General features: G+C 39.1%; 2 protein-coding genes across 2 annotated transcripts; both read right to left on the reverse strand.

The window, feature by feature from the left end:
* Positions 1–6,148: 6,148 nt before the first annotated feature.
* PIGA (phosphatidylinositol glycan anchor biosynthesis class A) lies at positions 6,149–12,756 on the reverse strand (the record flags this gene model as incomplete). Its single annotated transcript, XM_079539707.1, has 5 exons — positions 6,149–6,469; positions 7,807–8,013; positions 9,604–9,736; positions 11,406–11,538; positions 12,087–12,756. 5 exons carry the CDS (start codon positions 12,754–12,756, stop codon positions 6,149–6,151), a joined length of 1,464 nt encoding a protein of 487 aa, XP_079395833.1.
* A 10,801-nt stretch (positions 12,757–23,557) lies between these two features.
* Positions 23,558–55,078, reverse strand: VEGFD (vascular endothelial growth factor D; the record flags this gene model as incomplete). Its single annotated transcript, XM_079535625.1, has 7 exons — positions 23,558–23,684; positions 25,026–25,221; positions 27,620–27,717; positions 28,739–28,887; positions 31,018–31,208; positions 37,310–37,520; positions 54,989–55,078. 7 exons carry the CDS (start codon positions 55,076–55,078, stop codon positions 23,558–23,560), a joined length of 1,062 nt encoding a protein of 353 aa, XP_079391751.1.
* Positions 55,079–72,089: the final 17,011 nt, after the last annotated feature.

Genomic DNA, 72,089 nt, shown 5'->3' on the forward strand with positions numbered 1-72,089 from the left:
AAGAAAAGCATTACCGTGAAAGAAAGAAATAAAGCCATGTATTTTTCAAAGCCAGGACTGAGAAATCAAAGTTATTCTATGAGTGAAAAAATATATTAAGTGTGAAATCAAAAACACACGATAACAGACTAGTATTTTCCATCATTTGGATAAAGAATGGTGTTCATTATTATCCCTTGCAACCAGCATTTTAGTCTTTCAAAAGAATAGGAACATTTTTACATTATCTGTCATTGATTCCAAGGTATATTATTTGAAACTTAAGATGCGCCCTTTAATTTCCTTTTTTTATTTCTGAAAACAAATGGCTTCTACAGACAACAGACAAAGTATCTTTCTCTGCGTGTAATTAACTGAATTTCTGTGGGATAGCCCATTTCCTTTTCATTTAAATATTTATTTATCACTAGTTCCCTATAGGTACAGTTAGAGGGAGATTTTTTTTTTTTTTTTTCTTTTGTATCCTCTCTTTTCTCAGGTTCTTGCACCCTTAAACTCAAACACCTGTGAAGGGAAAGAGTGAGACATCCCAAAGAGTTAGTGGATATGCAGAATGAAATTTTAAAGCAAATTATTTCCCTGGACACTTAAGATTCAATTTGTTTTATAGCAAAATTGCTTAGTTAGTACTACAGCACTCTGCCCTTCCAGTGCACCAGAACTTAGTGTATGCATGGACTTGTTGGAAAAAACACAGCAAAGTGTTGATTTTTTGTTTGTTTTTCATTTTTTCCAAGTGAAACTATTTTTCGAAGATGCCATGCTGAACTAAGATATTACATTTTTACCTGCATCTTAACACTTCACATAAATATTAAGCAAAACTTTCCTTTCACAGTAACATAAGGTGCTGGTAGAAACAATAACATGTATGAATCCAAGCAAGAAAAAATCACCAATTTTTTAAATCCTCTTTGCCACATGACAAGAAGCTGAATATGATGATTACATGGGACAAGTTCAGCTGGGCAACCAAAGAGAAACACAGTTAAGTTTACTCAGAAGCAAATAAATAAATAAATAAATAAATAAATAAATAAATAAATTTTAAAAAAGGAAATTTAAAAAAAGAAAAAAAAGTAGAGAGCCTTTTTTAGAGAGCCTAAAACTGCCTTTTAATATGATGCAAGCAAGAAGGAATAGCACTTTTTGAAAGGGTGACCACAAAACTGACATTTGGTTGCAAAGATGTGTTATCTGCCTTCACAGTCAACTGGGTAGATAAGAGGTAAACTTGTACGAGTCTGCAACCTGCAGAAAAATACAAGAAACTGGAGATCAGATAATTTCTGCTGAAATTCTCCTAACCTTGAAGGAGTGTGAAATCCTAGTAACAATGAAGAGCTCTCCAGGAGGTCTAAAACAACATGAACACAATAAAAATGACTATCCCAGAAAGACAAGCTTCATTTGTATAGCAGCAAATTCACCTTCCTGGCTTCAGAACAGCACAACTTAAAGAGCTGAGTTAAATGGTGGAGTCATTTGAGAAAAACTCATGAGTTTTTATGCATAATCACTTGCATATAAGAACAGTATTGGATTGAACTCAAAAAGTCATCAGTAAGAAGGCAGCTGAACAGTGCAGTGGGAAGGACTGATACAGATGAAGGTGGTGGTCAGATAAGAAATAGCAAGATCTGGCACGATCACTCAGAAACATTTGGCATTTCTAAAACTAAAGGAAGGTGAGCAACAAAAGATAGGAATTGCAGCACATGTTACACAAAGGAAGAGCAACCACAGTACAGAAACAGGAAATGTACCTCCCTTGCTGCTTTGTGTCACTGTGTTGTGTTTTGAATAGGATGGATTGTGCAATTTACTGATAGCTTGCAGGACTGAACTGAACACCTCAACACTTGGTAGAAAAAACATGCCTCATTGAGAACTTCAGCACAATGCCTAACCCACAACAGTCTTCTGTTAGAGTGATTACCAAACTGATAAATCAAAATATCCAGAAGATATGTTAGTCCTTCAGTATAAATGTCATGATGTGGTGAGTGAATAGTTTAACTGGATCCCTTGAAGAACTGGAAGTTAATTTTTATATATATTTAATGTAAAAGCCTGCAAGGAAAGAGCACAAAAGAAAAAACAGACTGGCTTAGAGAAAAAAAAAAGAAAAATTAATTATGGGTCACCTTAACTTCAGTTATAAGAAAAATGTCAGATATGGCCTGAAGAATTTGGCCACGAAATAAAAATCAGAGAGGAACTTCCTCTCAAAAAAATTAAAAGAGGAATTAAGTCTATTTTTACGCTTGACAGTCTTTGAATTACAGCAGTGTATTTCTAAAGTATTTAATTGAGATTTTGAGTAACATTTTCAATTAAATAAGATAATTGGAAAAAAAAAAAAGACACAAACACATTATCTCTAAGGGAACCAGAACAAGAATACATGGTAGAGAACCTAGCTATTTTTCTATCGGTTTGATCTAATAAATGATACTACTTTCCATGCAACCATTGCCTCATTTGCATCCTTAGATAGCACAGTAATAACACTCCAGCTTTTAGAAAGGGTTGTATGTAGTGACTCACTGTTTGCTCTCATCAAGCAGATGAAGGATTCATCTCACCTACCCATAGCCCGTTGCACCACATATATTCTGGTTATCTAAACCTCTACTTTCTGGGCAGGATGACAAGGAATTCCAGGTAATTAATATCTTATCTGCCTCCAACACCTATGATAGCACAGGATGACTCACCTTCTAGATGCATTCCACCAGTCCCTCCTGATTAAACAAGCTTAAAAAAAACAATGTGTACTAGACAATCAGTTTATACATGGTACTGTTCAATAAATACCACACAAACATCATCACCAGACTTAAGCTGGTGCTGAAACAAGTCAGAGTGTGAAAATAATCCTGTTAGGTTCACAAGAAAAATGTGTAATTTCAGTACAAAGACAGATTCAGGTGTAAAACAGCACCTTGCTCTCAGCTTTATTCTTCAACGAAAAGTATATCCCTTTCATCCAAGTGACTGCATCAGTGTGAGAATAATTAGAAAAACTATAGAAGTCAATGTACTTCTGGGTGTCATGAAAAATACAGAGCAAATATGACAAGAGCAGTTTAATGATAGCAAGTCAAGCAATATATTAAAAATATGTAAAATTGATCTTTAAGAAAACATTTGTGAAATACTTTCAGGATGGGTTGTTCTTATGTTTGTTTACAGTGAGTTTTCATGTAACTGAAATTTTACAATAAATGAGCCTAAGTACATATGAATAAAAGGACTAGCAAAACAATATAAATATCAAAAGGAGAAAAAATAAGTTAATTTGTTAAAGATGAAGAAAAGCTAGATCACAAAAAAGTAAGTTCATTACAGTGCAGCCAGCTTCTTACAGATCTATCCATATCCTCTAAAACACAGTCTAAAAGGCAAATCTTACATTCACACTTCACTTTATACTTGCTCTGGTTTAACACAATTTTCGACTACCAGCATGCAGTCTATACTTCACAGTGTCTGCAAATAGTGTACTGGAAACACAACTTCTCCTTGTATCTGTGTGATAGAATTTTAATATGGATCAATGCAAAATTTTCACCGCTAAAATAAAGTAGTTCAAAACACTTCTGGGTGCACTTGGGTAGTCCCTTCTATGAAGGGGGGCAATTAAGCTTCTATACAGAAGGGTTTGGTGCATTCCCTCCTCCTCCACACAGGAGGCTTTGCTTGATGCAAGATGTTACTCAGTATCACTCCCTGGTTGGTAACATTTTCTTAGTATTTCACAATACTCAAATGTCACCCACAACCATAACCGAAACATTTCGGTTTTATTAAATTGTATTTTAGGAATATGTGTTTGGAAATGAATATAATAACACCTCTGCTCAACTTCTCATTGTGCTCCCTTCAAACAAAGTTTTCCATTTCACTCACTGCTGCTTTACAAAACTGTAAATGGTTGAGTGATGGTGACATCACCCCTTGCTCTATTGCACAAGATAGGTAAGTGAATCAAAGAGTTACATGCATTGGGAAACAGTATATGTGTAGTAAAACCAGTTATGGCTTAAATATTTTCGCTTATGCAAAGTGTTTTTAGTCATCACTAAGTCATCACTGTAAGCCCAACCACAAATGATGACAAGCAGCAGTATGCAGTATATTCCTATACTTTCTAATTGTATGTTTCCACATACTAATGAAAAATACCCATTCTTTATTGAAAATGAAATAAACATTTAGATGAACTGTTTTAAGTACACAATGTTCCACAAAAGAAAAATAGAATTTTTTTTAATAGATTATCATAATCCTACTGAAAATTACGTCTGTTTTTGTAGCTGTCGTGGGAAACCAAAAGAAATAAACTGGAATCAATAAATTATTTAAAAAATTGCATAACATCTTCCTGGAATGATAATCAGTATTTTTTTTTAAAGAGCTGCTATAAACTAGAATGTTGTTATTTAAAAAAGTAAGTAACTTTTGTAAGTAAAACATTACCTTATCTCCACCCATTTACCATAACATGTGGCACCATTTTAGCTGAACTCCACTGTTAACACAGAGAAAGACTCAAGTTGTAAGACAATGCATATTTTACATTATGTATCAAAAGCTAAAAAATTCTATTAAAAGAAAATACTTTGTAAGTAGCATGTATTTCACATAATATTTCCAAGTTTCGTGAATATACGGTCAATTAAATTATCAAATGTTTCTCTAGCAATAGTGTACCCTAACTGACAAGATGACACTGACAAAAGCTGTGTTTCAAATACTACCCTTCAAGGGTTTGAAAACAGTATTTTCTTATTGCACAGTTTTAACACTAAAACAGTGTCCAACTACATAATACTGAGGGTCAAAAAAAATCATCATTTTTTCAGTTGAAAAAGAAATCAGGCTGGTGCATTAGGCAGGGGGTAGTCTGATGGTTGTCTGACATCAGTGAGAGGTTTGCCTCCTCTCACATCTGCATGTTCTGCTGTTCCTATTACAAATAACTTACAGCTAACAGGTGCAAGGAACTTTTTTTTTCCCTTCAAGAAAAGCTTATCTATTGGTTACTCCCATTGAAGGTGTGCCTTCTCTAAAGTTAACTTGCAGAACCTGTCTGACAGTGCTTCTGGTGTGGTCTCAATGAAATCACACACGCTAACACTGTCCCTCCCAGAGATGGACTGTAATGCCATTTACATAAAAAGCAGAAGAATGGCAAGTGGAAAAAAATAATAACAAATAAGAGTAGGATGGTGCTTGTTAAGGCTTGTTAAGCTCTCACAGATTTCTCTCTCTCTTTCACACATATAAACACACACACACACACACACACACACACATACATACAGACATTAATTTATGCTTTGGCATAGTCTGCTGGAGGTGTTTTCAGGCCTGAGCTGGTTCTGAAGGCTATACTATATTATGCTAATGGCTAAACAATATCATCCCCTCACCTTTCTATTTTTTAAAAAGCCACCTATGTATTTTAAGGAAAAAATAATTAAAAAAAAGAGTCCTAAGTTTTGCCTCTCTTTCTTATGTGTATGTTAGGAGGACAAATTCAGCCATTCTGAAAATATCAAAAACTCATTATGGAGTTTTAATAACAGGATAATCTGATTTTCTAATTTCATAAAGGACTTCAAAATTATAAGGCTGTGCAGGCAAAACACTATCACTGGGACACAACTGATAGAACTAAGTCTCTGAAATTTCTATGATAATAATGAATTCAAAGTAATACAGAATTTGAGAATAATAAAGAATTTAGGAGTATTTTCAAGTGCCATTTTCATCTTAGGAAAGAAAAGGTATGTTTTGTTTAGATAGGTCTCAAAAAATCGCAGTAATTATAAGGAATTTATATAGATTACAGTAAACTAATAATTTTTCTGTTTTGCTTCTCAAAATACCACAAAAGCTTATACTCAGTCTGTAATATTCAATTTACAGAGAAAAAAAATATTTTTTGTCTCAAAGGCTCTTGACACATAAAAAATCCATGTTCTCCCTCAGCTTTAAGTGCAAAAGTGATGTTCATATACTTTCAAGAACTCAAAACTAAATTAGAACATAATCCTAAATTGAGGTAGTACATTTGAATCAAGTTTCTTTCAAAGAACTCCAGAAAGAAACTGAAGAACTTAAGTAGTAATATCTATCAGCAAGCCTTAAAACCTCTAGGGACTGGTGCATTTTTAATTTCCATCTGAACACTTTTGGAGCTTGGAGGTTCTTCTTCAACTCTTCCTCTTTTTCCCCCAAAATACTGTTTAGTCCATGCACCATTAGGACCTGTGGCATCCATTGCAACATCAATAATGGAATCTGGAGTTATCCACCTCAGAAACAACAAGAAAAGGAAGTTCAGAACAGCAAAAAGAGCAAAAATATACCCAGTCACTGGGCCACAGTGAGACATGAGTCTGTCAAGTCTCTCATCCATTGGTAAAACCACTTCATCTGCAACCCTCTCATACACCTAAGAGGAGAAAAGACAGAGAGTCCCTGTAAGTAAACCAGAACATAAAACTGATTTTTAACTAAAGAAACACTGCTACGATAAACTTTAATGAATGTGAAAATACATGCTATTACTGACAAACATATATATAAAGTCATACATTATATGGTTAGTCCTGTGTTTCACATAATCACAGAATAGCTTAAGTTGGAAGGGACCTTTGAAAGCCACCTAGTCCACTTCCCTTGCAATGAACAGGGACACCTACAGCTACATCAGGGTTAGCTACGTCATATATATAAAAATATATATTTTTTACATCCAATATAGTTTCATAAACCAGAAAAATGTTTTCAGGGACCTGCATACACAACTCGAGTCTCAAATCATACAAAAGAGCTTTGTTGTTGAGAACATTGCAGGTTTCATCCTACAAATACATTAGCAATGAGCTAACAAACAACTGTCCTTTGTGCAACTTAAGCTCTGTGTGTCCTTCTCCCAGTTAACAGAGTTTAGTTTCATGTCTTAAGGAAGGGCTACAAAAGCAGCTGAAATCTAGGCTGACTTCTATAAAAACTTTGCAATTGAAATGTTGTTTGCAGTTAAAAAATCGTAAGATAAGTTGTACTGACAGTATTTGATAGTCACTGTATGTGACACTTCTTCAAGGAAGTTTATAAAAGAGAGATTTATCTAAGTAACAGTACAAAGTAATTAAGACATATGTGTTCCAGCTACTCTTGTCCAAAACACAGGGGCTAAAGTCAAGAGTGACAGATCTTTACAGGAGTGAATAAATTATCGCAGTTAATATTCTTCACTAATGACTGAGTTTTCCCCCCTGAAGCACAACTCTAATTCTGAAATATGATTTCAAAAGCATGGTAATTTATTTTCATTACATCCATAGCTCATATATATTCAGATATGTCTGCTGACATTAAGATACCTCTTGTCTCCTCATTTTAAACCAGTCATTAGCATATCACAGACTAAACTGTGTCATGAACTCCTTTCCTTTTCATAAATCTTATGCAGCATGTTTGCCAGTTATGCCAGAAAAGTTGCTTACTGTGAAAACTCTGGAAAAAATTATACGAATAGAAATGTAACTAAAGATCTAGGCTATTCTTCAGAATATTTATCAGAGTTATGTCATGGGGGAAAAAAAAGCAAGTAGAAAGAAAAAAAAGCCTATTTTGGAAAAGAGAAGTATTTCCTGAACTTTTACAAACCACCTGAGTTTGATGGAAAAAAAACATTCAAAAATTAAACAGAGATGCACATACAATGTTTCAAAAAAGTCACTTTCCAGATATGTACTTCAAGAGAATTAAAGTGGTTGTACATACTTTTTCAGTTCTCTCTGCTACATTCCTCCATGTATAAAATGTCTTCACTTTGTTATGAACACTTTCTGGAGATGGCAGTTTTCCTGATCTGAGCTGGGCAATTGCCTTTTCTAGTCCATCACACAAAGACTTCACGGAAGGTTCACATAAAATAATGAGATCTTCTGGAAGCACCTCAGGAATCCCACCAACTCTTGTACTCACAACCTTTGAAAGAAACAAAAGAATTACTACATGTACTGCATAACAATAAAATACAGTGATGATAATGCTGTTTCACTGTTTAGATGTAACATTATCAAAGAGAAAAAGAGAAAAAAAAAAACAATACAATGACTGGTTGCCATGAAGGCAAAGACTGATGCCCTATTTTGGGAGTTTTACCTGCATGAGAACTAAAGGTATAAGCCCTAGAGAAGACCTAGGGCAACAAATTACTTTTAATGATGTTCAGAATTATTTGATTACATAGTAAGACAAAAGATGGTCCAGTGAGTGATTAAGGAGACATTTTCCCTAAAGGTGTTTCTCACAGTAGAAAACCATGTGCAACTAGATTTTGGACCTTTTCTCCATAGACCCTCACAACAACTGTTGCCTCTACTTGTGGATAATAGTTTTACCACATCTACCTTCAGTTTATAGTTTCTAGGCTGAACCTTCATAAGAATTTCTTTAGAACTTCAGTAATCTGAATTACTTTTAAAGCGAAATCAAGAAGTGCTACAACTTGTGTTCTCTAATCATTTCTAGCAGGCAACTGTAAGAAAACCACAGAGCTTCCAACCCCTACAGTGGAAAACAGATGACTGGGGAATGAACAGTGTTTACACTAAGGCAAAGACTCTTCAGCTTCTCATGCAGCAACACTAGCAAGAAGGGGGGTGTACATAAGAAGGTAGGAGAGGACAAAAATCAAGACAGCTGACCCAAAATGGCTAATATATTCGATATTCCATACCACATGACATCATCCTGAACAATAAAACATAGAGGAGTTGGTGGAGGGGGCAACCATTGCTACAAGACAAGCAACGTGTATCACTTGTGGTTTTTTTTTTTTCTCCTTTTTCTTGCCCGTTCAACAATCTTTCTCTTCACTCAGAAGTTCTATCTTTTTCCCCCACCCATTTTTTCCCCCATCCCACTGGGGCTTAGCTACCTGCTGGGTTAAATCATTAGATACTTCATCGGTCTGTCTTTCAGAAAGTTTCTTCAGGTTTTAATGTGAGGACCTCAGTTCCTTACAACTATTGATCAACTTTTTCTTTTAGCTGTCAATCTATAAATTGAGCTGTCTATTAGCCAGAAAAGACTTGGGGGTTGGACTCGATGATCTCTGGAGATCCCTTCCAACCCCTACAATTCTGTGATTCTGTGACTTGTAATGTGATAGCTCCAGCGTCTCCTCTCTCCTCCTAATTTGAATCCCTGCATTCAGCTGAAATAAGACACTGTATGTCAGACCTTGATGCAGAGGGAAAATAGTCATCAAACAATGGTTTAGTTTGGTAGTTTAATATGTCCAACTGACCAGCCACCTATGGTCCTAAGACATTTTTCAGGAGCTCCTCATTAAGCAGAGTCAAAGTAAGTCTTCATGAACATCAACTACCCTTCAATCTGTAATATCAGTACATACATAGTAACACTGTGAAGAGATAGTCTGGTTAATTCAAACTGAAAGTTAGCAGGTGTGCCTGTATTCTTAACTCTACTACAAGTTTCATGAATTTTGATTGAAATGGATACATGCATTCTAGACAGCTGAGGTTTTTGTTTGCCTGTTTGTTTTACCTGTAAACCACAGCTTGCTGCTTCCACAATTGCCATACAGAAGGCTTCAGTGAGGGAAGTGTTGAGAAAAATGTGACCCTGGACTAGAACATCTCGAACATCCTGGTGTTCCAAGGCTCCTAGGAGACGCACCCTGTATGTAAGAAAAAATACAAGATAAACACTAGATTTGTGCTGTAATAGTTCTGTAAAATGTTAAACATTGTTGTGGTTTAACCTGGCCAGTGGCTGAGAACCCCATAGTCATTTGCTCATTCTCCCAAATCCCAGTGGGATGGGGGAGAGAATGGAAAAAAAATACAAAAGTAGAACTTGGAGGTTGAGATCAAACTATTTACTAAGGTAGAGAAAAGAAAAAGGATAATAGTTATGACTACATATATATATTAGTACATATGAATGTATATTGCAAGTAGTGCACAAGCAATTGCTCATCACCCCTCAACCAATGCCCAGCTAGTCCCCGAGCAGTGGAAGAGAGAGAGATGAACTCCCACCCCCTTCAAGACTCCATCCGCATGATGTCATATCGTACGGAAATCCCTTTGGCCAGTTTAAGTCAGCTGTCCTAATTCTCTTCCTTCCGTGCTCCTTGGGCCCTTCGCTGAGAATGGCCTTGGCTCTGTACAACACTGCTCAGAAGCACTTATAAAAATCAGTACTTTATCAATATTGTGTTTCTCCTATGAACAAAAAATAGCATTATACCAGATACTATGAAGAACACGATTCCATCCCAGCTGAAAATAAGACACATATATACTGAAAAATGAGTTCCAGTCATACACATATAAAGAGAGGGAAGCAACGCAGACACCTTGTTCCATTTTCTCTAAATCTTGATCAACAATTAAGAAATACAAGACTCTCTTGCTTTTTTTCCAGACAAAGTTGGTGGAGAAGGAGTTGCCCCATTTTGTTTTAAGAGCAACCACCTTCAAAATACTACTGGCTGATCCTTCTAGCTTTTTACAAGAACCCAGCTTCACAAAATTCATAATAAAGATTAGTGCGCCTTTCTGTGCTTAGATGCATTATCTGAATTTTCAGCATGAGGTGTGACCACTGTCAAAGGCCAAAATTAAAAAATAAAATAAAATTAGAATATCAAAGATCAGAGCCTATCACTTTGGAGAGGTACTGGAAAACCAGAAGAAAGAAAAAGAGAACTAAAAAACAAACAAATAAGTATATTTCATACCAGACAGGAACAGATGGAAGAATTACTGATTGAAGTATAGTACAGATACTGGAAAATTAAGAACCTGGTACTTGCTATATAAAAAACTACCTTTGAACAAACAACAACAAAGAAATATTTACAGACATCATAGAAACATTTGGTAACATTTACTCCAACTAACATGTCTCTAGCACCACAGGAAGACATACTAAATAAGTCCCGGCCTGAAGAGTTTCATACTGAAATTAAAAAAGTGAAAGAAAATAAAGTAGAGCAATGGCAAGGAGGAAGCTTCCAGAATTACTAGCAATTATTCCCACTGACAATATAAGCAACACATTCTCACATAGCAACATAAAGTAGCCATCTAACAGTTCATGCCACATAGTGATACTGCAAGTACATTAATAGTGTGATAAATTCAGATTATCTCTGACTCAAGACAAGGTTCACACCAGGTCAACTTGCAAAACCATAGTCCAACTCTTGAAGTTCTCAGTTAGTGCTTGATCTTTCTACCTTGCCTTCTCCAGCCTCAAGTTTTTGAGGGAAGAAGGCAAGGAGCTGCTGTCTTTCCTACCTCTTAAGTACAGTGATTAGAAACATGCTCAGAACAAACCTGTCATGTAGCTGGTATCTTTCCCGCACTTCTTCGAGTACAATTCGTTTTGGTCCTTCTCCTCCAACTAGGAAATGTAACTCTGGATACTTCTGACAGAGCTCAGGAATTATACCACTAAGCAAATCTATACCTAAGAACATAAAATAGAAGGCAAGATGTTACTGTATTGGATATTAGAAGTTACACCATTATGCAAATCAACACCTAAGAGCACAAAATGTAGGACAAGCCATTACTGTAAAAGCACTTACCATGATGTAGCCTACTGCTACATTCCCCCTTGGCTTATCACCATTTGCCCATGTAAAAAGACGCTCTCCCTCCTGTTATATACTCCTCTCACGCACTGGAAGGCCGCAGTGAGGTCACTCCAGAGCCTTCTCTTCTCCAGGTTGAACACGCCCAACTCCGTCAGCCTGTCTTCATAGGAGAGGTGCTCCAGCCCTGTAAGCATCCTCATGGTCTCCCCTGTACCCAATCCAAAAGCTGCACATCTTTCCTGTGCTGGAAGTGCATCCAGGCCTGGATGCACTAAGGTAGTAAAGCAACATAAGCCAAGCTTTGCACTTTACAAATTTCAGTTTACAAATCTTCTCTATCAGAGAAGAAATATAACTCTAAATCCAACATGAGCAAATGAGAATGATGACCAAAATCAACATTTTTTGCTACCGTTACCTTTTCTGTAAACAAGCCTGCTGACCACCACGATCGTTACAGTGCTGTCATCTCTCCTAGACGGGTCTGGGGTGAAGTCAGTGGGATCCACAGCATTGGGGATGACGGACACGATGCGGGGGTCCAACGCCGCTCGCAGCACCGTGTTCTCCTTACTGGTGTAAGAGACGCAGATGATGTGGTTCGTATCGCACAGGGACACGGTCAGGAGTTTGTTGGTGAGCACAGAGCTGACATCCGCAAAGCCAAAGAGCGAGTGGTCCGTGAACACCGTGCGCAGCCCCATGGTCTTGGCGTGGAAGAGTGCGTCATGCGCCATGGCCGAGAAGGAGCTGTGGGCATGGACGATGGTGATTCGCTCCCGCACGAAGATGTACCTGAGCAGAGGCAGGCTGTGGAAGAGCGTGGTGGCGGTGGACTGGTTGTACATCACCCTGAGGGGCAGGTAGTACACCTTCAGCCCGTTGGTCAGGTAGCGGATGCCTTTACGGCTGCCGTAGGCGTGGGTGACCACCAGCACCTTGTGGCCGCGCTCGATGAGGCACTGTGACAGCTGGTAGATGTGGCTCTCCACGCCGCCCATGTTGGGGTAGAAGAAGTCCGACACCATGCAGACGCTCTGCGCTCTCCCTGCCGCCATCCTCCCGCCGGGGCAACGACCAGGAGCCATCACTCCCTGCCGGCCGCACGTCGGACCCCCACGGGCCCCTCGCCATCGCTGGGCCCGGCCATCTCCCGCGCGCAGGCCGCGCCGACCGCGCTACCGGCGGGGGGGGCGGCCGTCGCGGGCCCTTTAAGAGCGCGCTCACCTCGAGCAGCCGCCACCCGCCTCGCAGGGGGGCGCGCGCACGTACCTGCCGCCCGCCGCCGCTCGCTGGGCGCTGCCCGCCGTCTTCCCATTTCCGGGTACGGCCGCGTCACCACGGTAACCGCGCGGCTGTCTCGCCCGGTCCCCGCAGCCGAGCCTCGGCCAATCGCCGCCCGCAGCCGCGTCACGCGGGAAAAGAAGCGACCAATGGGAGCCGGCTGCGAGCGTCGGGAGGGTGGCGGTGGCGGTGGTGGTGGGAAGGGCCGCGGTGGGGGCGGTGCTGGTTTCGTTTCTTCCCTTTGGGCACCTTGCGTGTGAGGAGTCACCGCCCCATACTATTCGTAGTCCGATCTGGAGACCTTTCCACAGTCGTTACCCAGACAGGGCACCGAGGTGTCCTGGGGCAGTTAGGTTGTTCTGTGAGATGAGGAGGGAAGGACTTGGAGCTGCAGGCCTCAGATCAGCCATGCTCGTGTTAGATGGGCAGTGGGAAGCTGCATCCCCTCACCTCAAACAGCGCCGTGTGCTGCGGTTAGAGGTCTGCCTTAATTACTGTTAGAAAAGCTTGCATGCTACAAGGCAAGCCGATGGAAAAGAAATTAACTGTAGGCTATTGTAAGATGAAGAGCTACCTTAAGGTTCCAAAGGTCTTACACCATTCCCAAGAGGAGAAGCTCTTGTGACTCACTTTTGGTCTGTGTCATTCGCAGTAGGAACTCCCGAACTGTTCTCAAGTCTTGCTGCACATCCCACTGGTAAGTGAAAATAAAAACATAGTTGGAAATGGTCCAGAAAGTGTCCAGTTTGGGAAACAGCTGAGTAGCATGACATGCTCTGACACTCTGAGCTGGCATCACTGGGCTGAGCCTTACTTATCTTCTCAATGAGCTTTGGAATCAGCAGTTACCAGTTCATTGCTGGCTTGTCCATTGCTGGCTGCCAAGACTGGATGTTATCTCAACAAGCTAGAGCTGTTCATGACTTTGTTTTATTGTTCCCAATATTTTCCTTGGCAGCTGATTCTCATTGCAAAGATTTCTGTTATGAATTTTGTCAGATTCAATGCTATCATCACTCCTATGCAAATATCTATGGCATGAGCTGACCTAGGCCACGGAGCTGTCTGGATTCCAGGTTGGGTTAAAGCTTGGACAGACATAGTTTGGGGGTACTGATCACAAGAAAGAAAAAGGAAGAAATCAGGTCCTTTATTTTGAAACTGGAAGAGTTGAAAGGCGTTGGTGTGTTGAATAAGAAAACCATTGCTCATTCTTTGAGTCTTTTCCAGTGTTGAGAAAGGTGAGGCTGGTATTGGTACATCTGACCTCGTCATTAAGTGCTCCGCCTGGGTGGAACGCCTGGTGGGAACCTGAATTTCATGATATAATTGTACTGTGAAAAGAGCCAGGGGAGCAGGAGGCCATGGGGATCCTAGTTCTCAGCAGAAACTGGAGCCTGGATGTAAGAAGTTTGCCGTAAATAAAGTCCAAAGAAAAGAAAAAAAAAAAAAGTTGTGCAAAACAAGGAGAAAAGCATTTAGAAGTTCTCAGGTACAGCACCCTGATAAATTCTGGTAGTATCTTGCTTTGGGGTCAGGTCAGGTCTGCCCTGAAGAATCAAGCTGTACTGTTCACTGCCATTCTACTTAGAAAAACAACTTTTTTTTTTTTTTTTTAAACTATCTCAAAAACAACTTTTTTTTTTCTTTCTGGACTAGCTATTTCTAATATCAGACTCCTTGTACTCTGTAGAAAGAAATCATACTTCTTGATAATGCAGCTTAGAAAATCCAAAGATGAATCGTAGCTGATGTACAATGCAGCAACCCCTCTCATCAGCAGAAGAGTCTGTTGTGACCCATAAGCTAATGCTGACCACTGTGCAAATCAAGAATGCTGACACTGACCTGCAAAACATTCCACAGGAGACACCCACTTCTTCTCAGAAACCGCATTTTATGCCATAGCAGCTATGATTTTTTTGGCCCTCTGTTTATCTGAAGTTTAGAGAGAATTCAGTGCTTTCTCAGCAATTGGCTGTAAGCTCTGGAACGGCTTTCGGAAGGAGGTCAGGAAAAGTATTATGGTGAAGCTTCCCTGCCTCTGAACTTGCATGTTAAGTTTGATGTTCTGACATCTGTATTCTGCATTAAACATCCAGCTATGTTTATTGTCATATCTTCAGTTCTGTCACCTTGTACCAGCAAGGTCCTCCCACTGTCATGTTCAAACAGTCCTGAAAAAAACTGTCTACAGCAAGCCTGGGAAAAAAAAAAAAAAAAAACAAAAACAGAATGGGAAAAAATCAAAACACCATTGATAAAAATATTGCTACATTTTGTGTCCACAACTGTTTCTTAAGGACAGGGCACCACTTTTCAGTGGCAGGGTTGCTGTTTATTATTCATCACTGATCCTGGGCACATCCAGAGTCCAACCTACCCTGTTCTGAGGTGGAGGGACCAGCAACTAAAGAGGGAATCACATTTCCTTCTCCTCTAAATGCCTGAACTTCATGTTTTCGCACTCTCATTTAAAGTACATACAAGGTCAGAGTAAGACTGTGGAACATATAGAGAGTAAAGGCAGTGACAGCAGACAGTAAAAAACATTGACAGCAGAGTAATTACTGCTTTCAAACCCAGTCCTTGTATACTACCTGAAGTACCTTCCTAAGATGGGTTAATGAAGAGAGAAGATGTAGGAGGCTTAAAGAGAGTCCTGTGGTATTGTTCTGGCAGCAGATGTCATTGTGCCTCAAGGAGATCACTTCAGTTTTCTTGAAAACAAAGGAGAACTTTTTTCCAGGTATTGTGCTACTTCATCTCCCTCTCAGCTTCCTCTCATGCTGAGTCTGTTGCTTTGCCCCTAGCCTGATGTACAACATTGCTTCTTTCTTAAGGACAAGATAGCCATTTGGTGGAGGGCTTTTGCTCTGTGTAATAAGATGGTGTATTATATTAACATGTTTGTAACATGTCTAAAGCATGCAGCTTTATTATTTCAAAGCATCAATAATTGGCAAGAGCAGAGGATCAGTTGTTCACAGACTAGTTCACAAAAGAACTGTGCTGTTCCAGATCCTGATACTAGTGCAAGGGAGCACTGGAAAAGAAAACCCAGGACAAGGACTAGTGCTCTGAGTGTGCACAACTAGCTCCTAGTGCAGGAAGATTTCTTTTCTTGGATTCAGGAAAGCAGAAACTACTTGAAGATCCAAATGGAGAACATTCATGAAAAATAATACTGCCAAATGGTAATCGTGCCATTGGAGCAAGTGTGGAGCAAGACTTACTAGGGAAACCAAGTAAGAGATATCTGGAAGCAGCCCAACGCTCTGAAAAAACAGAATGCTTTAGTTTCTGACCCTACTGGAATTACATGTGCTCCAAAATGAGGAGGAAAGCAGTATATGGAATCTTCGTCTTGAAGGAAAAGATGAACTGTCCTTCTGTTTTCTTTGTTTTATATGGTAAATCGGGGAGCCCATCGCTTCTCTTAAGACTCCTGTGAAGTAAGGGCCCAACTGTTTACTTCAGCAGTTATTTTCTGTTGTTGGAATTCAAAAAGGATTTAACAGGTTTCAATATTACCTTAAAAAAGTTAGTTGTGTATGGTTTCTACTGTATGTAGCTAATCCCCTACCTGACTACAATACCACCCACAGAACAGGCAAGAAAATAGATGGCTTTCTCATACAAGCACTAGCGTATTCTTGTGGTCTCATATTCTTGAAACTCTTTGCAGCCAGATGAGGTGATACTGATACACTTTTTCAAGTAAAAGTTTCAAGTCAAAAGGTTAGCAAGCTGCAGTGCAGTTCATGAAGGAAATGGCCCTTGACTACAAACTGTAAAACAAGGGCTTCTTTTCTAAGGCAGATTTCACTCTTAGACATAGAAAGTATATTTGATTTCCATTTGGCAGGCACATCTCCCTTCCAAGCAGCATATCTAAGGCAGGTGAATGAATTTGCTAATAAAAATGAGTTGATCAACTGCTCTGTGTCTGTTAGGTCTCACATCTGTGCTCCTAAGGCACATCCTGAAGTCTTGATTTCTCATTAGCTTTTTGTGTATGTCAGTTTTCTCCCATCCAAGAGCCCAGGTCCTCTTGCTGCTCAAATCAGGACAATGCAGATGGGGAAGGGTAGGAGGGTTTGGGAGCAGTTGGGATGAATTTGCCCAGAAGTAGATTTCAGTCTCCCAAGATTACACACAGGTCATGTCTCCGTCCTTACAAGCACAGGACAGTTGCTCACAGTGGTGACAGTTGTTGTGGATAATCCTCTTTTGCCCAACCAAATTCTTTCACTACTTCAATTTAGGGACTATTTCAATGCCCCAGTCATTGGAAACAGAGCCAGGTTGCTGGATGCTTTCTGCCAGTGACCAGCTTATGGGCTCCCTGTATGGTAGATAAAAATTCCTGGACAAACAGTGCAAGCGATGACTGGGCTCTCTATGACAGTTCAAATCAGTCAGAAATATGGGTCAGCTTTCTACCAGTAAACTGTATATATGTCACCTGTAGGCATCATACAATCAGCATCAGCTCTCTTGTCAAGTAATCTGACTAATGCAACAGAAATGCAGCCACGTGACAGTGTCTGATCTGGATCAAATATGGTACAGTATCTGATATTAATTGCTATGAAGCTGCAACCTGTTGACTAGACTAGACTTGTGGTTTTTTTTATTAGTTTTGCTAAACTTTATATAATTGCAGATCTGAATTACGCTTACTGCAGCCTTAAGGTCAAGTGCTGTAATGTTTGCACATCAGGTGTGTAAGAAGGCCTGTCTTCTGTTTGTACCTTTAATTAGACCTTGACAACCTAATTAAAAAAAAAATTAAAAAAATCCTGGGAATGTATCATCAAATATTCAATAAAAACTGAAGTGCCAGAACTTATGTGGTTCCGGTATTAAAATGCTAACAAGATAGTTTTAATTGAAAGGTAAGTCAAAGGACTTAGTACAGGAAAAATAGTGCAGTAACAACAGCAGGTGGAGCTATTGGAAACTTAAAATATTGGTGCTGGTTGAGATGCAAAATACTCTCTGTGCAAAGTTCAAGACCGTGCGCATAATATGTTTTATTTCCTGCTACTAATGCTCCTCTTACACATGTGCTCAAAAATGTTATCAGCACTGCTCTTTCTGTTTATGGTGCCCATTATTGTAGTACCTGCTTTTTACATAACTTACCAGCTTTTTACATAGTTTGAAATAACACTGTCTTTTTTTCTCATATAAAAAAAAAAAAACAGCAACAAAAACAACAACAAAAAACAATGTTTTTATACTTGATATCTGGATTTAAACTATAAAGTAAGTGTAATTCGTTGTGCATATACTTTAAAATCTACCAAATTAAACAAATTTTCTTTAACTTGGTAGCTTTAGTGTAGCCTTACAAGGCAAACTGTCTGGAGGAAGCAGTAATTTTTATTTGACCATTAGAAGTGGCAAAATTTAGAGCAGTTTTCAGACGCACAAAGTCTTTGTGAGGTTTGAAATGAAAGCCACAAGCTTCAAGCTTTACACAGGCTGGAAACAACTGCTGTGAGTGTAATTTAATTAATGTGGAGCAGAGCAAGATAAGGTGATTGGCCTCCAGGGGACAGGTAGGGAGGATAATCAATTATTAGCTGTGAAAGCTTTAGGACTGAGCTGTGGATGGTTTTCAAATGGTGTGCACAGTAAAATGCCAGAAGAGAGAGAAACAAGATGACTTTAAAGAGTTTTTCATGATACTCCTTTGTAATTGAGTTACAGGAAAATATTGCTGTTTATTGTGGGGTTAACATTGATAAGAACTTTTGCATAGTTCTTGCGAATATGTTGAGCTTTTCCTTGTGTTTCATGACTTGTATTGTTTTGTTCTGCAAAGTGAAGCTACATAAGAGCAATGCAACCACATTTCAGCATTCAGACATGAATCTGAACAGCTAGCTCATTCATTCAGAGTAAGAAAAGCTTTCCCAAGAAAGAAGAACAAAGGAGGCACATGAGTCTGCTCAGACAGGCAGATCAGGGATTAAGGGGTAGTTCTGGATAAATACTTTACCATGGAGTCACTTAGCAGAGTGTGATGAGTTGGTCTGGTTATTCTGCATCAGTTTCAGCTGAACTGCTGAAATTAAGCCACACACTAGCAATACAGTCCTTGCCAATTAAAAATACAATTTTGCAAAACAAGTAGGGGCAGAAGACTAGGTGATATTAGATACTTTGTTACTATTTTGTCACTTAATTTGTAATTACTCTTAATCTGATATTTTTGATATTCTCATTCATATATTTTTAAATACGTAGCATATGCCAATGGGGACTAGAATAACAGCGACTAGAATAAAATTCTTCAGCCATAAATATTGTAAAGATAGCCTTTGATGTTTAGGATATGAAAGATCTTGCCCTAAGTCATGAACTGTCAATGCTTTCAACCTGGGAGAATCTTTCACTTTGAATTGTATTGTAAATTATAGTAAAATTGAAAATAAAAAAGACTGCTAATGGAATGGAAGTCAACATACAGACCAAGCTACAACAGCATCTTTTTATGTACTTATTTTGCTTTATTGGCTAAAACAGCCACTTCCTTTTAAGTTAATTTAAAACAGACATTCTCCCCCCTGGAGTGAAAAGGTTTTATTGAAGTTTTGAGTAAATGCTGATGTTGGAGTCTGACAGAAATAAAATGAATGGCAGTACATCATTTATAACCCCTGACTTGTTTCTTTTTTAATGAATAGTGTAATAAAGGAGAACACAGATCCACTTGTTCTGGTAACCACCTCATACTTCCCCAGAGGCTGATTCATTCAGTGAGTCCAAAATTAGAAGGTGACAGTGTTCATCATATTTTGAAGTTGAAAAGCATTTATCAGTTACTTAGAAAATACAAATGGAACTGGCAGCTGAAGGAGCTTCCTCAAGCATTTGTTTTGTTTTGCATTTTGGGTTTCCTTTTCCCTTTTTTTTTACACTACTATAAATCAAAGTAACTATCAATTTAAATATCCTAAGTCCTGGCTTCAAGTTGTACATGAAAACAAAACACAGATTCTTTTTTTTTTTTTTTTTTTTTTTCTAAACAAAATGTGCAGACAAGGGAAGAACTAGAGAACTGCATGGTGAGTAAAGGCACTCGTGGGAAGAATGGCTGGAAAACAGGGAAGGATTTTAAGAGTCAGCTGGACCTGATGCCCAAAGGATACTTATAAATGGATCTGTTTGCAGTGTCTGTAAGTGTGATCGGATTTATATATGCCCTGTCAAACTTCCTATGAATAATGTTGGTTATAAGCAATGTCACAGTATGTGACATATGACAAATTCCAAAGTAAATGGGGGCAGATTTTCTTGATATTCTTCAGTATCATCAGCATTTTGTGTGATCATATGTACCTCTGTAATGTAGAGGTCAAGTAGAGTTTTTACATGTAGATGAAGTTCTCCTGATTGTTTCAAACACAATATATTACTAATTCATTCTTTTTTTCTTGTCCCTTCCTTATGAAAAGCATATGCAAGCTTGAAAGCTAGTTACTCATAAAAACTTTAGAAAATTCATATGCATTTGATTCAGAATTAATTATCATTTTTTTAAGTATTCCCATTCCTATTATACAAATGGATATACAGAGGCTATAATCCAAGTGTTGCATTAAAGATGTCCCTCATTATATAAAAATTAAGACACACCATAACAGGAAATTTTGGCTTTATTTTTGTGGCTATGAAACCTGTAAATCATGTCCATATGTTTAAAAAGCAAGTCATGCTGAACACAGTAATAAAAGGCATTTCAAACTTCAAAAAGAATGTTTCTGTTCAGTAACCTTCCCTCTGAGAAGGTCATTTAGTCATAAGTTAAAAGCTAATGACATCAGTCAAAAACCAGATCTGCCATGAATTTTACGTATCCCATTTAGGCCTTCTGAGTTTTTATATTAAATCTCTGCAATTAAATTCTGATGTATTGATATGAGAGACAACATAAAGCATTTCTATTTTCAAGTGTATTGAATACTAATTTCTAGGTCCTTCCTTATGCAGAAGCCCGTAGGAGGGGAAGGATGGCCAGTGCTCATATTCCAAGGCATTAACCTGTGTGATTATAGAAAGGTATTCTCATGTTCTATGAGGGAATCTGGCTAATTCAGAGTGCTTGGATGCCTCTGCTTTGCCACCCAGCACAGTGCCATATGTTAGGTGAAATGAAGAGTTGCATCCATCCTGCTGATTTTCAAAGGAAGGCTGCGGGGCTTTTAAACATCATTTCTAGCTCCTTAGTGATTGCTTTAAGACCCTTCTGGAATTGGAGCAGACTTATTTGTCTCTCAGGTTGAAGTGGCTCTGTTTTTGAGGGGGGGGGAGAGCGGAAGAAAGAAAACATATTCACTAGGCAGATCAGAAAGCTGAGGAAGCTCTGCAGATCAGCACTGACGAAGATTCAGGCATGATACAGGTTTCTAACTGCTGAATTTCTCTCACTCTTTCCAGATGTCACTTAAAGTCAGAGCCCTGCACACCCAGAGGGCGTCTTCTCATCCTGTCTTTTTATGTCAGTACAGCTCTACTGACTTCAGGAATTATTCATTTGTAAGTCTAGCAGGTTTCCACTTAAATTTAGCCTGTGGAAATGCATTCATTTTCCAATTGCTGTGTTGTTAAATGACACTATAAACTACTGCCCATGGGCAATGGGGCTGTAGTAGAGGAATATATGTTAGCTTTCTTAACACTTAAGAATTCAGCTTGATGTACAGTTTTGGACAAAGGAGTTTTGTTGCTCCACGAGCCACTAGTGCAATCAGTTAATTGTGTCTGGTTGAGCATGAGGAGCTTGGGCTTGCAAAGCATCATGCCTCTGTTGCTCTTCATCTTTTTGAGGAATGTGCTAATGGTGCAATCAACCACAGGGTCAGTAACCTCAACTGTGAGTGAGGTGAAAAGTGATGGGGTAGTTTGTTCCATCTAAACACCTTTAAGCTTCACTTAAAGGAGTGTAAGGGTGAGCTTTACTGCCCAGCTGGTTCACCTTGATTTGCACTGGGGTCCCATTCTCCTTGTCTGTGCACAGTGCGGATCAGTTGCACGTGGTCTAAGCTGTGGAGGAATCTCCTCAGTGAATAGTCTACTGTAGAGAATGAGATGGCCCTGCTGCAGGGCTTCACTTTGTGCAGTCATGTGTCAGAACACATTGTTTGGTGAGACGTCCCCAGGCCACTTCCCAGCGTGGTTAACAAAACCAGTCTGCCAGTGTATTTGTACAGACCTAGATCACAAGATTATTTGGAGGGCACTTGAAGCAGTCATCCAGTGTCCCACTTTAAGTGCTTTACTCAGAGAGAAGATATATTACATTGTAGTGCTTTCTCCAACAGCTCAGTCCACCTTACATGGCTGGGCTCTAATTTTATTTTGAAGAAATCTGTTTTTCCCTATATAAATTAAAACAAGACATCAAAAGCCATTTTCCTTTCCACATGTTGTGTCAACATTTCCATCTCTGTTGCAGTTGTTTAATTTCCTCTGTTCCCTCTGTTCAAACTGCAGTAAAGAATTGGAGAATTCAGCAAAGGGAAAGAAACGATTCCGTCATCAACACCACCACTTCAGTTCAGGACTGCTGCTTACAATATTTTGTCTGAAACCAGATTTCATTGGTCCAGAAAATAATACTGCCCTTATACTTGTTTTAGTCAAAACACTGTTATTCAAGCCTCACGCTGGTGAAAAGAATTTCAGTGCAAAGGACATATTTTCATACCATTGTAGGCCAAAAATACCACCCATCTTTTCCTTCAGAAAATTGCTGAACAGTTAGTACTAGTGTGGCTGCTATCCCCTTAGGGAGGCTTACATGCTACAACAGGAACAAATAAATAAATCACACACGCCTGTCAGGCAGACATGGGAAAAATGATTCTTCTTTACTGAAATTATTGGACTTAGTGACCTTGTGTCTACCAGCGTTTGGGCAGGAGCCAGTCCCAGAGGGACAAACATAGAAAGGCTGTACATGAGGTGGCTTTTGGTTTTTGCTTAACTTCTTTTTGTTTGGCAGAGTTTTAAAATAACAGAGATTAAAAAAAAAACAACACAAAAGCACTTGAATAACTGATGTATTTATTTTCTTATATACAATTAAATATGGCACATCTGACAGTAGTTGTACAATAAATTCAAAATGATAATTAAAGCTGGACAGTAGATCAAATAACTCAGTGCTGACCCTATTAGAAACCAAATCCTGCACACTGAATTTCTGAAGAAAGTTTTACCCTACAGTTGCATTAGCTAAGGATTCAGAGGCTAAGATTATCTAGTCTCAATTTCTGAAAGTCTGGCTGTTGACTGTGACTGTTACCAATACACCAGCTTCATCTTCCGTAGCATGACATTGAAGTGGCTCTTTCTGCTCTTACTTCCACATAGACAGAATTTCATCAGTTGTTTTTACCTCTTAGAGGACAGTTATCAATGCCCCAGAGGATTGACCTGCAGTTAGTGATTACTCTAATAAATAAATGCAGACTGGATTCATTCTTCTGCTGTTAATGTGGAAGATGTTCGTTTTTACTACTGTTTGAAAGTCATTGACAGCTACTTTGCAAAGCAGTGGATTTCTGGAGAACTGGAGAAGCTGAGTCAAGGATTTTCTTTGCTTTGAGACCCATGAGAATTTCTCTTCTCCTTTGGACATCGACAATGCCTGGGACATGTTGGCTTTGCAGTTGGGCATGTTCTGGGTTGGGATGGACATTTGTCCTCACAGCTGTTTGATAAAGGAGAAAAAAAAAAAAAAGAGAGAGAAGGATTTTAATGTGATATTCTTCACTGTTACATTCCACAACTTTTTCATCACTGGACACAGCAGTGTTCTCACACTTGGGACAATGCTGACACCATGTGATACAGGGAGAAAAGACTTTGTTGCTGTATACTGCTGTCCTCAAGTTTTATGAAGCACTTTTGCTCACCGATGCTTCAGCTTTTGTTCTCCAGGACTAACAAGCATGCAAATCTGGCATAGAATTACTGTGTACAGATTACAGTCATTTCTAGAACCTAAACTTATGTAAACAAATAATAGCATTGATATCCTCCTGCATCCAAAACTTATAAATGACCGAGTCTTTGATGATGTTTCAACTCTACTGATTCTTTTAACTATGTTACAGTTGTTGACAAGTGTTTTATGCCTGTCTTTATTTTCAGAGCTCAATCTAAAGATGCAGATGTTCATCCTTCCACAGTTTCCTCTCCATTAATGAATCTAAGAGGTCTGTGACAATGGACTGTATGGGTGACCACTCAGCAAACTGCAGTTCTGCTTTAATAACCAGTGAAACTCAACTCTTGAGTTTCTATTTATAAGTTTTCAGACTGCATACTTGCGTGCTCTTGGATCTGTACACATGACAAGGGCTCTATAAAAACAAACAAACAAACAAACAAACAAAAACTATTGCATGAAAAAAGAGTACTTTATATTTTCTACTTATGTTTTGCCAAAGAATCCTCAAAACTAGTTACTCAAAAGGATTAGGGGAATGCACTGAATGTAACAGTCCCAGAACGATTTTCCTGCTTCCCCATGCTATCAGTTGAATGGCTTTGTATATGTACAAAATTTCATTAGCTCTAGTAAATCATTTGAGGACAAACATGGTGAATAATGAGCTACATGGTGTGGGTGTTAATCTAGGGTACCTTTGCCCCTAGAAGTATGTGAGACTGCATTGGGTTATCACAGAGAACACAGAGTGGGTTTGGACGCCCTAGAAATGCAAGATTGAGTACCTCACTGTAAATCGTCTTGGTAACATAGTAATTTCAAGTGTAGCACAGTTTTAGCAGTCATTCCCTTAAAATTAGGAGAAAAATAATGAATACACATAGTTGAATAGCATCCTTGTTCATATTTCTCAAAACATTAAATATCTTATACTCCTTCTATCTCCTATCTATTATTATTATTATTACATCCATAATTGCAGGCAAGTGATTCTGTACTGGATGGCAATCCTATCTAATTCAGCACTTGCAACTCCAGCATCTACATAGGCTAATTCAGACCTTGCAGTATAGCCACTGAGTGGCAAGGAGCACTTACCTACAGGTTTCGGCATGAAATATCTTGTGTTTCTGAGCACAGCTTTCCTGGTTCTCTCTACACAGATAGCAGCTGCAGTTCTCTTTACTTTGAAAGAAGTCTGTGGGACACTTCTGCCTGCAGATGCATTCACAATTTTCTTCATCAAATTCCATGTATTGTCCACACATAGCCAGCTCAGCAAGAGGAGGGAGCCCTGCAATAGCAAGTACAACTTTCAGCAATAAGCTTTACATGGTTAAATTCTGCTCTGGAAGAGGCTGGCTCTTTTGCTGCAGCCAAAAGGGCTCATGTACTCTTTAATTTATTTTGGTCTTCTGTTGTAACTTGCATTGCAGAGAAGAACTTTTCAGCTTTTTCAGGACAGGAGTGGGCTGATTGTTTCACTAATACTGCTATTTCTTATGGGTTGAACCCTGCATAAAAGTACTTTATTTTGGGGATGCATATTAGAAGTGCCAAATGTTAGGTTTTGGGACACAGGCATGCTTACAAGAGAGCAGATTTCAAAAAGAAAGCTCCCAGGATTTAGCATATACCCCTCGCAAAGCTGCCTATCCACACAAACTAGCATACTCACTGTTCAACGTACTTCGCTATTCCCACACTTTGTTGCAGAATTTTTGCAGAAGTAATACTATGTCTAGTAAGATGTAATCCAGTCTAGTACTTCAATAAGCAACATATGCACACTTGTCAGTTAAAGGAAGGAGAAAATACTCTGTTTCAGAAACAAACCCCAGCCAAGCAAACACACTGTCTAATACCTCATCTGTCTTCCTTCAAAATATGCATCTGGACTACAATATGAGGTTAATCCTAGAAAAAAAGGGAATATATTTTCTGAAAGCCACATTAAAATGCTGGCAGCACATCACTGGTTAAAGGTCATGGCTTATAATGTGTCAGTGGGAAGATAATTTCCTGTAATTTTACAATTAACTATTGGATTTAACCTATGGAATGTGGAATGTAACCTGTGTCCATGACCTCTGCAACCTGAGCTCTGATCTTACTGACCAGAACGGGCCTGTACACTACTTGAAAGAAACCTTCATTATTATTTGCTTAATGATGGAAAACTAATATTCAAAAACTTAAAAAGAAAGAAGAAGGAAAGGAATCTGCCACAAATTCTTGGAAAACAAACCACTTCCTTGGGGTGATAAAGCTTGGCATGTACGAGTGTTTCAGCCTTGCTTCATTTCAACATCAAAGGCAGATTTTAAGTTATTTTATTCCAGCCACAGCCAAACCCATTGTGCTTCACAGAATGATATTTTATCTGAGGAAATATTGAGTTTATGTCAACAAAAGCTATAATTTAACAAGCCACAGACTCTAATCTCCAAGCTGACCTTACAAAAGGCTAAGAGCAAAGAGGAATCTGGCTATTCAGTGTCCTTTGGACATACTCTGATATATGGTGTACTAATTCTTTCTTGAGTGGAAAGCCTAACTTGAGCTTAACTACTTTACTTGATGGCCAAATGAGCTGATGCAGAATGAGAGCAGATCCTACAGGAAAAAAAAAAGCAACATGAAACTGATCTATTAGCCTTACGACATCTTAATCAACAGAGCACTTCATGAAATTATTAGATTCTAGCTTAGCTTGCTTTCCAGCTTCTTTTTACGGTTGCCTTGGTTTATTGTTTTGTTTGCTGAGTGCAGTTTAAATCAGATGGGCAAAGCTTCCTTCTGTGTCCATCTGCTCTACTGCTGTCATGTTTTTACTTTGACCAGCACAATTTCCTAAGAATATCATGCGTTGTTTTTTTTTGTTTGCTTGTGTTATTTGTTTGTTTTTAATTTTATTCAGGCCATGGGGAAATTTTAACTTTTTTCCTAAAACTTACTGCCAGTAGGTGTCTTTAGACTTACACAGTTCCCTCACAGAATATTTCCTGCAAATTTATTTGAGAGCAAAGTTTTCCAGGAAAAGAGAGAGAAAAGAAGTAAAGAACACTTGTATTAATTTTACCCTCTTCCATTTCCTTCTATAGACCAGAAAGGGTACGCTTGCATACTCCTGAATATGTATGGTATATCATTTTGAAAGCATCCTAAACATTTTAATATAATCATAAAAGATAATCAAATCATTTCAAAGGTCATATAACCTTTTGCAATGACTACAGCTAATAGGAGGAATTGCTTTTATCCATCTTATTCCTGATATATCTGTTCTCAAGAATGTCCCATAATGAAATTCAAGACTTTCCCCACAATATATTCCAAGGATAAATGGATTTCTACAGTTAAAAGGTTTTTTCATAATGTATGTTATACAATTTAAGGTTAATATAAGATTAAAAAAAAAATCAAGAATGGCCACTTCATGTTTTTAGTACATTCCTGTTTCTTACTGACTTGTTTCTAGAGGTGAAGTAAAATGTCCAAGGAAAAAATATGAGATGGGGATAAACGTACCAGTGTTTATTTTCAGGCGAGTTTCTACACTGTAAGCAAGATCTGTCTAAGGATGTAGAATCAAAACTGCTCTCACAACAAGAAGTGGAACAAAGCCCATATGCAACACAAACATCCTGCAGATAATAAGCAGAAGTGCTTCATTGTTAATTTAATTTTACCTTCCCGTCTGTTTGAGTGCTGTACGTCTGCAACACATTCACATTTGTCACTATCCCAGACCCATCCATTATGGCAAAGTTTGTTCGTAAAGGGACAACTAGAAGGAGAAAAAAAAAAAAAAAAAAAAAAAAAAGATGGAAATTTAAAAAGTAAATATAAAGAGCAGCAGCATAGTCATTTGGTGGAATGAACCTACTGATGTTCTGCCACTGTGTGAAGCTGTGGCATCTGTGTGCATTATTGCTGCGAACAGAAAACCTTGACAATGGATGATGGGGCTGAATCTCTCTCTATTTTACAATAGGAGTAGTAGATAGAGCATATATTTCAGACTACATGCCGAAGAAGGAAATGGCAACAATTTTGCAGCTCCACTTTTTTTTTTTTTTTTTTTTTAAACTTTTTTTTCCATCTCTGCTCCACCCAGGGTACTCTTCGTCCTAGTATTCATGCCATCTATCTGTGTGCTTACATATAAGTCTAGACAGATACAGTTAACATTAAATAACCCTTTAGATGTGTTTCTAGAGTGTTTGTTGAGTTAATTTAGCGAATTCCCATCAGGATTACAGTAGTGCTTTTACCATACTTTGGAGTAAGATGTGAAATCACTTTTGGCCAAGCTCTGAACCTGGCAGATGCAAACCAAGACTGGAGGATAATTGCAAAGCCATGCTTTGCGTCACTTCTGACCCAAGGTGCTGTGAAGTAGAGTGGAGTTCTTTATGTTGACCTCAGCACTCTTTGTATGCCCTGGCTGGTTAATGTGTGAACACAGTTGCTTGTGTCAAGTTGGAAAATCTATGCATATCTACCCAAGTAGCTCCAGTGGAGTATAGTGATAATATTTGATCTTTGAGTCCCCTTTCAAACATCTTCATGTCCTAATGACTGCAGATCCTGCTGTACTTGTCTGCTGCTTTCTGGATTCCTGTTTCCATTCAGTATTATTTACAACATCCAGTCAAAGTTTTATAATCCTGAGTGATAATCAAGATAATTGGAAAACCATTTAGGATAACAGAAAGTGCAGGCACCTTTACAATGACCAAATCAGAGCAAAGCAATTTTCTTACTTCAGACAGCATAGGTAGCAAATTGCAAATGTGTTAACTTACCCATCTTCTTCTGGGTACTGGACAGATCTTCGTATGATGGTGTACTGGTGACGCTGGGTGTTTGACAAACACTTACAACCGGTGTGATTGGCAATTTTGATTGGCACAGGCTCTGGAACACTTGTCAAAGGAACCGAGATCTCAAAGAGCTAGGTGGGTGAAATAACCATTTTATTTTTTTTTCAGTTTCTATTTTAATATGTGAAGTCTTCCATAAAAATGTTTTATCCTTTGCCACCGTTTGCCTCACCATCGCTTTTTTTTAATCAATAGTAACTATTTATACACAGGTATAAATAAGCAGGTGGCCAGTGAATGTTCTGAAGTGAGGGATGGACTATGTCCACCAAAGTAGAAGCTTGCCAGAATGATCATACTGGTGCTATATACCCAACATTGTCCCAAATTCTTCATATGGACACTAAAATGCCTCTTGTGTATTGCTAGAGCAAGATGAAAAATATACGGACATTGCAAACTTTATTCTCAATTGTATCATCAGCTGAATCTTAACAACTTATGGAGATATTAACTGTCCTAGAGTACTCACACATTGCATCTTTAGATCCCTAACTTGATCCCCATGGCCTCCTCAGAGAAGGAAGAAACAGGAGTAAATAAAGGACACTTTAATTGGGTTCTCTTTATTGGAGAGCCTAAAGAAACAAGAAGCCTATCTTCAGTGCATGCAAATTAATGTGATCTCTAAGAGAAAGTCCTGGTTCTTTGCGCAGCAATGTATAGGAGGTGTTCAAATTATACACAACCCCTCTGCCCTGGCAGACCAACTTCCTTCAAGCGGAAAATAAAGCACAGGGTACTTCTCTGCATACCACCTTAGTGCTGCATCCATATTCAGCATCTGGGAAATATTCCTAGATCTTACGCTTTAGATTTTAAAATTTAAGTGTCACAGTGTCTAACTTTGGGAATATCCTTCAGTGGATATTTTGCACAAGGAAAAAATACTCTCACTTATACAGGAGTAATTCTGCTGATTTTAGAGAAGTAATTCTGAGCTGACGGTAGTGTATGCAGGAGTGGAATTAAGGTGAGAACTTTTGAGGGAATGGTTATTTCAAGAACACTAAAGAAATGCAGAATTGCAGCTTTTCAACAAACTTAGGAACTGCTGTTCAAAAACCAAGTAAGTAAATAAATACTTTTCAACCTAAGTCTCTGAGCTGATCAGATGACTTTTGTGCGTGGCCATAAGTGCCTTCTCTTTCGGGTATGGAATTAAAACAATTAATGAACATTGACACAAGCAGGATAGGCCCTGATTTATTTCAATCTAACTATATTCCAGTGCAACCAGACACAAAGAAATTACATTCCAAAAAAAGCTGTAACAATATGTAAGTGAATCAGGCCTGCTGCCTTCAAATATTTCCCCATAAGGACTTAAATCTTTTTAAAACAGCTGCCTCAATCTTGGCTCTGACTTAAAGAAAACCCTTTTTGATAACTAGAATTTAATATATTATTTCAAGTACAAAAAGTTTTAAAAGTGGGGATGCCCAAGATGAAGATAAATCTGACAAGACCAGTCCCCTGGTCTTCATATAGTTTCAGATGTAGAACTTAGAACTGTGCTAAGTCACCCATTGGAGCAAGATATCTCTGTATGTAGATGCTAAAGGCAGTCTACTGAAAGATACTCTCTGGATACTCTTTATGCTCACATTTTGACAGTGGTCATTAAAACTCAGACATTTACTGCTACTGATTTAAGCCTTTCTTTTCCATTGTGATTTGTGATATTCAGATCCCAAGGCATTCATATGGAGAGCATCTGGCCTCTTCTTCTGAAAATGACTCTTTTTTTAGGCTTGCAAATTCAAAACTATCAGCCAGCCTTGTGGAATTGATATCAGTTTTAAAAATACAGCTCTCAGACTCATGGCCCCACACAACATTTCCCAAACTCTCCTAATCCTTTGGATTTTCACAAGCCAATGTTCTCAAGGGTCCCAGATCCAAGCAACAATATGTTAAATAAGGATTAAACCCCTTAAAATCACATGAGCCTACAATCACTTTCTCACTGCCTAATTTTCCATCTCTCTGCATACACAGACATTTTTAGTAATGCAGCATGAGTGTGAAATGTTATTGCACATGTCTGCATTCACTCCACGTGGATAAAAAATTAATTCTCCTGTTTGTTATGGTAGTGCAGACAGATCTTTCATAACAGGATTTCAGAAACCAAACATCCTTTTTTCCCTCCATTTTTTGAGAGCCAGGCCAGAAAGAGAGCAAATAGCTTCATTTACCGTTTTTGACACATAAGTTGTACTTGTGTTCATGCAACTCAGACTCTCCTCATTGCAACAGCCTCCACATCTGAATACATTCACACAGGGTGGCTTGAAGAACTTGTTGGTTGTCGTACCCAGCTCTTTGGCAACTTCCACACAGGTTTCCCTTGGCACACACTGAGTCTTCTGCCATTCTTCATCTATGACTAGAAAGAGCACCATTTTTAGTGAGCAATTGTGGCAAAGTAAGCCTCTGACTGGTGAGGTATTACATAATTAAAATGAAGTGCTGACAGGCCATCTGCACTTACTTGGATCAATGTAAGGACCAGAGAGAGGTAGAGTACAAAATTATCCCAGTAACTTACACCAGCTGCCCTGGCAAAGAGGTTGCTACATTTATCTGCCTTCACTTTTCAACAGAAGTGACCAAAATGTCCCTTAGTGTCTATAGGATAAGTAGGGCTGATTGGTAGTCAACGAATCTATGTCCTGGTGGAGGCTAATCACAAGTGGTATCACCCAGGGGTCAGTCTTGGAACCAGTGTTCTTTAACATCTTTATAAATAACATAGACAGTGGGATTGAATGTACTCACAGCAAGTTTGCTGGTGACACCAAGCTGAGCAGTGCAGTTGACACAATAGAAGGAAGGGATGTCATCCTAAGAGACCTGGGCAAACCTGAGAACTGGGCCCATAATAAGGCTCAGCAAGACCAAGTGCAAGGTGCTACATTTGGGTTGCAGCAATCCCACGTATATATACAGAATGGGTGAAGAACTCTTTGAGAGCAGCCCTGTGGAGAAGGGGTGGTTCTTGTGGGTTCTGGTGGACAAAAAGCTGAAAATGACCAACTTCCTGAGCGGCATCGAAAGAGAGTTAACCAGCAAGGACAGGGAGGTAATGGCCTCCATCCACTCTGCCATTGTAAGGCCCCCTCTGGAGTACATGCATCCACATCTGGCCAACACTAGAAAGATGGGGAACTGTTGGAATGGGTCCAGATGGCTGGAGCACCTCTCCTGTGGAGATAGGCTGAAGGAGTTGGTCTTGTCTATCTTGGAAAAGAGGAAGTCCTGGGGAGACCTCACTGCAGCCTTCCAGTACTTGAGGGAAGCTTATAAACAGGAGGGAGACCAACTTTTTACACAATCTTACAGAGAAAGACAAGGGGGAATAGTCTTAAACTTGAAGATGGAGATTTAGGTTAAATGTTAGGAAGAAATTCTTAGAGCATGGTGAGGCACTGGCACTGGCTGTCCAGAAAAGCTATGGATGCATCCTTGGATGCCTTGGATGGGGCCCTGGGCAGTCTGATCTGGTGAGTGACAGCCTTGCTCATGGCTGAAAATTGAAACTGATTGGGCTTTAAGGTCCCTTCCAATCTAAGCCATTCTATGATTCTGTGATCCCTGCTGGCAGAGGATGAGATCCCAGTGCCCACCCACCAGCACATTCTCAGATCCTGCAGGCAGTTCCCACTTTCTTCTCCTGTCCTGCAGGACCGTCTAAAGTTGCAAACCCAGCATCTCACTGCCCTACCCCTCAGTAGGCATGCAGAGCCCAGGCCTGACTGGAAAAGCACATTAATGATTAACAGACTCTGTTCAGAGAGTATTAGTGATCCCACTGGATGACAGCCAGCCATCACTGTCTCTGAGCTGATGAGCAAAATCCAAGACAAACACTCTCACAACTAAATACCCTCAGGGTATTCAAGTTGGAATAACAGGAATACGAATTCAAGTGTGTTTTATCTATTCAAAACACTGTGGCATCTTTCAAATACTGAATTGGTGTAGGCTAGTAATTTATTTCATACACATCTATCAAATACTGACTGTGAGAAGGAATAATGCATTCAATGGCTGAAGCAGTGAGAGAAAACGCAATACCATCTCAGTGCTTCTTAGAAGTGGCCGTGCTTTTTTTTGCACTTTTGTTTTCCAGATTCCTGTTATGGAATAAGTTGATAGTCAACAGTGCTTATGCTTTAAGTCCGTCTTAAAATTAAGGAATTTTTTTTTTTCCTGTGTGCCTCCTTTCATCAGGTTTGTGAAGGACAAGGAGCAACTTCTATCAAGAAAATTGCTTTCACTTCTATTGCAGTCCATCTTCCTGCTATTACGCCACCAGTGAGTGCATTTACAGAGAAGTTCTAAAAAAAAAAAAAATTCTGAAAGACTTTTAATCTAAATGCTGTACTTTTCTTCAGATGAGCCTTTATTTCTCCCTTTCCTGGCTGACTTTCCTTTTATTACTTTTATTTTTTTCCTCAACTGACTCTGTACGTTTAAATTAGTTTGTTTATTCCTGCAAAGCCTTTCCATGGGGTCGATTCATGCCACTTTCCAGTCATACAAAAAGTACAAGAAAAAAGAGTTTGGGATCTGGATTCTGATTTTACTTCCTACAGCATGAATTAAGAGCAGGATCACTAAAATCAATAGAATTCTCTGGAGTAATTGAGTCAATGAAAACAGCAATCTAATCCTAAACCTTAAAATAGAAAATAAAGTGTTTGCCAAACTTATTACAGTACATGCATGTAATCGCTTCGGATGTCACTTCAGTGAGTGTAAGCAGTGACCTTTCCATCTGTACATATCCTCCCTTTATTAACCACTTTTGTAACAGAAGGGATGTTCTAAAAAAGGTCTGATCAAAAAACTGGATGTCACATTTTGTTGTGAAACACTGTGATCACTCTGATCTTTTCTGCTGCAAAATTTAGATGCAATGAGATGCACTCAAAGCCCAAAAGTGCTGCTGTTGCAGGTGAGCTGAGCTGCTCTGGGGAGACTGTGGTGGCATGGGGTGACGTGAGCTTTCAGCGAGTTCATCACTGAAGCTCTAGAAAGGAGGAACAAAGTCCTGAATTCATAGAATCACAGAACCACAGAATTGTGCAGGTTGGAAGGGAACACTGGAGATCAACTAGTCCACCTCCTCTCTCTGGGTAGCCTGTTCCAGCACTGTCACCCCCGAAGTAAAGAAGTTTTTTCCTCATGCTCATATGAAACTTCCTATGTTTCAGTTTGTGCCCCTTGTCACTGGGCACCACTAAAAAAAGCACGGCCCCATCCATTTGACTCCCACCCTTCATATATTTATAAGAATTGACAGGATCCCCCCTCAGCTTTCTCTGTGGCCCCCTTCTGGGCTCTCTCCAGAATTTCCCTTTCTTGAACTGAGGAGCCCAGAACTGGACACAGTACTCCAGATGTGACCTCACCGGGGCAGAGTGGAGGGAGAGGATCACCTCCCTCAACCTGCTGGCAATGCTCTTTTTAATGCACTCCAGGTTATCATTGACTTTCTTGGCCATGAGAGCACACTGCTGGCTCATGGTCACCTTGTGTCTAATGGGACACCCAGGTCCTTCTCTGCAGAGCTTCTTTCTAGCATGTCAGCCCCTAACCTGTACTGATGTGTGTGGTTATTCCTCCCCATGTATAGGGAGGACTTTCCATGTTCAATTTCATAAGGTTCCACTCTGCTCAACTCTCCAGCCAGTCCAGTTCTTGCTGAATGGCAGCACAGCCTTCTGATACGTCATATGTCAGCCACTACTTCCCAGCTTCGTATAATCAGCAAATTTGCTGAGAGCGCACTCTAACCCTTCATCCAGGCCACTGATGAAGATGTTGAGCAAGACGGGACCCAGTACCAATCCCTGGGGAACACTACTAGCTGTGGGCCTCCAACTAGACTCTGTTTCTGATCATAACCCAATGAGCTCTGCGAGTCAGCCAGTTCTCAGTCCACCTGACTGTCCACTCATCTATCCCACACACTTTCTAAGGTTACCTACCAGGATGTTATGGGAGGCAGTGTCAAAAGCCTTGCTGAAGTCAAGGTAGACAACATCCACTGCTCTCTGCTCATCTACCCAACCAGTCATGACATCATAGGCTACCTGATTGATTTCCTGTTGGTGAACCGATGTTAACTACTCCTAATAATCTCCTTTTTTTTCTGCTTGCTTGGAGATGACATCCAGAATAAGTTTTGCCATCACCTTCCCAGGGACGGAGGTAATCTGGCTGTCCTGCAGTTTCCCTGCTCCTCCTTCTTGCCCTTTTTGAAGACTGCAGTGATACTGGCTTTCCTCCAGTTCTCCCCCATTCTCTATGACCTTTCAAAGATGATAGAGAGCAGCTTGGCAATCACTTCTGCCAGCTCCCTCAGCACTCATGAGTGCATTCCATTGAGGCCCATGGATTTGTGTGTATTGAGGTTGCCTAAATGACCTTTGAGCAGATCCTCCTCGACCAAGAGGAAGTCTTCCTTTCCCTAGATTCTCTCTAATCTCCTGGGTCTGAGATTCCTTAGCAGTAAAGACCAAAACAAAGAAGGTGTTCTGTATCTTGGCCTTCTCAGTATCCTCCATTACCAGGGCTCCTACCTCATTCAGCAGCAGGTCCACATTTCCCTAGTCTTCTTTTTGCTACTGACGTACTTAAGGAAGTCTTTCTTGTTGTCCTTGACCTCCCTCACCCGGTTGGAGTCTGGGGTACTGTGGGAGATGGTTTAAGAGTGAAGCAATGAAAGGCCTAGACCCAGACTTCTCATCATAACACTTTACTAAAACAAAACAGATGCCCTTGGCAAAAGGGTCAGTGCTTACTGACTGGAAAGAGTGTGGGAAAGAAATATATGTTTATAGGTTTGTGGTTGTTTTTTTCCTTCCTGAAAGAGCTGTAGTACCTTGAGTGTATTAAGATATTAAAACAAAGACATTTCTGTCCTGGGATAATTCCTCTTTGGATGGAGGAACGGAGAAGATGACCCAATAGTGTGACATCTCTGTGTCTAAAGTTAGATAGTTAAAAAAAATAGGAAGTGACCTAACAGCTATGCCACGTTGTTATAAAAGAGTTATATCTGTATGCCTACAGGCATTTGCCATTGCCTAAACAGTTATATTATTCTGCCATTGAAAAAAGCTTATTACAACATCCTTTGTTTTTTCACTGCATTGACAAAAGGATTTTATTTTTTTTTTCTTTCAGAAATACTGATGCTCACTAAGTGAACAACAGTGAATGGAGAAAAACTGCATTTGACTATTGGTACTACTTCTAACAACAACTACATGGACTCCTAATGTTTCTGCATAGAATTGTAAAGGTGTTAAAATGAAAAGTGTGTCATTAATTAAAATCCTCTTAATTGTTCTTCCTTTGTGTATTGGATGTTGTTTTGTTCTGTTGTGGGGCTTTTTTTGGTTTTGTTTCTTTTTGTGTATGTGTGTATCTTTTTTTTTTTTTCAGTACAAATGTTCTATGAGAAGTTTAAAGCCAGGCCTTTCATATGAAAGCCATTTTCAGACTGGCACTCATCTCTGTATTTCTGTGCCATGTCTGGAGTAGCAAATTAAAGCCTTTGCTTTGTCATAAATTAACTGAAATGTAGAAGTAATAAATATGAAAGCGACACTCATGGTGTGCAAATGTAGCTGTGGTTATTGTAATAGTGATGTTGGAATAGAATCAGCAATATCTGATTTCTCCAAAGGAAAGTGATATGGTCATATCACTTTAGATTCAAATCTGAACAAAAAAATAGCTTCGTCAGTACTTGGCTAGGCTACAGTGTAGCTTTGCTGTAGGATATCCACCTCCTTGATGGAAGCATAGCAAACAATCCTTTATTTTACATCAGTACATCATATAATGGCCCTCGTGTCTCTCACTTAGAGGGAACAGCATTAATTTTTGCTTCAAGAGAAGGAAAAATTGTGATTCTCTGTACTTAGGTGCCGACTGGCAGTTTCAAAGTCTACTTCTTCTCCCAAAAGATATTTTCTCAAACAGAGCAAGAGTATTAGGAGAATAGCTCCTTCCTGCAGTTCCCACCCAGACACTAGTGCTGATGCAGTGTCTTAGATCAGAGTGCACCTCATAAAAAATGGAATTTCAATGCCTGTTGTAAAGCTCGTTTGTTCCTGCCTGCAATTAAATTCCTGGATCTGGCACAACACTGCTGGCAAGCCCCTCAGCCCATCATTCCAGACCACTCTTTGCATGTTTATTTCCTGTCTGTCTTTGGACTGACATATCCATACATAATAGAACTTTCCTTTGGACAGTATACAGTACAATAAGCCTGATTTGGCTATGAAAAGGGAGATGTACTCAGGCTGTTGCCTCACATTTTTTCATACAATGTCATTTTCCATGAATACTGTGCTGCTTCCAGTGCAGGTGTCTTCTAGGAAACCTCTGGTACTTAACCCATAGCTAAGTAAGAAACAGCAGTCCTGAAGCTGCAGCTAGACTCAGATGCAATACTGCACCTACCTTTCAGTGTATCGATATCATAGAAAGCAGCAGCAAATCTGGTGGAGCGATGTGATGCAGAGCGGGAGTCTAAATTGGCCAGGCTTTTGAGTTTTAGCCTGCATTTCCACAGCTTCCAGTCCTCAGCATGAGTTATTCGAAGGAGCTCTTCCAGGCTGGATGCTCTCCTGATCTGCTGCTCTGATCGCTCCAGTGCTGACAGAGATGTCCTCTGGAAGGAAAGGAGGAAATGAAAAAGCCAGAACCTTAACAGAGCTTCTGGATGCTCTTGCACAAGAGGCAGCACATTGATGAGAGCAGCTAAGAATAGCTGGGACAACAGCTGCGTGTTTCTGATGGTACCTGAAGTCAGACCGACTTGAGAGATTTGTTCCCGTATAGCTTGGGATACTCACTCCCCAGTCTTTTCTGTCCCAGTCATTGGAGCTGATTGACAAATGCAGGCCATACTCTCTGTGTCCCTGCTCCCTAGGAAACCTGGCACCCATCAAGTCATTTCTGTGCCTGTGCTGGCATGTCACACCAGGACTGGATCTCCTTCACAATCTTAGTGACTTCAGCTGGCGTGGACAACCCACTCAGCTTTGCAGCAAGTCACCTCAGGTGCCAAAACTGGTGTCTATCAGGAAACATCACTGCAAGACAGGTGATAGAGCCAGAAGCTGCCCTAAGTACAAGGGCCTGTCCACCTGGTGAGCAAACACAACATTCAGCATACTGCAAAGTGCAGAGCACGTATTCCATTTCCCACCCTACCATTTGGCTCATGTGCAGGGCAGTCAAGGCGGCCTCAGTTCCACTCTCCACGTTTGGCTGTGCAGCACTGTTACCTCAGTCATTGTATTTTCTACCTTCTTGGTGTATGAGACCATTCTTCACTCCCATGGTAGAAGGCTCCTTACAGAGGCCTAGTTTAAGTTGTTAAGCATTACCTTTTTAACATAATTTTAATGCACAGCACTCCACAGCAGTACTTGTTTATTTGGCTGCTGCCTTCCAGCATCTGTGTTTACTCCTTTACCAAGCCACTGCATATTTATTTCTACTGACTCACTGAGTCTGCTGGAAACTATTGCCTCCAACCCAAGCAAAAGATTATCATTGTGCACGACTGTGTTGCACTGGGCTGGTGCTCTCAGTTGTGCTCTCTGATCATGCAATTGACTGTACTTTTTGACTTGCAAATTAAGGTCTGCTCTGCCAGCTCTCATAAATAATGCATCACATCTTATAGGCAAAACTGAAAGATAGGAGTTGGTGATGAGGAGCTTGCAGCCCCAACCTGTAGCCAGTTAGTGTTCTTCATAAGGCTGGAGAAAAGGTGAGGGGAAGAGCTACCTACAAGAGGAAAATTTTTAAATAAGATTTAAAACCTAGGCACTAATCACATCTGTTATTCGTTATTAAAACATCTGTGGCATTTATTTTGCAATCATACAGATGTTAACTTGTATATACTGCCCAAGTTCATTTTTGCATAATTACCTTCCAGTGACCTAAAAATCCCTAAGCAGTTAACTCAGAATAAATTATTTGCTCTTCTTTTATACCCATATGAAACAATGTATTGGGCTCTAGCAAGTTGCTATGTTTCATTATAAAGATGGCTGTTTTTCATAGGTATATGATTTCTCATACATTTATATGAGATGAAAACTGGAAAGCCCATCTCTATACATATGGACAATAAGTCAGAGGGCATGTGAATAATTAGCACCAGCAACTGAATTGCAAGACAGTTTTAGAAACCCAGATTTTAACCAAAAGATACCCAGAATTTTGCTGATCTAGGAAGGCTGAAATTCAACTTGAGGATCATGTGTTATTTGTTCTAAGAACCACAGCTTATATTCTTTCCCATCCACCTACTGTCTCTTTGACTCTACAAAGGATGGGTATAGGACCCACTGTGGTGAGGCACTGGGATCAAAGATATTAAAATTGAACTCAACTAAGCATTTACAAGATTTTTTTGTCTACAGCAAAAAGATTTTCAGCCTGGATCAGCATCTAAAACTTAAACTTGAACAAAATTACAGAGAACCAGTAAAATGGATGATGGTATCCTGTAAATGAAAAGACACATCTCTCCATTCCTTGTGGAAGTCAGTAGTTTAAACTTGTTTTTCCATTTATTTTACTTAAATACCATGTATTTTCTATTAATGATTACTAGTAATTTTAAACATAAGATCATAGATACACATGCTACATGGTACAGAAAGATTTCCGGGCTTATCTAACTCAATAATTTGTATTACTTTAAGTATTTTTATATTTCTAAAGCTACAGAATTTCACTGATGTGTAAATTCACTGACTTTATGCCTACTAAACAAAGTTATTGTATGGAAAAGGGAATAAGTTTTATTAATAGAATTCTATTTTGTACCCAAAATTCATATCCGGTAGGTTTTGAACTGTGGTAATTACAAAACAGTACTCCTGATATTGATGTATTATAGTAGTGTTGACAGAAGCCTACCTGTGTATGCAGTTTTGTTCCTTCCTTTTCTGTTACTGGAAATTGCAGAAGTCAAGGGAAATGGAAAGAACAGGACGCATTACAGGATTTTCTTGGTAGTCATTAGAGATTAATCCTAATTAACTATGCCGTGTTCACCCAAAACTCACACAGAATCCATAGAACTAAGTTATCATTTCTCTGTCAACTCAAACCTTGTTCAGTGTGGCCAAGGCTATTCAACCCCAAATTGGATCAGCTGCCTTTACCCTTTTATTTTCCTAACAAGCACCCAAGCTCTGGAGTTAATGGTATAGTCAATTGCCTCTCAGCACAATGCCACAACAGCTTTGTTCCTTCTTCTTATATCTGACTTCTTACTGGAGGGAACAGAATTTTCTGCTGATTTTATAACTTTCACAGCAACCCAATACAGAATTTGCTGATGTCCTTTACCACAACAACAGCAGTACTGTGATAAAGTGCTGTCTCTTGCTCTGAGCACTGAAGACAATAGGCATGACAGTGAATGGAAGACAAAGACAGATATTAAGAGAGCACTGAATCTCAAGGAATTGTAAATGTTTATAGCGTGGACATCTACTGAGTCTGTGGCCTAGTTGTTCTCAGCTCCCTCTGCAGCCAATACAAAGCAATAGAAATACTTGTAAAGCATGATTCATTTGAAACTGAGCTTTAACTGGCCAGCAAGCAAAGGCTGACCAGGCCACAAGAGTTATCTGTTGTGGATCTCTGGTCAAACAAGTACCACTGATATTATCAGGGATATAAAATGTTTGAAGAGAAATATCTCATTTTGTTCCAACCTACCTAGGTGCCAAAACAGGTGCAATAAATACTGTCTTACATATTTTTTTTTACTTCACTGAGACCATTACAATGCATTCACCTAGTATATTCCTTTATACTCTTTCTAGAGTGTGGACAGTTTTCATTGTTTCAGAAGTCTCCCATTCTTATATACTTTGACTACAGAGGTAGAAATCCAACACCAGCAGGACATGGCACTATAGCCTCAGATGGAACATTCTCTTGTCATGGCACAGTGGCAATGAATAATGTGTGGTCACAAAATATTTCCCAAGCAAACATTTATAGTCAGCCTGTTATGAAAAGGTCAGCATCAAAAGGAAAACATAGAACATTTTATGGCCTCAGATAATATGATAGATGGCGTACGGTATGATTGTTAATACCACACAGATGTGAACACTTCTTTCATGTACAACAGTTTGAAATCAATCCTTGTTTAGTTATAGACAAACATACTTTGGCTGTGTGAAAACAAACGAAGAAAAAAAACACACTTTGAAGAGTGTGGCTTTGCACATAGACGAATAAATGTTTTAAAATATGAAATTGGAAGAAGGTTCTTCTTTAACAGCTTGCTATATCTACCCCAAGTATGATGGTTAAGAACTTTATCCTCTCTCACAATGATCTTGAATGTCCACTGACATTTATGGAAGTTCCAGATCCTGAGAAATAGCAAGAGGAACAGAGCCACTTTGTCTGTTTCTCATGACTGCAGCCACCTGCATTTGATATTTCAAACTTTTCAGAGACACCTAACTCCTTTTTTATGCTTTCTTTGATAATTATAGCTCTTCCTTCCAGATTCCTCTCCCTGTCATGGTGCCATCTGCCTCAACTCTGCCCTCCTCATTTATTTTCCGGCTCTAACTTTTGCCACTCTGCTCTTATCATCTTGTACTGCTTGGATCCCACTGTCCTTTGATATTGTTTATTTTTACTTTCTTCCTTTGTAGCCTTAAGAAATGAGTCAGGTGCAAGTTTAATGAGGCCAAACTCACACTGAGTTGTTCAACCTTTTGGTGTAATGGGACATCCAATTCTCTCTCTGCCATGCCCTCACCCCAATTCTCTTAGGTCACAGATCTTGTTAGTTAGCTGAGATAAGCCATCACTATGGTTATTGGTTGTGATGGCTGAAAAGGACTTCACTGTACTTGGCATTGCTTATATAGTTAGAAAAATGGTAATGTCTGGCCCTTAAAATGTAAAAATTTCCGTTCAGGCTTGGGAGACGGAAAGGAGAGAAAGAGACATTGATAAAAGGCCAAGACAATGTATATTACGTGAGCCCAAGAAGAAAAAATATATCTTTGAAGCCATATCACTGGAAATCTTCAAAGAGGAAAACCTTTGTCTTGCAGCATGATAGTGCTAGTCCCAAACCATTTTGAATATCGTGGAACTCACTGCCAGTATTGGCTGGACTGTTCTACCACGTTCATCGTATAGTCCGAATTTGACAACTTCTGACTTCCATCTGTTCAGGTTGATGAAAGATAATCTGCGTGGGCAACATTTTCCTAACAAAGATGCCATCATAGCAACTATGAAACAGTGGGTCACTTCCACTGGTGTAGATTTTTATGAGCTCGGCATGCTAACTCTTTCTGATGACTGGCAAAAATACAGAGCTAATGGTGGTGACTGTGTTGAAAACTAGTGTTTGTAGCTGAGAATTTGCTCTATCAAATGGTGTTATTGTGCTCTTTGTATCTATTGTAGTTCCCATGGAAATAAATAGGAAGCATTTCTTTCAGAGTGGCCTATGTACATAATGTCATTGCCTATAATAAATTTTTGCTTCAAGCTCATCTATAAGAAATACTGAATTAAAGTAAAAGTAGTAGGTTTGAGTATTTCATTCTTATCTCTAGAGCTTGTCAATAAGGTACATCAAATTAAAGTGAAAGTACTAGATTTTCAAAGCATCAGAATCAATCTCATACCCAGACCTAAAGGTCTGATTTGTACTCAAATGAAGTTTTCTGGCTTTCGTAACAGTAACCTCCCATATATTCCCAAACTTTGTTCAACTCATAAAGGAATATCTGTTTTCCTGTATTTGGGCAATGAGCAATGTCATTGACATCAGGAAATGATAACTTGGGTTAGTATTGTGATTTTTGGATAATTACAACCTCTGCTCTTCCAAAAGAAACTATAATGGACTATCTATCTTCTTCCTAGCAATCTCAGATGCCAGAAAAACCCTAAAAGTAGTTAGTGTTGGAAAGAAACAAAAGGGCACTGATGCATTCAGTGGCCTTTACCACTTTGGAATCTAGCTTAAATCAGATGCCGAGTTCATTAACCCTGTGATTTATGACATCAACATTTGTTGTTGATGTTGATTGTTGTCAAACATTTGGGTTTTTTTTGGCATCTTGTACATATGCAGAATTTCATAGTCTGCACTGCTCAAACAGTGCCTTTTCTTGATAATTAGCATTTAAAGTCTCCTATCAGATGGCACAAATCAGCAGCTTGCTTTTCTCCACTTTTGGCAAGATCTTAGGTTTCTTGCCTAAGAAAATGCACCCTACTCTTTTTAAACTGATGTCTGAGTGAGCCAGCAGAATACAAGCAATACATTTTCACATGTTCCACCCTTTCCAGCATGTCACAGATAACCTTTGCATTAATGATATGTTTGGCCCATTCAAGATTTCCTGGAGGTATTTTGTACTAAGAAAAAAAGATGTGTGGAATGCAATAGTAAAAGAAAGGCCCACTAAGATCCTAAATTTCTTGAGGACCTATACCCAAACACATGCTTAGGACCCAAAATTCATTATTTTCAAGTCCAGTATCTGTCAATATTTTTATTTAAGGAAACAGATGAATGGTAAATAATATCTTGTATGTGTGAACAGACGTAAATAAAGATTATCAAAATCCATGAATAAACCCAAGGACAACCCATTTGCTTACACGATATCAAAACTACTTTCTTTAAACCCCCATCTCAGCACTTCTCATCCACAGTGGAACATAAACCTCTGCTCAAAGTTATACTTGCGTGCAACAGCTCCTCTGAAAAGGAATGTTTTTTTCTGATTTATGGTCTCAGATGCTGTTGTGTCAAGCACTGCACAAATAGCAATGGAAAGCTTCAACATTATCACTGCATCTGGAGCCAGGACAAATGATTGAGGAACCTCTCAATAACCTTGCACTGTTTTATGATCCACCTTCTCAGCAGTTAAACAATAAAAAGAAGGTAACAGCTTCGTTTTGCCAAGGAAAGCAGATTTTAGCTTCATAGCAAAGAGTCGTGGTTCTCTTAATGCTATTTTATTACAAACATGGCCAAACACTGTTAAGCTAAGTTTGAACTAAGTCTTTCAAAATTAGCCAGTTCGGTCAGGAGGTTTCATCACAAACTGAGGGCACTTGGACATTGACGAAGAGTACTGGCTCAAGTGAGAACATTTCAAAGTGTATGTGGGTGTGGTGTGCTTGATGCAGTAGTAGCAGCCACAGTCATGTCAAAAGAAGTCATGTAGAAGACAAACACAGAAGTATTTTTTGAGAACTAATGTTCCCCATTACAATGCTGCCTTTAGGCTATTCTCAGAACTAGACCCAATCAACTTTTTTTAAATACAAGGTTTATGATTCATCACCACGTAAAAATACAAAGAAACTTTGCTGTTATGCATGCTATACCATAAAATAACCTTTTTTTTTTTTTTTTTTTTTTTTTTTTTTTTTTTCCCTCTGGTGCATTCTACAAAGTGTTTTCACGACAGTGTATGATCCTATCAATATTACAGGCTCATCTTGCAGAGATATATTTCCTACTGCTCCTGGCCAACCCAGCCAATCTACTATAACTCAAAAAATATGACCTTACAGGTGTCATTCACCTGACTGAATACATGAACTTGTTATTTGAGGTTCTTACTATAGTGAAGTGAGAAAAATAAGTGCTTTGACTGAACATTCATTTCATTCTACAGTGTGTTCAAACTGCCTCTTTCTCTCCATTCTCTCTCTAGGAGTCAATCACTAGCTCTGCAGTCATATGATATGAAATCCCCTCTCTTACCCAAAGCACAGTTGCTGCTGAGGCACAGTGGTCACTTTTTCTTAAGGACATAAATATAAACAACCAGGACCTGAAACTACAACAAAACTTGAAAGACCTGGAAATGGCTTTAGACAAGGACTGACAGTTGCCTGGGTGGAGGAATGCACTTAATTCCCTACCTCAAAGCCATGGGGGTAATTCCTCAGTCATGCTGTAGCTCGTAGTATCATCTGTGATGTGGCCAGGGACTCTCTAGATTGCAAGAGGATTCTTGTGGAAAAGTTTTGATCTCTCTTTGCAAGAAAACAGGCCAGCTCCTGCCACTGTGGAGTCAACACATACGTGATGTTTGAAGGTACTGCACGGCCATTTGCTTGGTGAAGATGATAAGTTTCCATGGAATCTCTGCAGTAAGGGGAACTCCTTTTGGTGATTTGCATCATTAGTATTATTAGTATTACGGTTTCCAGGAGTAAGGGATCAGGTACAAAAAGAAAATAATTAGACAATCCCTAATCTGGCATATACAACCAAGCTAGAAGACAAGAGAAAACAGAAGATGGCATTCATCCAAAGGGAGTACCAAGAGAACACAGCTTAGAGTGATAGGCCTTGATTTTGAGATAGCAGGAATCCAACCAGCGTCAAGTTTTAACATAACATATTGCCTTTAATATGGCATCTCATGTCCTTTGGGTATGGAGAGTGGATAATAAAATTGTGAGAGTCTTCTGTACCTTGAAAGCATCAGACTTTCAGGAGTAACTTGCAATCTTATAAACAAGGAACTTCATCAGCTTTAAAATATATAGCAGGAGGACTCTACTGTGTCTGACACTAGCTTGCACTAATTTTATCATCTGTTTGATTTCATATCTGAGGAGAAAAAATATAAACTAAGTTTCTACCGCTCCACTAAAATCAGAATTTTGATTTGCTATCATGTATGAATTTTTGATCTATCTTGTCTCATCCTTGACTCAATTTCATTACAATTAAAATTGTAATGAAAGAGTACAGCTGTATCAGTTGAGTAGATCGCAAAAATATGCAATTGGCCTGAATATATTTTTTAAGATGCTGGAAATGGTCTCATATGTCTTTGCCCAAATATAAAATCAGTAGGGACTGAATTACTGTTGAGAAACCCTAGGACTGCATCAGATGTAGTTATATGATAGTCAAAGAAGTTGTTTTATTGAGAAAGTACCAGAGCAACATTTAATCTTCTCCATAGTCCTCTCAGAAAATTGAGGCTTCAATTTGTCCACTAATTCTTTCAGCTTTTCAGATGCATCCACTGCCATAGCATTTTGTCCATCAGAGAAGGACTCCATACAACAAATAAAATATAAATGCAACTGAGATGTATATTCTGGCTGCAAGAGGAGCAGTAAATTGTACTCTGGGTGGAAAGCCTGAAGGTCATCTCTCCACCCTCATCAGTCTCTGCTGGAACTCAATGTTTGCAGAGCAGGCACAGGAAACAAAGCTTTTGCTTTCTCCACCCAAAGCTTACGAGATACCTCTCTGCCATCTGCCTCTGGAGTTAAAAAGTATTTCCCTTGCTTTCTCTGAGAGAAGAGTGAATATGTTGATAGAGCCACTCGTCATGTGTGCCAATGCTGCTGAAATAGAAATGACACAGCGCCCCGTAAGAAGAGAAGCAGTAAATGGCCAGGGCACATAAAGGACTGACAGGTACATTAAATATGGTTTGGGGAGGAATGTGAGGTGACAAAATGAATAGTTTCATCTGATATTATATGAAGGTGTAGGGACTGATGGATGCATTCATGTGAGACGTTCATAGTTCATAGATATGACAATTGAGAGTCTCTTTTGATAAAACTTCGCCAGCTTATCATTTGACCAAGACCCAAAACTGGAGAAGAAGCAGCTTCTAGACTGCTCCATCTTTTCTGTTCAGCATGGTAATGCTCTCTCCAGACTCTTCTCTTCCAGGCTCCAGTCTTGTTCCCAGTGAAGGCAAGAAACTGAATTACTTGTTTTCTAAGATTATTAGTTCAGATACTGACAAATTTTAATTCAGTTGAAGATCATATGCTTGCACAAGTAAATCATATTAGATACCCAATGTGTTCAAGAGAATAGCTGTTTTATATTTTGAATAGTTTTTTTTTTTTTTTTCAACTAGAATAGATCTTTCGTGGTGCCACGGCAAACAAACCAGACTTCTTGCACTTTAGTAGCATGGTTACGTTATCAAAGTCCTCAGAGACGAGACATTTTGGTTGTTCTCTGAACATTTGGTTTGAATGAATCAAAATATCAAAGAGAAGAAGTGAAAACAGCAGAATGTTACATGATTTGGAAAGGAAAGCATGATTATTTCACTAACTTTTAACATGTCTAAAGTAATCAGAAACGGATACAATTTTATCAAAATATCTCCCACATTTAGCCAGATTTGTTTTTACACCAAAATGAGGTCTTTCGTCTTTTTTTTTTTTCCATCCAGTAAGTATTTTGAGAGTCAACTACAACTCTCATTAAATAAATCTCACTCCCCACAGACAGATCTTTTGCTCTCATGAGAAACTCTCACAGCAGCTAAAGTGTGCTTTTGAAGGAAACAGCATTCACCTGTGCCTCATTTTGTGGGCAATGATGGCAAACCGAATCGGATAGATGGAACAAAAGAATAGGTCTATGCGGTGAGGAGTTTCTTCATTTTCAAGCCTAGTCATTTATGCAGAGAATTTGCCTTTAGGCCCCTCCTGTGATAAACATGGGAAGTACATTTGTGTGGTCAATAAAAGGACAGATACAGATTGTCATAAAATGCCCATGGCAATAATTTGCTTGTATGTCCCAAATACTACTGACAGCTATGGGAATCCAACAGTATGTTTTCTCAAGCTCTCCTTCTGTATTTGGTTGCATCATCTCGCACAGCAGCAACGCGTTCAGGCAGACATGATGCTCAGCACAGAATGCAACTAGAGACAATATGCAGCACTTTCTTCATCCTACACAATGCTGTGTGCTAACAATCTGACAGAATACACATGTTAAAAATAGTATATTATATGCTTTTACAAAGAACATATCCAGAGCATAGTCACTTTCTTTTGATATTTGTCCAGTCTTTGGCAATCTCTGAGGTTTGGACAAAGATTTTGGAATGTCTCAGTAATGGAGAATTGAATAAAATCAGATGATTGTATGTTCTTTCAATATTTTAAAATATTTTTTAATGTGATGAAGGTTCTTTCAGTTACTGCTTCCATAGGTTCTGTTTTTGCCCCAAAACACTTGACAAATGTTTTGGAAGTGTAATTAGCCAATTGAACTGCCGGATTTCCAAATGTCACTTCTCAAAGCAGATGCACTGCCAATGCTGAGTGAACTTATGTTACCTCAATCACATGCACACATTTTCCTGGAACTGTAGTTTTTATTATGTAATATTTCCCTAGCAGTTCAGGAAAATATCCTGACATGGTTTCTGAGTCACATTGCCAATTGAAGTGAAAAGTTTTGCCTGATTGTATGGCATACTCTCTACATGCAACGTAACATACGATAGAATCATAGAATCATAGAATCATAGAATCATAGAATCATAGAATCATAGAATCATAGAATCATAGAATCATAGAATCATAGAATCATAGAATCATAGAATCATAGAATGGTTTGGGTTGGAAGGGACCTCTAAGATCATCTAGTTCCAATGCCCAGCAATAGGCAGGGACACCTCCCACTAGACCAGGCTGCTCACTAGACCAGGTTGGTACAGCAACATGATGCAGGTTGGTACAGAAACATGACGCAACTTCTTTGCAATTTAACACCATATCATATCATGTATGACATGATTCCTTCGCCCACTACATGGTGACTACTTTGTATTCAGCAACGATGAGTTCTCAAAACTAACACAGCATATTTTTGATCTAAAAACATGGATTTGACAAAAACCATCCTGACCCCCTAACAAGCAGAACAATCACTGCTGTCTAAATTCGTGTAGTGCCCTCACTGGATTGCCGCATCTCACGTGTTCACATAGTTACCCAGTTTTTCTAAGTGCCATTCTGAAAAAACAGTAAGGACCCTAAATGGTATTCTCCCACTGGCTGAATGGTCACATCATTTAGGTCATACTTGGGGAAGATAGAAAACAATACACAGATATCCTTTAGGCTGTTTTCTTAATTTGAGCAAAATCAAATACTGTACTCAGTTGTTCTGCTGGTCCTTGATACAGACGCCCACATGTACCTCTTGCACAAAAACATCAAAGAAAAGAACAAATTCTGCTTGGTCTTCCCATGAGCAAATGGAGTCTCTGCAGCTGTCATAGAGGCACAAAGAGTTTTGTTTCCATTCCCCTCAAGTCTCAATATGACTTATGAAGATTTGCAAAATGTACTGGGGAGGTAAGGAGCAGGCAGAAAGTTACACAAGAGACTGGCAAATAGTGGGAGGGATAAGGATTTCCTCCTTGCAGCAAAATATCTTGAGTCACTTTTTCCCACAGGCAATGTAGTAACTTTGGGACTACATCTCAAAGTGAAGCCCAGGAAACAGTAGTGGCCAGTTTTGTAATTGCACTTTCCCTGTGAGAAAGGTCTAAATGAAACACAGATCCCAATCATCTAATGATAATTATAAAAACTACTGTACAGTACTTTTAATGAATAGAAATAAATGAGTTATCACCTGCAACAACTGTATCTCTTTCTCCCAAGTAGACACACAGGAGAAAAAATACCTGCAAACCTTTCTCAAATCTGCAGTGTGGACAGCAATGATCAGAGCAAAACTTGCAGCCAGCACAGCAGAAGTCTCACAAGCTGAGTCTACACCACTTTTTTTTCATTTTCAGGCACACTGTTCCTCTCCTAGCTCTATTTGCCTCTTCTGAGTGCTGCATCAAAACCACCACATCAGTGGCTAAAAACAAACAAATCTCTCTGGGGGAGAAAGTGCAAGCAGGCTGCAACAACCCACCCTCAGACCAGTAACACTTGCCAAGCCTGAGCTGATTGCCTATTTTGGTTGCCTTGTGATCACAAATTAAGTCAAAGTTGCTCCACTGCCCTCTGAACCTGCCTCCCTCGGTACTACAGAGCTCCAGAAGAGATCCATACTGATGTCAAATTTTAATTAGCTCTGTCCTCATTTCAAAAAGCTGAACAGAGGAATGAATTTCTCATTCTCATCTGATCAATCTTAACAGCATGATGCACTTTTCAGCACCCTGCTATGTACTCAGGAATTACAATCCCAGCTGAGGTGGGCCAGACTGGAAGACCTGAGCTGAGAGTGATTTTCTTGCTATTTTTCCTGAATGTGAACAGCTTTTGATAAAGCAGCAGTGTTGTAGTAGTTTCCTTTCCAAGCTGATAAGAGCCAAGAACGGATGCTGTGTGGCATGGCAACACTGCAAGATTGTTCTCTTATCCCTCACTGTAGACTGAAAGCAGCAGATAGCTCAGAACAAAATGGAGTGCTTCACAACCTCCATGATAGCTTCCCACTCCTGACATAAAAGCACAGCCAAACTTTTCTGCAGGAGTGCTGCACGTACATTTCTACATGCTTTTGGTTCGTTGGACATCATACCAGAGATTGTAATCATAGAGAATCAAAAGCAGCAAAGACAAAACTGAGATAATAAAACAGTTCTGAAAACCACAATTTCATCATCTTTACCCCAAAGAGTCTAGTAACTTTGAAAGGAAGCTGGATGTAAGAAAGAAAAGTCTAGTTTGAGGAGAGAAATTGTTTCCAACAGCCTTCAGCACTTTTTCCCTAGTTATTAGGCAGTTCGCTGTACTTCCAAGAGCTGCCTTTCAGGAAAAGAATCTATGAAACAGAAAATCTGTTAGGTTATCTCTTTTCTAAAAAATCAGCAACATTTGCAAGCAGTTACCGGAGTGCTATGAAGATGTGACTATCTGAAAAACAGCATCAGTAACAATCAGATAGATGGAAGCTTACTTTCAGCTCTGCTAAGAGTTGCTCGGGTTTCTTTGCAGAGTTCTCTTCTGGTTGCAGAGAGAGACTGTAGCTGACTTGAGGAAGAGAGAAATGCAAAGAGCACTGTAACTGTTTCAGCCCATGGTGTGATGGCTCACCAGCAACTCCACGCCTACCCAAGGGCAAGGCATTTGTCACTTAGGTGCTGAGAATCATGGGTAAGTGCTCTTTCACTCCCACCTTCAGCAAAGCAGGCCAGAAGACAGCTGTGTTTGGCATCTGGTTTCTACTTCTGTCCTGCTGACAGTGTCAATATGAGGTTGTTGAATCTAATCTGCTGGAGCAAAAATGTCCACTCAAGCCTGTATCAATATGTTTTGAGACAACGGCATGGAGCAGAGTCAGGTGAGGGTCAAGTTGGGGGTCAGGGAAAGGTTTTTCACTGGAGGGTGGTGGGCATGGAGCAGGCTGCCCAGAGCTGTGGGCACGGCCCCGAGTGCTGGAGTTCAAGGGGCGTCTGGACAGCGCTCTCAGACGTTGGGTTTGATTGTGGGTGGTGCTGTGTGGAGCCAGGGGTTGGACTTGATGATCATCTCTGTGAGTCCCTCCCAGTTTGGGACATTCTATGATTCTATAAATATTTGGTGTAGAGGCTAAAAAAAGAGTTAAGCTGGGAAAAAGATAGGCATGTAGCAGAGAACTGCCACGTTCACCTCCAGGTCTCAGCTTATCTAATCCATAAGTCTTCTGATACTCTTCAGGCCTACTAATGATGGGATTCTCTCTAGTAAAATGAAAGAAAGTTTTTAATAGTGAGAAGACCTGCAAAAGAAAAAGGAAAGCTCTGAGTATGTTACAAGATGGACATTACTTTCTCTTGTCTTCCCCTCAGTACATAGAATTAAGGGCAGAACAGGTTAGGGAGCCTTGAGATTCAGACCCTCAGAGATCAGGACCTGGATCCTTATTAGAGAGGCAGTTTTAATGTGGGAAGACAGAAGCAGCTCTGACAGATGGCTGGCTTTTACTGGCAAAAGTCACTTCAGCTTTGATGAATATAGGACATACCTCTGTATCTAATTTTGAAATTCTGGAAAAACTAGCTTATGTCTGTCACCAATTTAGGACAGGAAAAATGATGAGGGAGTAGGGGGAGACAGTAAAGTTTGTGGTTCTCTAGCAGAGGTATTCGAAAATGTAAGAGACTGTCAGAGCAACACTTTGACAAGGAATTTTTTAAGCATTTCCTTACGAAGAACATTAATGCTCAGTCTTCAGAAAAACCATGTGGAAATCTAATTGTTCACTGAGGATTTAGTATGTCAGACTGGCACTCTGAATCCAATAACTGGAGTGTGAAATAGAGGGATTACTGCCAATCTTGACACAAGTTCAGTTGAGGAGGCGTGTCAGATACCTGCCCCAGACTGAGGTTGCCTACCGCTTCCCATCTTGAGATTGTTTCCAGTTGTTTATAACATTGCCAGATGTTCAATGTTCAGGATGAAACTTTTCATGCCAGATGTCTGCTTCTAAATGATTTTAACAACTTTTGATTCAGTGGAACATGTCCCTGCCCATGGCAGGGGGGTTGGAACTAGCTGTTCCTTATGGCCCTTTCCAACCCAAACCATTCTCTGATTCTATGACTATATGGTGTGTTGTCTTAGTCAAAATAGTTCGACTATGGTTGAGGATGAACCTCCTTCTTTATCCATGCAAAAGCCTTTTCTGTCAGTCTTATCTCTGTAAATGTCTAGCATTACCTTGTGGCTGACCACAATGTGAAGTTTGGACAGCTGAGGAACATTTGTTGGCACGGATATGCCTCCTGATATTTCTGCCACCCAAATGTAAGCACCCAAATGTAAGCAGCAGCTCACAGATGCTCAGCAGTGACTTTACAGGATTTAGTGGTTAAAATCTCTGCAGATGTGACTTGTGCTGACCTCACTGCAGCCTGGAGCTGAGCCTGAGCACATCTTTCCTCTCCTTCAAGCTCTTCCATTTAACATGGAAAAGGAGGGTGTCAGGGCTGAGTGTGGAAGGGAAAGAAGATGAACATTGGCAGAGGCATGTAAGACCTAGCCAAAGAGTGTGGGAGTGTTCGGGAAGACCTGAAGTAGTAACTGGAGTAAGGAGAAAGGTAAGCTTGTGAATGGTGAACAGACAGAGACAAAACTAAAGGCTTGGGAGGGAGGAGGGGACTGAAAACAGAGGGATTCAGTAGGACACTGAGATTACTGTTGAGAAATTGAGGCCACTCCTGAAAGTCAGAGAGAGGAACAGGGTATCCTATGCCAGGGTGGGTGAATGGGGAGGAAGACGATGCACAGGTAGTGCAGAAAGGATCATGGTGGGGGAACCTATTCAAAGCATGAGAGGCATAAAAACATGGGCTGGGGAGCCAGTGGTGCTGGGACAGGGACAGGACGAAAATGGGGACAGAAAGAACTGGGACTGGCAGGCAGGGAATTACTGGGCTGAGTGTGCAGATGGGAAATGAAAGAGAATCCAGCACACAGAAGAGGATGGGGTTAGGAAAAGTGAAGTGCAGCAGAGATGCATGAGCAACTTGTAAGGATTTTAACTTTCATAATATTACTTAGGATCATTGTGGAGGGGGTAAATACAGTATTTAAATACTTAGTCACTGGAACTCTGTCACATGATACCACACTGACACCAGCTGATGGTTCAGACCATCAACAGATTTAAAGCTTGAAGTGACCTGGGCTAAGTTCAGTTGCTGTAACAATGGGTAAAGGGAAGAGGCTGCCAGTCTGCAACCCTTCCTGTGTCCCATTAATTGTGCATTACCTACAGCCTGACCTCAGGGTTCCTATCCAGGCAGTATTGCTGTTGACCTGAAAGAACTTTTAGAAGATGTTATAAGTGACTATAACACATTATTTCTCACTTTACAAGTAAAATCTTAGGTGCAATTGGTAAGAATATGCATAATCCTCTGTACCACTAAACACTGTAACATGAAGGACTTTCTGCAGGGTATGTCCACATACGCACACACACAAAAGCCCACAACATAAATGCCAAAGCAGCCCATAAATCTAATACACAATGCAAAACATTAAAACAAAAATAATCAGTGGCTTAGCCCAAAATCCTTGTCTATACAGAACAAGCAATGTAAAAAAAAAAAACAAAACATCTTTTCTTTTTGGTAATCAGCAGCCAACATATGTAAAATACAGCTCTTTAGAGCGTGATCTATACCGTATCTTCTGATAGTCTTGGAAACTTAACAGTGACTTGTCAGGCAGTGAAACATACAGAAGAATGAAGGCAGTGTATATAAGAATGATTATAATGGTCTTACTGATTCCAAAGACTCGATTGTTAAGGTTGTAAATTAAAAGCTTGTGAATAGTGAGCAGGCAAAGGGGTGAGCCATTAGTCTCCCTGAAAGCACATCACTCACCACTGCTAAGTTCTTGTGCCGGCAACAGACGTCTGCAATTAAGCACACAACTGAGCCTTTCTTTTCAGAACCACAGGTCAATATGCAGTGCAGTTCACAGGCTGGTGTGTGGTCATCTCTTGCAAGCAGAAGGTTTTTTGAAGTGAAAACAGAATATTAGCTTGTTTTGCTTTGTCAGTAAAAAACAAATAATTTGTTCTGGACCACACACTGAATTAATCATTTTTGGACACACTACACACACAGAATCCTGTTCCAGTTTTTGTTCTTGTTTTTCTACACGATTGTCCTGGCTTTTCTCACATTGTCTCAGAAAATCAGATCTGAAAAATCCTACTACCAAGGTGAAACTTCAGCTTAAGTTTTCTTGCATGTATTATATTCCGAAGAAAGATTATTTCCCAGGCACTGTGTCCTACTATTACTAGTTGTAACTTATTGTAAAGTCTTGGACAACATCACTTACTATAAAACAAAAGAAGAACATTTCTGGCAAACAAGTGAGCAACTGGTGAACAAGTGTTTGTAGAGGAAGATTTTCAACACCCGGATACTTATTCCTGAAATTCTTAATAGCTGAAAGAAAAATAATTGCATTTGGAAAGTATTCTAAGTACTCTGATTTGCTTTTTGGTTTGTATTTTGTTTTTATCTTGCATGAGTGATAGAAGGAGTTCAATTAAAGAACAAAATATGTAACAGATAAGAATAACTAATACAAAGAGATGAAATACTAAGCAGTGAATATGTATTTAAATTCTTTATAGATTCTCTTATCTCTAATGTTATTAAACTTCTGTTTAATCACCAACAATCACCAGAACAAAACAAAATAAACACAAACAAGCCCCTCATCAAAACAGCTAGAAACCTACCACCCTGCCCATGAGGTTTGTGTAATTCTGGCAATGTGGATTATTAACATTAGCAATAAATAAAGATCGCCTACCTTTACAGATCCATTCTCATAGTCAGATCCTTGCAGCAATTGCAGAAATGAAATCATGAAAATATTCACAGTCACCCACGGTTTGTACATTCTGATGTTTAATTCCGCAGGTTACTACGCAGTTGTTGTCATACAGCTGGAGGCGTCTCTTTTGAAATGCATTTCACCACAACAGACAAGAAAAGCTTCCAAATTTCTGTTATAAATTCGCAAAGGATTCCAACGTGTGAGAGTAAATATCTTGCTCTTCACTCTTCTAAGCAATTATTTTGAACAATTCACCTAGAGACTGTAATTTCTTGGAGTAGATTTTAGATACATTCGAAAGAAAATCATGATAAGACTTTAAATAGATTGGTATCTGTATGCACGCAGCTACACTCTCACAAGTGATCAGGTACGGGTTCCAGTCAATGAAGTTACTATATCTTCCATCAGGGCACAAAGAGGTATTCAAAATCCATCTGTGGTCCAGAAGATTTAAGCAGTCTGCTCTGTTCTGTGCTCCGTGCTACAGCAGCCTCTTCAGATGGTAGCGTAATGGCCAGTGTTTTGAGCTAGAGAGCTGTAATCCAACTCTGTATTAAAACTTTTTTTCACAACCTTCGTGGAAGCTTGCAGAAGCATGTGTCTTAAATCTGATACAGACTTTGGCAGCAACACAGCCAAATTTTGGCTCTAATCCCATTTTGTCCCTACCAATAGCATAGCAGTTTTAAAACTAACTGATGCAATCTAGACTCTCATTATTTTAAAGAAGATTACCTGAAACATGAAACTTCAGCTCACGTTCTTACGCAGCACACATACTTTAAGTTACTTCTTGTAGAAAAGAGGGGGAAAAAACAGAAAAGAGAATGACTTTTTTCTTTTGTGTGTTCTTATGTGGGATAGCGTTTTCTGGATAGATTTTAAAAAGAAAAGTTAAAAACGATCTTTAGTAACAAATAGAATTTGATTTCTTTAATGAAAGCTCATGAAATCACAGACATAAAAGGAATCCATCTATTTTTCTTGCAGCAGAACAAAGTGTTGTTTCTGTCCCAAGATATAATAAAGATCTGCATACATTTCCTCTGTATATTTTCCCTGTTTAGTACCAAAGTGGAGACCTAAAATTTCTATTTATAACATAGACAAAGGTTCTGATATGTTAAATCCATATTGTTATACTCTTGTGTAATATTTTACATCCACGAGACCTTTCGCTATTCTCTCATGGCTTAAGGTTTGTGAATTAGATCCTACAGTCGTTACCATAAAACAATCCTTTAACTAAGATTTCAGAGCACTGGTTTCCTACCTCTGACTTCCAAGCAGTGGCTCTCTTAAACATAAGCCACGTCTATGTAACAGCAACTAGCTTGCATAATTTCTTCCTAAGTATTCTTTACAAACGGAGATTGGAGAGAAAACTATTTGAATTCATTTCTTCCAGCTGTTGCCAGTTAACTGAGCTATTATGTTTTTAAAAACATGGATGTAACTGCATTATTTTTAGCCTTGCTTTTTGCAATTTGTTTTTTTAAAGCAATCAGTTCCCCCTGTTCTAGCTGGTGGCTTTCCCCATCCATGGTTCATCTGGTTCATCCCTCTGCCATGGTTCGTATAAGGACAACAGGAGTTTCCCCTTCTGAGCTGAGCTGGGTGAGTTCCCTTGCTCTGCATACCTGCTTCTCCCCTCCTGCCTTGCCCACAGACACACTGCTGGCTGTGTTCACACTCCCTCACTGGCCCCACACCAACAGGGACATTCTGAGTAAGTGCTCATTGAAATACATCAACTATTTAACTTATCATTTTAAATGAACATATTTTTTCATGCTTATGTACAGTCACTTTGAGCTCTTTTGGTTTCTGCATTTCCCTTCTGATGCTGGTAGCCAACTGCTTGCAGGAACTGAAACTCTGTGGAACTAAAGTGATGCTTCTTAGCCTCAGGTGCACTACTTTAGCAGAAATAACCAAGCGAAATAATAGCACTACATCCTCAGAAATGCATGATAATAGCTCTCTATTGACCTGCAATTAAATAGAGGGGATACCTGGCCATCAGCATCTCTCATTTTATGGGAATCATTAATTGCACACAGACTCAGATTCCCAAGACATGCAGGAAGCAATATGCACTTCATGCCCCGAAGCCTAGTCACTGAGTATTACTTATACAACTAATCTCCAGCACGGTTCAGGAATGAAAAGGTCAGTGCAAAATCCCACCTTTTCTTCAGACACCATGGGGTCCTGCAGCAAGGCAGGATCTTTCCTCCAGGCAGTGGCCAGGATGCTGCTTCTCAAACGGACATCACCAATCCTCTGCATAAGTGGGCAGATGGAAGGGATGACTCAGGCACAGCACAGAGATGTTTTGAATACCAGCTATGGAACTCGTCCTGCATCCATGAGGGCATTTAAACTGTTTTCATGAAGCAAAACTGCCTGTGGGGATAGAGACTGAAAAGCTCTTCTGGTGATGCACTCTGCAAAGCAATGATGAGGGCACAGTCTGAGGACAAGAGCATAGCTCAGCTCTCTACTCTAAATCAGGTTGAAAAGAGATGCGAACACAAGGACTCTCACACTCAGCCTCCTGCTGAGAGCTGCAGTGCCTTTTCCACCCCTGTGGTACCTCCAAAACTTACCTCAGGGACTCTTAGCAATCTAGCGCAAGAAAATCAACACTGTTTGTTTTGGAAACACTGGAGGGAAACACCTCAATAATGTTTTGTTTATGTTTTAGTTCATCACTGCTGTTTACCAAATTAAACTCTGAATTTCAAATAGTTTGGAAAGACTAAACTTATATCTTTCTGGAAGCAAAGTGTTTATAAGAGAAGGCTGTCCAGCACTGGCTCCAGTGGGCTTTTTGACATGAATGCTGAACAGAACTTCTGGCACTCAGTCAAACCCATTTACAAGAGCAAGTTAGATGCTGCAGGCAGAAGATAAAAAATACTTAATCTCTCCCTTAAGGCTTAGATGCAAAGACTAAAAGAGGAGAGGAAAAAAGAACTTTTCTAAACTGCAGTGGACTTCAAATCTAGCTCAAAGCTGTTAGCAAAAGCACTGACAAAACAAGAGAAGTCAGCTGATAAGACGACAAAGCAAGTCTGATGATGGCCTTTTGGGAACAGCTTCCTTTCCCATCCCTTTTGCTATTTCCCATTGTCTCCTATACAATTCAGGATTTGAACAGGGGCTCCATCTCCCATCTCCCCTCCATCTCCTATCTCCTTCCAGCACCATCTCAGGCCCACACAACTTTCTAATATTTTTTTTCTTCCTACTACTGCACTGATAATGACTTAAGTGTCTTACAATGAAGCTAAAAACTCTGAATTATTTTGAGATTGTGCCTACAGATTGCCTGCAACAGCAGTGAACAAATTTGCTGAGCAGTCAAACACCTTCAGGGGCTATGCCTTATGTTTTCTTTTAATATCCAAACACAATACTGACAACATTCTAGTTTCTTTTACCTCCATTTGCTATTGTAAAACCACCTTCTCTGTTCTGTGCAGTCTCTGATTGTGTTTATTTATTTTTAACCTAGCACTGTATGAAGAAGCACTGCGATAATATTCACATGACTGTTAGCATGATTCCACTTTGGTAGCTGAATGTGTAGTTCCATTGACACCAGTGATGCTAAATTCTGTTAAGTGAAATAAAACTTCATACTTTGCCACTTGTGGATAAAAAGCTGTGGGTCAGCTCTTTGCAGGAACAACTTTAAAAAAATTGGCTTAGTCTTTTCCAAGTATTGATCAGCATGGAAGACTCAAATGGGTGAGCAATACAAGTGAAAACAAGTTTAAGTCTCTATTTACAAACATTACAGGTAATTTAAAAAATATTATGGTAAGCTTATAAGTCTCTATTCCAAAGTAACAGCCTCACACTTCATAGAAACTCGGATTCATTGGTTCTTATAAACCATTTTTGTGGTAGAAGATTACAGACAAACAAACCTGAAATTGGTAGATATCCCTAAGAGCAGATCAATCGTATTTTGCTTATACTTACCTCTATTTTGTAAGATAGAATTTGTAGGTCAAGGACTAGGACTGCTTACCAATTTGCATTGCAATTTCTATTCTAAGGCTTCACGGTAAATAAACAGAAAAGAGACCAATACTGATGAATGGAACACACAAAAAATAGCACTATATTTGACTTCTACATTTCTTGCATACATACACACCCAAGGAATGGAAGAATTTCTTGACAACATTGAACAACCCATGTTCTTCAAGCTGAAATTCTTTCATCTGATAAATTCCTTTGATTATCTGAAAATAACATATACCCACAGGTAGGTCCAGACCTGCGTCTCTATTTGCAAGGCAACACTAATACAGAAACACCCAAAAAATGTCTTCACTGGAAGAAATGAAGCAAAACATAAAAGGAAGATACAGACCTTTTAATACAAGAGTAAGTCATAAATCAGAAGGACTACTCAAATGACAGACGGTTTGTGAGCATATGTCCTAAATAAACTCCATTAGATTGATCAGTCTCAGACTGAAAAGTTAAAATTCAAGTACAATAAAGAAAATTCAATGCCTTTACTTCAGTGTTATTCCATCGGATACTTTGTACTTGAAAGCTCTGCACCGTTTCAAGCCTCAGCATGGAGTAGTGTTCAGGGAACTAATGTAGTTCCCAGTGAACATTGTCAGGTGTTTATAAGATGATTCTATGAGTAGATCTGTACAGTGTCTCTAAATAATCCACTCACAGAGGAATTTTTGGTTTTTTGGAAGTAGAAAAAGAAAAATTGGATCAGTTATATGAAATATTACCAACCAGAATCTTAACAGATTCAAGGTACAGCAATTTTAGGTCACTCAGTACTCATTACTTATTAAGTAGTTATTAAAAATATTCTTGAATAAATCAAAGTTTATTGTAACAGCTACTGGAACAACGAATTTCTGCCAAATTAGCAGAATGGTTGGAAGATCACAGTAAGTGACAAGCTGGATTGACAAAACTAATGGAGAAAAACACACAAAATCTGATGGCCAGGTGTGTGGCAAGCTGTGCTGGTGTGGATGTGGGGCAGCGCCCACCAGCCTGCCCCAGGACCAGCCCTGCACACCAAGAGCTTGATGCTGCATCTCGTGAGGCTGAAAAACCAGTGGGCCAGATGCCTGGGTGTCCACTGTGGGCCTCCACTGTGCTTCAGGCTGAGGTGGATGAACTGATGTCAGTAACCAATCTAGCTACATTAAAGATCGCTGGGGAATGCCTGCCCAAGCCACAAACACACCCATGGCTGAAGGGCAGAGGCTCTCAGCTTCAACAAAAGTGAGCCACAACATCCACAGGTTCACCTCCTCACCATGCTGTGCTGAAGCCAGCTTGGAGAAGGAATGCTGCTGCTAAATGCAAGCAGCGGCAGGAGAGCTGTCAACAACAGGCAGATAAAAAACCACAGACATGTTGGGTTCAGTGATGGACACACCTTTATATTGCTCTGTCTTTGAGAGGCTCTGTCCCAGTCTCACAAAGAGCACAGCTGCCCCATCACCTTTGTCTAGTTCATGTTTGTTACTCTCAGCGCCTGGAAGGATGGAAAACCATTATGTGGAAAACTGTGATGAGCAAAAGTGTTAGATAGCCTAAGTATGAAGAAATTGGTGTTTCCTTCATTTCAGTGCTTCCTTAGTGTCTTTGTTTAACTGTGGGTTCTGAGGAATCTAGCCTACATTGCCCGTAACCCGGAGAGAAGAAGTTATCTCTGTATTCCTGCAACTGATATACGTATAACAATGAGATCTCTGTATTGGCTTGTCTTCCCATCCATCTGTATTTACACAGCCTTTTATGAGGGCAGCACTGGAACAATAATCAAACTTTAATTGCAAAGACATGTAATAGGATTCACAACCCTTTATTTCACTTGTGACTTTTATAAGTTGTCGTTTTTTCTTTACAAAGAAGTGAGGCAGATTAAACGGGAAGATAAAAGCATTTTCAAGGTTAAGGAGGAGAAAGAAAAGAAGGAGGAAAAGCAGGGAGAGGGAAGAAGAGAGAGAGCTCTGACCAGGGAGCAAATGCCATATTTCACACCTGTTAAAATAAGGGCCATGTCTCCAAATCGCCTGTGAAATGTTCACTGTTTAAGTGCACCAGAGGATCCTGAACTGCTCAAATTAGATAGGTATCCATCTGAAAAAAACTCACAAGGCCAGTGAAGGAGGTTGATACCAAAAGGATGAATTCAAAGTCAATAGTGCAACCTGCAATCTGATGCAATAGGCAAGGGAGTTGTAACTGCAAAGCGTAGTGAGCATCTAGACTGCTTAATACCGGCTGGGTTGTGAGCACTCCATCTCCCAACACAGACATTTTCACTAATAAAAGCAGCTAATAGATGAGAGAGTACATGCAGAGAAGTAGAAGCACAGAAGTTCAGAGGGAGAAAAATTTGGTACAAACTGAAACTAGTTTGTGGGAGGTATGACAGAAAGAGAGTGGCAACAGAAGTCTTTATACATTTATTTTCTACAAGTGTTTTCCCATCTTACTCTATAATACTCTGAATCAACATCTTTGGAGTAATATATATGCATATATAACAGATGGTCTGAGAACAAGTACAAGGATCATCATGATTGACTTTGCAGTGAACACCCTGAGAACATGCACATAGGGGTTTATAATGACAGCAGAACCCTGCAAGTTAATCTCAGGATTCATATCAATTTCAGGACATTTGACTGTCACAACTTGGTAATCTGAAAATGAAACCCATCTGGTGAAACTTTAGGTTTGGAGATGGCGTGTTTTTTATTTATTTTTTGTTCACTCCCTGATATTCGTAAACATTAGGCCAATGAAAGGATAAATCAGCTAACAGATGTCAGTTGGGGAGAATTAATGTTCTATCTTTTGAGGATGTTTAGAGAAGTGAATGTGTAGTGTTAAGTGCATACATTACAAAGTTAGTCTCTGAATCTAATAGGATGATTTTTTCCACCTTTAATACATAAAAACACTTCTGCTTTTCTCCATAAAAACAAAACAAAAAAAACCAACAACATGCTTCCTGTCTTTATTACAACCAATTGCTCTCAATAATGTATTTGACAAACACAGGTTTTTGACCTCACCCTCCAATTTCTATTGAAAAAATACGAGATGGCCAACCCAACTGGCTTTTGTGAAGAGTTTTTATACCTAGATTGATAGCTCTACTCCAGCTCCATCTGCCAACTGAACCAACATCTAACACTTTGGATCCATCATCATCTGGTCAATGATCTGTATGAAATAATCTATTCGTCTCTTTTTGCCCATCGTTGATATCAGGATTCAGAAAACCAGGTGCCACGAAATCATCTCAAAGGGCAGGAGGAATCCTGAAGAGGCACAAAGTGTGCCACAGCTTTCTTTCACACTGCCTGCTGTTTTCAGCCCCAGGACCTGAAGGATCACCTACCTGTCACGGTGTTGCAAAGTAGGATTTCACAAGTGAAATAACATGATATTCTTTAGTTCTTATGAACTGCTAGGTTAGTCTTTGAATGCAGTAGAGAAAATTATGCTTGCCATTTTATCTTGGGCTACTTAAGTTTTCAGGTTTGCAGAGCAGATTTAAAAGAAATTATCATTCTGAGTGAAATTGTTCATGCTAATGTAAACACAAAGGTTCCCTTTCCATTGCTGACTTCAAAATTAATGCAGAGGTTGAGGGATACATATGTCATGAAAATAAAGAAAACACTGAGCAATATGTAATAGTAATAAGTAAAGAATGAATTTATAAATATACTTACTAAGGACTGCAGAAAAGTATAAGGAGGGTGATGAACCACAGTTATGGCTTATGGCAACAATGTCAACAAATCTCTTCTTAGTTTTATCAAGAAACATTCTTCAGACTGCAGTTATTAGGGCAGAGGTATCTAGTTCTCAGACTGAACAGTTACCATCCATCAAGATGAAATAATGAAGTTCTGGTTTTTGTTTAACATTTTTTTGGACCTTTGAATAAAACAGACAGTTAAATGTGAAAAAAAAATGATAAGAACTGAGTTGTAAATTCTGAAAGTATTTTTTTCCAAACACTTCTGAAAATGATTTTGCTCAGAAATACGCATAATTCATAATCAATTTAAAATACTGACAAGATTTTATTCTCAAGTGTATTCAGATAAATCGTTTTTCAAAGTCAACCCAAAATGATTCAATAATGGAAAAAGGCCATTTTTCCTCTGTTTTCAAGCCAGCTCTGTGCAGCCAGCCTTTTCTCCAACACTGAAAAAAAATGTTAAAAAATCTTTTCTTTCACAAAATCTTCTGTTGTTGAAGGGACTATGAGTAAGAAATGGCTAAAATACTCTAATACATATTTAAAAAGGCACGGTGCAAAGGAGAAGAGGCTTTAGGAATTGGACGATCCTATCCAGGTAAGACCTTTATTCTCAAGACATATGTTGTCAGCACAGAATGATCTCACAGTGTCCTCTGGAATCACTCAATACCATTTCAATACCCTTTTCCAAAGTGACATATATGATTTTATGTGACAATCTGCAATTTAGATATGTTAGAAGTGCCCTCTTAACGAAGAACCTCCTTGACAACTTATTTTCTCAGATAATTCCAAACAATTCTGGTCTAAACATCTCTAGAACCAGTTTGTAAATATATATATATATATATATATATATATATATATATATATATATATATATATGTATGTGTATATATATGTATATATATATAAAGCTTATGCTTTTATATGGGATTGATTTTCCTTTCTTTATTCTTCTAAGAGTTGTATGGAAACACCAATATTACATATAAATCTGTCTTCTACAGCCTGTTGCTGATGTGTCCATCTCTGCCTTCATGGCTGAATGGCAGAGCTTTGAGTACATCCCGAGACATTTAAGATTGTTTATACTACTGAAAAAAAAAAAACAAAAAAAAAAAACAACCCACACTCTAGCTATACAAGGCTAGATTACACATGTAAAATACATTGCTATTTATACATAAAATGTTTACAAAAGAATTACAGAGACAGTTGCATTGATGTTCACAGGCTATTTTTCTGATATTTTATGATTGCGATAACTGTAAAGCAAAGAGGTTTTGAAAGACAAAATACATTTTACATGTTTTTCACTTACAAATACAGCCAAATCAGATAAGAAATATTTTCCATTGCTAAACTGTGCCAAGTATGTTAACTAACAGTACAGTTCATAGGGGTCTCAACTGAAAATAGCTGTTCTAAATATGTGATCAGATTACATTTGTAAAAGCACAGTGAAAGCTACCTGGAAAGGCTGCCTTTCGTTTTAAATTGTAATGTTTTCATACAGTGTCACATATACTGGTTACTGCTTCCACTTCCCATTGGGTCTGCTTCCTTTCTCCCAGAGCTAAGGATTAAGCAGCAATTCCCAGCATTTTGGGGCATACAGACCAGACCAATTTAATTACAGTGTATGTACTGAAGCTCTGATTGTTGCCTCTTGGTTGGAAGTACTGAGCAGACTTATAGATTGCCCATTTCTTAGCAAGGGATTTAGGATTAAATACACAAATAGGGAAAAGCTGTGTCCCTGTGTTTGAATCATCCTGGTCATCCATTTGCTAAACAGATAACTAGAAACTGCTGCTCCCCTTCATGCACATATGAGTAAGAAACGTGACCACAGATATCCTTGCTGTGACTCCACGCTGACACATTGCACTCTGGTAGTATATCTGCAGAGGGAAACTGCAGCACCAAGAGGAACACAGGATAACTCCCCTTCTCACCTCTCAAAGAGTTAGAATTCTCCATCCCAACCCAGCTGCTGCAATCAGCATCAGCAACACCTTCCTCCTACACAGGCTGAGGAAACTACATGGTTAGTCACAATTCACAGCTGAAATCACCACCTGTAAGCAACTGATAGTTGTCAAATAGCTACACAGCGGGATGCTAACACGCCACCAAGGCTGTTTGGCTGGGAAGCTGCTTGTTGGGGGCCTTCTGGCTTTTCTCCATCAGGTTGCTCTCCTGGGGTGGTCCTGCAACAGCATGTGTGCGGGGACACTGCTGAGATGAAAGAGGGTAGCGTGGTGGGTCCAAAATCGGCTCCAGCAGGTGGTAGAAGAGATCTGATCGATTACATGGAGTGTTTAAATAATCTCTTGATAACCCTTTTCTGTATGTGTTTTTGTTTAAAACTCAGCAGCATCAATGGTGCTCAGAGACTGAGGAGGAAATGAAAGCAGTGAGCTGTCTATCCATCAACACATTGTTCTGCTCAACCACAGGCTGTTGTTTTTATTAAGAGCAGCATCTTACATAATTACAAATCTTGTTGTCTTGTCTTTTCCCAGAATATTGTGTTTGAAAAGCTGAACAGAAGTTTTGGGGAGAGCTCAACACTGAGAATTACCAACACACCTGCTGCCTGTTTTGATGTGAGCACCAAAGTACAGTGAGATATAAGAACCAAGGTTAGTGTACAGAGTTTTGAAATCTTATAGGGCAGTTGGCACTGGGCTGCCTTGTTTCACAGACTTGGACAATGAGCTGCCCAGGCACGGGTGGCCTCTGGTTACTATCTGCCCTTGGGTGCAGCTGCCATGCAAGTGATGAAGAGTAAGAGCAGATTTGCAGAGGTGACCTTTTTCTCATTCCCAACATCACAGACAAACGTGTGGTGTAATAGGCTGAAGAAACTCTTAATGCTGCCTTATAACTCACTTGAATGAGCAGGGTAATTTTTCTGCTGATTGGTTTTCCCAGGATGGTACTACACCTCCCTTGAAGGCAGTGCTAAGGGTACATTGTGTGGTAGCTGCAGCTCTGTTGGTGCTATTTCTTCTCACTTTTGTGCACATTTGTGTTTGTTTACCTGTGAAATCCAGCTTAGCCTCTTGAGCTCCTTACACTGAGCCCAGTCACACTGCATCCAAGGGAATTATTGGTACCTCTGATTGGATTCATTTGATCTAACTTTGGACTTTTCTAAACAAGTACAAGGTTTTTATCCAACCTTTTCACTCTGAACTCCCTTTCCAGTCAATAGAGAGAAAGTTTCAGTATGCTATTTATCTGACCAGCAGGAAGTTGGAACTAAATGATCTTTGAGGTCCCATCCAACTCAAGCCATTCTACAATTCTATGACTGTGCTATAGAGAGCTGGGTTCCCTCCACTGACTAACTCTCGTGGTACCAGCTCAAATGCTGCCTCTCTTCCTGCAAGTATCTCCTTCAGATACATAGCCATGGAGTAGAATGGGAGTGTTTTCCAGATGCATCTTTCTTCTTTTCTTATACTGTCTGAAAAAAAGTCAGTTTCCTGAAAAACATTTTAAGTTATTTTGCCATATCACCCAACAGATCACTTGTCACTTCTTAAAGAATCCATAAAGTATCCCATCTGGGCTTTTTGCTTCATCTAAACTGAAATATTTCAACCCTATACCCTTCTTTCCCCAAGGTGAAATTAAGTCTTCCAAAATTTTCTGTGGGTCCTTTATGATTTTAGACATGTTGTCTGTTTCTTAAGTAACTTTCAATAACTCTCTAACTCAGTTCTGATATCAGGTTGTGTTTGTTGTTGTTGTTTTGTTTCTTTGTTGCTTTCTTATTTGTTTGCTTTTTTTTTTTTTTTAATACCAAAATCACACGTAAATCTCCTCAGAACAGAAATGTTTAAAGCTATGCTCGTAGTTTCTTCTCATAGTAGATATTTGGCAGTTTCTTTTCCTGACCGTAAAATATAATTGCCACAGTTCTACACACTTTATTGCTTTTCTCACAGTGATTCTATTGTATTAGTGCCAGAGCTTATTCAGTTTTCTCTTTTAGGATCACATTTTTCCCACGTATAACGATACCTTCCTTTGTGAAATGCATTAAAATATCATAAGGAAGGTATCTTGTCAAAGTTTGAATACACGTAACTCAATGTACCCTTGTTTTCCAAGGTTTCCCACCCAGCTCTGCCTCTTCTGAGAACTATCATGAAGCACTGACCTCTAGCAAAGTATTTCCCTGTAGATCAGTTTACTTCCTATTTGATTCAGTCTCTTTCTTTGGAAAAACATAGTGCTTTTTTCATCCTTAGAATCCTCCTCCGTTATTAACTCTGCTTGTTTCCCAGTCACATCTTACCCATGCAGGCTGTGGTGGGATTACTTAAAAGTGAGAAAACAGCTTTTGTTCTGTATTGAACTACACTGCTGTACTGGTGGGAGAAGCAATTACGTTTAATAGAAGCTGTGGTTTGCTATTTGAGGTGTATAGTAGTCTCACTGGAGATATTATGCTGAATCTTACGTGCAGATCTGTTACATGACAAAACTCTACAACTGGTGCATGCTTTCTAATGTTAGAAGGCTTTAGAGGACTTCCTTTTCAATTATTAATCAAATTGTTAAGCATGGTGTGTTTTCTGCACCCTGAACTGTGCTTTAGTCTTCAGTGCAGCCAAGTTAATGTTGCTATCAAAATTGTAACTTTGTACGGGAGAGATTTTTGGTATGTCAGATTCACACAATTATCATAAGCATACATTCACTAGCTACTAACAAGCTAACCAACACCACTTTTCCTTTCTGTGGGCCACTTCTGCACCAGGAGTAAATCTGCATTGAATCAGCTGACAGGAATCCCACCAAGTTACGATGACCACATTTATCACATTCCCTCCATGTTTTGCATGCAAGGAATCACTTGATTTCCTGGTAATCACATCTGACACTGGGCAAGGGAGGTGAAGAGCTTGAGTTTCTAAGTTCTTGAAATGTCTCTTGCATCCTATGCCTTTCACATCCCTATTTTCCCTTTCTATTTATTCTTTTTGCTTTCAGTTAATCATATTTTAATGAAAGGTATAACTCAGTAATTTTCTTTCATCTTTCTCTCCAGCTTCCACAGATTAAAACCCAGGAAAAAAAAAAAAAAAAGTTTGGAGCCACCATGACCCTTTCAAAATAATGTACTCCCACCAGCCAAATAAAGTCTAATTCCTAAGTCATGCTGCAGACCCTAAACCCCTCACACAGGACACCTCCTTTATCAACATCTATCTACATCAGCATCTAACCAAGTTCTGTTCTTACCTTATAAATTGATTTTGGATGCTAGTCAATCTCCTCAAGCCAAACTACAGACTGTTGGCTTTGGCTCAGTACTGTTGGCTGACACAGCTCTCTATCATGTCCTAAAAGTGTTAAGATAGTTCAAACCTCCAAAGATGGTATTATCTCAGAGAAGAGTACAGCATCTTCCCAGAGGATTTACTCTTAGAAAGCTACTTTAGGTTAAAGAAACATTTTACATCTTCCCTATCAGATGATAGCGAATCAACAGCCCCATTGATTATGAAAATGGAAAGGACTTGACATATTAACTTTACGTGGCATTGGTTAATGATTTTGCATTTCTCCCACTTTAAGCAATCAAAATAAATCAGCCTCCTTCAGTTCTGCTAATATCTTTATTTTGTTGTTTACAGTTTTATATCATTTAACTGAGCACTATGACATTTTGGCTATAAAGATGTAGGAAAGTCTTACATTTTCCAAAAAATTATGGAAGCCCTTTCAGTGCTTTTAGGTTCAAAAATATATATATTTTTAAACCTCTCCAAATGCTGGAAGTGAATTTTGTAGGACACTGTTCACTGAAGAGTGGCTGTGGTAAATCAGATGCAAAATGCTTCTCCCCTTCAGTACACTACATCCATGATCAATGCAGTGAAGACACTGAAAATACTGCACCCAAGAAAAATGAAAAGAAAAATTGACATGCTAAGAGCTACAGTACAAAGAACCACTGAGATGCAGTTTCTTTAGAAAACATTTTGCAAATAAAATAAAAATAGTTTTAACTGGTATGTGCAAAAGAATCTCAAAAAGAAACGACCAACTAAATCAAACCTCTTTAGATGTCCCTAAGGATATCTCACTGCACTATTTTTTATTTTTTTTTTAAGTGTCTTAATGTGAAAAGTAATTGGCAGAGGAAGAAGCAACACAGGGCAATTATTTAATCAATTGAGGTATATCTACTTGGTATTAAGTTCAAAGTTATAATGACATCGAATTTACCTCAAAAGCAGCAGGTCAAAATTGACTTACTTTATGGCAACTACAATACCTTCACTTATTGTATTTGTGCTTTTACAGAGAGCTGGCTTAGAAACTACAGTTCTGTGTGCTAATGTGCATGGAAACTCTATTATGCAAGAAGAACACAAGTTAAGTATATTTGTGATTTAAGGGATCTGCTAAGGGATCCACCTCCTAACTCACCTTTAACCAGAAGGTCATGTAATAACAGCCAAATTACTCTGACCCTTTGCTAAATTCAACATATTTGCTCACTGGTTGACTGTTACTTTATATGCCACGACCACCTCCAGTCTATTCTACTAGCTAAGATCTGGTACACTGATTACAGCAATTGAATACAGACCTGACCACTCAACTAGAGAACTATTCATACACACCTGTCTGATGCATATAATATAATATAATGCATAGTTTGAGGTGATTCACTTCCCACCTTTATTATTGTACTCATATGTAATTTGTGAACTGTGCCCATAAAGGCAAAAAAGTTCACTAGTGGTGTTACACGGTTGTAAACTTGATACCATCTTTTTCCTCACCAGTGTAAATGCAGCTAACAACTTCATCTTGTACTGCAAATAAGATTGATTTATTATGCAAATCAAAACCACTCCAGTGGATAACAGTGAATTCTCTTTTATGCAACTAGCAGGGAAAAGGATGTTTCAAATGTGGAAGAATTATGTGGTGCTGAGATTCTGCTAATGCTAAGGGCAACCTTTGACTGTGCACAGTATGTAGAGACTTGCTCCCAGGAGAGGAGCTATCAGATGCATGAAGACTGCAGGATGTGGCCCCAGCTTCTTTCCAAGCCATGTGGGATGTACTGCTTCCAAACCCACAGGCTTGCTTCAGCTACTTCACACTGTGCAAAAACATCTGTTTTCAGTGACAGCACAAGCCCTGACCAGATGCTTAACTCTTAGATGTACCTATTTTAAATGAATAAAATTGAAACAACTAGTTCCCTGAAAAGTCGTATCTAGTGGGGCTGTGACACCCTATATTTCTTGTTCCCATTCACTCTTGTGTGAATTCTCTGATGTTGATGGAATGCAAATACTATTACATTATTGAGTACTTCAGAATGGAGTGAGTACACACTGCAAACCTACAGTGTTTCTGTTCCAAACTCTGTAGTAGGTTAGTACATGAATACCTCTGATTATTTCTAGCACCTGTAATTAATCCTCCAATTGCAGTCTGGTAATTAACGAATCCACAGAAGCCAAATAAAGAAAGAACAATACATCAACGTATCTGAAATATCATGAAAATAATAGTATTGTTTGAACTCTCTGTTTAATTCCTTCTTGCAGATACTGGCTCAAACACCTGTCTTCATACTGATGCAGCAGATATGTAAGGTATGCAGATATGCCACTCTTACACTTTACATGGTTGACAATTTCACTTTTGCTTCTGTTTTTTTTTGGCTTCCACCAAGTGGATGGGTTGTGTTGGTGGTTGGACTAGATGATCATAGTAGTCTTTTCCAACCCTAAAGATTCTGTGGTTCTATGTCACTAAGGAAGAACGAGGAAAGAAAAATATTGGTTACATAGGTGGAAGCTATTTTTAACATTCTATACTGAACAGGTAAGACATTAAGTTAATTTTGTGAATGCCACTTAACTGAACTTGAAAAAATGAATTATATACTAATCAGGTTCTACAAATATCATTCCTCAATGACAAGCTGAGTCATTTTTGCATTAAGTGTATTTTAAAGAGTTTTATAGATATACACTGTTCAGTTATGGAATATTTGTTATAATGTCCCATATTATTGTTGAAATACACAAATACATTAGTGACAAAAAGGGGAGATAAGAGGCACAGAAATCTATTTACATCAGAGATGAAATACACGTAGAGGTACAGGCTAGCTACTTCACTGCATACAGTACCTACAGAGAAATGTCTTTTTTTGTTTGTTTGTTTGTTTGTTTTCCAGAGAAAAGGCAGTTTGGAAGAATGCTGAAGAGCTTGAAGTCACTTAAATGTAACATGCCTACTAAAATACACATAGCGATTAATGTTATTGTGATACAAATTGACTAGCTTGTAAAAAAAATTGTAGGACCACTGTTGAAAGCCACTGTGTTTTCCTTTGCTCCTCCGAATTAATATCCTACAGAAACAGAATAGTAGTTGAAGAAGATTTCTACATTAATAGCATTATGGTTGTGGTAATAGTAACTGCAATGGCAGCTGCATAAACAAAATGTGGGAATGAAGAAAAAGAAAAGTTCATAGTAAAACAGGAAGCAAAGGCATCAAACAGAAGAAAAAAAAAAACAGATGGGAATCCTGGCTGAGGTAGAAAAGTTTGAGGTTAATATTTAAAACATGTCCTCACTCTGCATGTTTTAAAGGTGTCCATTTCCTTCACATGGGTACACTAAGCAGAAACATGTAATATCCGTCACAAAGGAAGAAACTCGTAGACAGCAGTTGTCTCTCTTTTCTGCTTAACAGCTGCACAATATCATTTTTCTCTGTACTCTCAAAGTATTTATGTACCTTTGAACTCTTCAGAAGTAAACAGGGGATTTGAAACAGGGGAGAAACTAACAGCATTTATGGGGACGTGATTTGTTAATGTCACATTGTGAAGAAAGTTAAGGGAAACTTTGAAGAATTATAATTTTAGGCCCTCTTACACATCATAGGATATATTAAACTTGAGTTTGCAGATTACAAGCAAATTATAAGTCACCACCCTTGGCCTGATACTCCTTGGCAAATGATGATATTCAACAAGTTACCTCACACACAGTTTTACACAAAGAAAATTCTTTGCAGAGTGCAGTAGTATTTATGAAATCTCTTCCATGCCAGTGATGTGACTAGAACTTGAATAAATAAAACCAATGAAAATATCCACTAGGAATAGCAAAGCTGTAAAATATTTTTTCCACTGGGTGTTTACTTGGCTTACACTTATTTGGAAGTATATCTAGTTAAGAGGCAATTCCAGATGTACAT

This window comes from Tetrao urogallus (assembly GCF_951394365.1).
Source record: "Tetrao urogallus genome assembly, chromosome: 1".
Classification (NCBI taxonomy): domain Eukaryota; kingdom Metazoa; phylum Chordata; class Aves; order Galliformes; family Phasianidae; genus Tetrao; species Tetrao urogallus.